Source organism: Marmota monax, unplaced genomic scaffold (genome assembly GCF_021218885.2).
Source record: "Marmota monax isolate L192 unplaced genomic scaffold, Marmota_monax_Labrador192_F-V1.1 WCK01_AAM20220418_F8-fsc00006, whole genome shotgun sequence".
NCBI lineage: Eukaryota > Metazoa > Chordata > Mammalia > Rodentia > Sciuridae > Marmota > Marmota monax.
This window is the reverse complement of record NW_026693712.1, coordinates 241,344-313,432: the sequence shown is the minus strand read 5'-3', so window position 1 is coordinate 313,432 and position 72,089 is coordinate 241,344. Positions and strand designations below refer to the sequence as shown.

At 37.8% G+C, this 72,089-nt stretch overlaps 1 protein-coding gene across 2 annotated transcripts; it reads right to left on the bottom strand.

Moving 5' to 3' along the window:
- Nucleotides 1–18,540: 18,540 nt before the first annotated feature.
- Nucleotides 18,541–71,796, bottom strand: LOC124103391 (zinc finger protein 474). Of its 2 annotated transcripts, XM_046459973.2 has the most exons (5): nt 71,661–71,796; nt 57,306–57,389; nt 48,272–49,522; nt 26,587–26,767; nt 18,541–23,847 (listed from the first exon to the last, which is right to left on the bottom strand). In XM_046459973.2, the coding sequence occupies exons 3-5, from the start codon at nt 49,304–49,306 to the stop codon at nt 23,696–23,698; spliced, it is 1,368 nt and encodes a 455-aa protein (XP_046315929.1). In that variant the 5' UTR covers nt 49,307–49,522; nt 57,306–57,389; nt 71,661–71,796; the 3' UTR covers nt 18,541–23,695. The 2 variants fall into 2 exon arrangements, with proteins under 2 accessions (XP_046315929.1, XP_046315928.1); XM_046459972.2 differs by lacking the exon at nt 57,306–57,389.
- Between the last annotated feature and the right edge of the window lie 293 nt (nt 71,797–72,089).

Below are 72,089 nucleotides of genomic sequence, written 5' to 3'. Positions count from 1 at the left end.
ATACTCACCAGCACTTGTTGTTGTTTGACTTCATAATGACTGCCAATCTTACTGGAGTGAGATGGTATCTTAGGGTGGTTTTGATTTGCATTTCTCTGACAGCTAGAGATGGTGAGCAGTTTTTCATGTACTTGTTGATTGACTGTATGTCCTCCTCTGAGAAGTGTCTGTTCAGGTCCTTGGTCCATTTGTTGATTGGGTTGTTTGTTCTCTTATTGTCTAATTTTTGGAGTTCTTTGTATACTCTGGATATTAGGGCTCTATCTGAAGTGTGAGGAGTAAAGATTTGTTCCCAGGGTGTAGGGTCCCTATTTACCTCTCTTATTGTTTCTTTTGCTGAGAAAAAACTTTTTAGTTTGAGTAAGTCCCATTTGTTGATTCTAGTTATTAACTTTTGTGCTATGGGTGTCCTATTGAGGAATTTGGAGCCCGACCCCACAGTATGTAGATCGTAGCCAACTTTTTCTTCTATCAGACGGCGTGTCTCTGATTTGATATCAAGCTCCTTGATCCATTTTGAATTCACTTTTGTGCATGGCGAGAGAAAGGGATTCAGTTTCATTTTGTTGCATATGGATTTCCAGTTTTCCCAGCACCATTTGTTGAAGATGCTATCCTTCCTCCATTGCATGCTTTTAGCCCCTTTATCAAATATAAGGTAGCTGTAGTTTTGTGGATTGGTTTCTGTGTCCTCTATTCTGTACCATTGGTCCACCCGCCTGTTTTGGTACCAGTACCATGCTGTTTTTGTTACTATTGCTCTGTAGTATAGTTTGAAGTCTGGTATCGCTATACCTCCTGATTCACACTTCCTGCTTAGCATTGTTTTTGCTATTCTGGGTCTTTTATTTTTCCATATGAATTTCATGATTGCTTTCTCTATATCTGCAAGAAATGCCGTTGGGATTTTGATTGGCATTGCATTAAACCTATAGAGAACTTTTGGTAATATCGCCATTTTGATGATGTTAGTTCTGCCTATCCATGAACAGGGTATATTTTTCCATCTTCTAAGATCTTCTTCTATTTCTCTCTTTAGGGTTCTGTAGTTTTCATTGTATAAGTCTTTCACCTCTTTTGTTAGGTTGATTCCCAAGTATTTTATTTTTTTTGAAGATATTGTGAATGGAGTGGTTGTCCTCATTTCCATTTCAGAGGATTTGTCGCTGATATACAGGAATGCCTTTGATTTATGCGTGTTGATTTTATATCCTGCCACTTTGCTGAATTCATTTATTAGCTCTAATAGTTTATTTGTAGAGCCTTTTGGGTCTGCTAGGTATAGAATCATATCATCTGCAAATAGTGATAATTTAAGTTCTTCTTTTCCTATTTTTATGCCTTTAATTTCTTTCGTCTGTCTAATTGCTCTGGCCAGTGTTTCGAGAACTATGTTGAACAGAAGTGGAGAGAGAGGGCATCCCTGTCTTGTTCCAGATTTTAGAGGGAATGCCTTCAGTTTTTCTCCATTCAGAATGATGCTAGCCTGAGGCTTAGCATAGATTGCTTTTACAATATTGAGGTATGTTCCTGTTATCCCTAGTTTTTCTAGAGTTTTGAACATAAAGGGATGCTGTACTTTGTTGAATGCTTTTTCTGCATCTATAGAGATGATCATATGGTTCTTATTTTTAAGTCTATTGATGTCGTGAATAACATTTATTGATTTCCGTATATTGAACCAGCCTTGCATCCCAGGGATGAATCCTACTTGATCATGGTGCACAATTTTTTTGATATGTTTTTGTATCCGATTCGCCAGAATTTTATTGAGGATTTTTGCATCTAGGTTCATTAGAGATATTGGTCTGTAGTTTTCTTTCTTTGAAGTGTCTTTGTCTGGTTTAGGTATCAGGGTGATGTTGGCCTCGAAGAATGAATTTGGAAGTTCTCCCTCTTTTTCTATTTCCTGAAGTAGCTTGAAAAGTATTGGTATTAGTTCCTCTTTAAAGGTTTTGTAAAACTCTGCTGTATACCCATCCGGTCCTGGGCATTTCTTAGTTGGTAGTCTTTTGATGGTTTCTTCTATTTCCTCAATTGATATTGGTCTGTTTAGGTTGTCTATATCCTCCTGACTCAATCTGGGCAGATCATATGACTTAAGAAATTTATCTATGCCTTCACTATCTTCTAATTTATTGGAGTATAAGGATTCAAAATAGTTTTTGATTATCTTCTGTATTTCTGAAGTGTCTGTTGTGATATTGCCTTTTTCATCCCGTATGCTAGTAATTTGAGTTCTCTCTCTTCTTCTCTTCGCTAGCATCGCTAAAGGTCTGTTGATTTTGTTTATTTTTTCAAAGAACCAACTTTTAGTTTTGTCAATTTTTTCAATTGTTTCTTTTGTTTCAATTTCATTAATTTCAGCTCTGATTTTAATTATTTCTTGCCTTCTACTTCTTTTGCTGTTGTTTTGCTCTTCTTTTTCTAGTATTTTGAGATGAAGTATGAGATCATTTATTTGTTGGTTTTTTCTTTTTTTAAGGAATGAACTCCAAGCAATGAATTTTCCTCTTAGAACTGCTTTCAATGTGTCCCATAGATTCCTATATGTTGTGTCTGTGTTTTCATTAATCTCTAAGAATTTTTTAATTTCCTCCTTGATGTCTTCTATAACCCATTGATCATTCAGTAACCTATTGTTCATTCTCCAAGTGATATATGCTTTTTCCTTCCTTCTTTTATCATTGATTTTCAGTTTCATTCCATTATGATCAGATAAGATGCATGGTATTATCTCTACTCCTTTATATTGTCTAAGAGTTGCCCTGTGACATAATATATGATCAATTTTTGAGAAGGATCCATGTGCTGCTGAGAAAAAATTGTAACTGCTTGATGTTGGGTGGTATATTCTATATATGTCAATTAAGTCTAGGTTATTAATTGTGTTATTGAGTTCTATAGTTTCCTTATTCAACTTTTTTTTGGAAGATCTGTCCAGTGGCGAGAGAGGTGTGTTGAAGTCTCCCATGATTATTGTATGGTGGTCTATTAGACTCTCGAACTTGAGAAGAGTTTGTTTGATGAACATAGCTGCACCATTGTTTGGGGCATAAATATTTATGATTGTTATGTCTTGTTGGTGTATGGTTCCCTTAAGCAGTATGTAGTGTCCGTCTTTATCCCTTTTGATTAACTTTGGCTTGAAATCTATTTTATTTGATATGAGTATGGACACTCCTGCTTGTTTCCGAAGTCCATATGAGTGATATGATTTTTCCCAACCTTTCACCTTCAGCCTATGTATGTCTTTTCCTATCAAATGCGTCTCCTGTAGGCAGAATATTGTTGGTTCTTGTTTTGTGATCCATTCTACTAGCCTGTGTCTCTTAATTGGTGAGTTTAAGCCACTAACATTTAGGGTTATTATTGAGATATGGGTTGTTCTTCCAGCCATATTTGTTTATTTCTGTTACTAAACATGGTTTGTTTTCCTCTTTGATTATTTTACCCCCTTTTACTGTCCTACCTCCCACTGTTGGTTTTCATTGTTATTTTCCATTTCCTCTTCCTGTAATGTTTTGGCGAGGATGTTTTGAAGAGATGGTTTTCTAGCTGCGAATTCTTTAAACTTTTGTTTATCGTGGAAGGTTTTAATTTCATCTTCCATCCTGAAGCTTAATTTCACTGGATACACAATTCTTGGTTGGAACCCATTTTCTTTCAGTGTTTGAAATATGTTATTCCAGGATCTTCTAGCTTTCAGAGTCTGTGTTGAAAGATCAGCTGTTATCCTGATTGGCTTACCCCTAAATGTAATCTGCTTCCTTTCTCTTGTAGCTTTTAAAATTCTCTCCTTATTCTGTATGTTGGGCATCTTCATTATAATGTGTCTAGGTGTGGATCTCTTATGATTTTGCACATTTGGCGTCCTGTAGGCTTCTAGGATTTGGGATTCTGTCTCATTCTTCAAGTCTGGGAAGTTTTCTCGTATTATTTCATTGAATAGACTGCTCATTCCTTTGGTTTGGAGCTCTGTACCTTCCTGTATCCCAATGACTCTTAAGTTTGGTCTCTTAATGTTATCCCATATTTCTTGGATGTTCTGCTCATGGTTTCTTAACAGTCTTGCTGAGCTGTCTATGTTCTTTTCCAGTTGAAATACTTTGTCTTCATTGTCTGATGTTCTATCTTCTAAGTGTTCTACTCTGCTGGTAGTATTCTCCATTGAGTTTTTAAGTTGGTTTATTGCTTCCTGCATTTCTAGGATTTCTGTTTGTTTGTTTTTTATAACCTCTATCTCCCTGTATAGTTGATCCTTTGCTTCCTGGATTTGTTTGCGTAATTCATTGTCGAAGTGATCTTTCATTGTCTGATTTTGCTGACTAATGGCTTCCTTGATACTCCAGATCATCTGAAGCATGTATATCCTGAATTCTTTATCTGACATTCCATCTGCTGCAGCTGTTACCTCTTCTAAAGTTGCGTTGACCTGCATTGCTTGTGGTCCTTTCTTTCCTTGTCTTTTCATACTGCTTGCGTTTCTTTCCTGCAGACGCGGGCGGCGGGTCTGCTCTCTCTCCTTATTCCAATTGGGGTGTTGTGACTACCACACCAGCAGGTCACTGGGCCTGTTCTGGGAGCTGGCGGCGGCTCTGTTCTGCCCCTACTCCAACTGGGGTGACGAGTGTACCACTCCGGCAGGCCACCGGGCCTGATCCGCCGGTCGGTTGCAGGTTTGCCTACCCTGCAGGCACGGGCGGCGGCTCTACTCTGCCCCTACTCCAAATGGGGTGACGTGTCTGTCGTACCGGCAGGCCACTGGGCCTGTCCCGCTGTCGGTCGCAGATCTTCCCACCTTTCGGGCACGGGTGGTGGCTCTGCTCTGCCCCTACTCCAATTGGGGTGTCGTGACTACCCCGCCGGCAGGTCACTGGGCCTGTTCCTGGCACGGGCGGCGACTCTGCTCTGCCCCTACTCCAATTAGGGTGATGTGTGTACCACGCCGGCAGGCTCCTGGGCCTGATCCGCCGGTCTGTTGCAGGTCTGCCTACCTTGCAGGTGCGGGCGGCGGCTCTGCCCTGCCCCTCCTACCACGCCTGCGGACCGCTGGGCCTGATCTGCAGGTTGGTCACAGGTCTGCTCACCCTGCGGGCACGGATGGCGGTTCCGCTCCGCCCCCACTCCAATTGGGGTCACGTGACCACCACACCGGCAGGGCCTGATCTGGGCGTGGGCGAAGGATCTGCTCTGCCCCTACTCCAGTTGGGGTGACGTGTGTACTACGCTGGCAGGCCGCTGGGCCTGACCCGCCAGTCTGTCACAGGTCTGCTTACCTTGCAAGCACGGGCGGCGGCTCTGCCCTGCCCCTCCTACCACGCCCGTGTACCACTAGGTCGCGGGTCTGCCCACCTTGCTGGCGTGGGTGGCGGCTCCACTCTGCCCCCTCTCCAATTGGGGTCACGCGGTCACCACGCCGGCGAGCCGCTGGGCCTGCTCTGGGCACTGGCGGCTGCCCGGCTCCTCTTCTCTGGCTCGACGACAAATCGAGAGAGACTCGGGTGTCTGTGCCTCACGCCCCCTACCACGAGACCAACTGTTTCTGTCGCCGCTGGTATTGATGAAGTTTTCTCCTCCGCCGCTTTCTGGTGACATCAGATCTCTGCCATGTTGGTATCCTATGTGAATGGCAGCATTTCGTTCCCCTTGCCGGGCAACCAAAGCAACGGGTGAGTCCTGACCGGCCCTCAGCAGGACCCGGACCGAGAAGCAGTTTCTGCGGGCTCCTAGCTCTGGGCCAGGGCAGTTCCGGGAGCCGGAACTCGGCCGCTCCGTTCTCGGTGTATGCTCTGATAAGAGCAGGCTCCAAGAAGCAGCCTCCGCAGGCTCCCCAGCCCTGGGCCAGGGCCAGCAGAAAGCATTCTGACCCTTTGTTCTAGAGTGGCACAACATCTTCTAAGGCAGGCAGTTCACTATATAAACATCCTTAAAAATATGGCCCAGAGAAAAAGGTCCATCTGTATGTCTTTTGTAAGATGTGCAGAAACATGAGGCATGAGAAGTCTTGTCCCCCAACGTCATGTCTCTGCAAAGTTGTTCTCAAGGGGCTTTGTTAAGATAATTGATGCACACAGATGTATGCAGATATACATAAAGAAATCCTCCACTTTCCACATGGCTCATACACATGCTACTGTCAGGGGATGAAATCAGGTGAGTGAAAGGGTAGAAAGCCAAGTGTCTAGCTAAGAGAGTGCAGGGTGAATGCCCCTTCCCATCACCCTGCTTTGGTGTGTCTAATGGAAGTTAGAGATCGATGCAGAAAACAGGGATGAAAAAAACTCCAAATATCCCATTCCTTTCTCCTGTCAGAATATATTGTCACTTGGGACAAGCTAAATTACTTCTCTTTATTTTCATTTATTCTTAATTAGAGCTTATAAAAGCCAAAATAACCTTTCAAAGTCTACTTAATCTCTGCTTAATATGCAGATAGTTTGTTATCCTCAAAGGCCAGAGAAAACTCAGGAGCAAGAGTTCAGATATGTCAGGGGTTGCAAGGGCAAAGGAAAAAGAAGAAAAGCCATTTGTCATCTGTCGTACAAGGACCCAGCAGTGCCGATGTGGAAGTTCCATGAATGTGACTCACTCATGTTCTTGCTAATACAATTATGCTAAAAGTGAGCAGCATTTCGAGGTTTGGGGTAGGATTGTTCTTTAAAAAATCATCACCTGCCTTTACTTAGACTGAGGATCCTACCCATACAACAGGCCCTTAGGGTACACATTTAGTAAGCTGAAAGGGTTTTTTTTTTTTCAAGGAATGATATAAAGCTCTTGAGGATTTACAAACTGTTTCATCTGTCAGAAACTATTTATGCAGACTTGGCACATAGAGTGAATTATTCTTATTAAGCAAAAATTGAGAAATTTATTTAAGTCTCTACAGAAGGTTCCTGCAGTCTATCAGATGCTAAGACACTCTGTAACTATAAACTTAAGAGAAAAGAAATTACATGCCAGTGTGGATGTCTGCAGTGAGATGGACGACTCCAGAGAAAATGTGTCCCAGCTTTGTCCCTCATGCTGTTCATGCTAGGTGACCTTTCCATTCTCATTCCCTGGGGACCTTGGTGGGGGATGGGCTCTTTTGTAAGGAGTACATCCCAAGGACATGTGCCCTTTAACTTCCCCAGTGATATTCCTCCCTATGGTATTACTACTGCCATATAGAATATGCAAATACACTCAAGGACTTCTACAAAGTGCTAGGCATATGCATAGCAGTCTCCATGAATTATTTCACTAATTTCTAGCAACAGTTCCACGAGGTACTATCATAAACCTCATTGGACAAATGTAGAAACTGAGGGGCAGAGATTGAAGAAGCTAATTAAGATGGAAGTCCCATAGTTGAAACAATAGATATGGGATGTAAACTCAGGAAGCCGAATCTGGGACAGACTCTTCTAACCACCCCATAATGTCTCACTGGGCTTCTGCTGCCAGAATGATGTGAATTATCAGCCTGATTTGGCTGATAAAACCTGAGATACACTAGGAATATTTTCCAAGCAGCATTTTTCTCAGTGGCCACTCAGTCCAGAATGTTCTAATTTGCACAATTATAAGCATTAGTCTTATTACCCCTTTGCTTGTCTACCTTTTCCTTTATCTTTCTGAATATAGAGAGACTTACCAGTTCTAATTCTTCATAAATTTGCTGAATACACCCCCTTGCGGTGCTTGACACAGAGAGAGCTCTGGGAGATGCTTGATGACTGAACTTAGAAGGCAGATAATTCACATCCTACTGGGCTTATTAGTGTCAAAAGCATTTATTGAACACATCCTGCCTTAGGATGTACTACCTTTGTTCTTTCCTTTGAATAAACAAATCCCACATTTACACAATACATCTGCTCCATTGGCCTGGGATCATGGATGTAGCATGTCAAGCTCACTTGAACTAATTGCCCCATTATAAAAACATTTTGAAAGATTCACCTTTCTCCCCCCCAAAAAAAATTTTATTTAAAATTTAAATCAATATTTCTAAAACAGTTCCAGCCAACATAATCATTTTCCAAGACCCCATTAGTAATATTTATTAGATTCGCATGTAGTTTCTGATAAACGAGCGTCATCATAATAGAAATTGACATTTAAGACATGATGTCCTGGTATGTCCAGTGTCACTAAAACCACTTTGAGTACAATATATAAGAAATCAAAAGACAGTTGAGGACAGAAATGTTTTCTTATTAGTCTAGAGAAAAGATTCTAAACGTTATGTAAGTTGTGTCTTGAAGAGTTACCACATCAAAGAATCAAAATATTCTGTGATCAATATTCTCCATAGTTGCTCATGTCTACTTAGCTACTTTTGGTTAACTACCATGGCTTCTGCTTCGCTCTCTCTTTCTTTCTCTCTTTCTCTCTTTCTCTCTCTCTCTCACTCTCTCTCTCTCTCTCTCTCTCTCTCTCTATATATATATATATATATAGATATAGATATCTATATATATATATAGAGAGAGACTATTATAGTTATATAATATTATATATATATAATATATATATATATAATACTCTTGTCAACTGGTGTTAAATTATGCACTAATACCACCATTGAATGCTAAGAACTGACCAGTAAGATTGAGACAGTCATAGCCTGCTCTTCATGCAAGGATGAGTTCTTCCTTTCAATAGCTCCTTCTTTCATGATCCTGATTTTGTATTTATTGTGAAAGGTCACAAAATGCTCAGATTTTTTTCACAAAACCTGGAGTTAACTCCATTCACTCCTCAAAATCATCAATAGTCACATGATCCTACTTGTATTAAAACCAAGGAAGGAATTCTGCTCTCTTTTGCTTATTAATTATACTTATAGCTCAGAATCCTAAATGGACTTTGAAATAAGAGACACATTTCAGGCAAACATTTGGGGGGCTAGACAGTGGAACTGCACTGAAGCACTCCATAGACATCTAGCAGAACTCCCCAAAGTGATTTCTGCCTCTGCAATTGTAGGATTTTTGCCTTTATCTACTCTTCACTCCATTACCAGAACAAATTGTTCCCCCTTTTCAGAATCATTAGTAACTCTCTTTTGTTTCCTACTCTGACAACTATAAACTCTCCCTGGTTTTTGTGATCCTACGTAGGTTTGCCTTATACTTACTCTCTGAGCAGATTTTGAGATAGAGATTTGCATGTAGTATTGAGTCTGCTTTGAAAATCCACACATGTGGGGAAGAAATAGAAGCAGGAATGGCAGAGAGATGTTAGACTTTGAGACGGTAAGGAGACCTCTGATGATGCACGAAGAACCCCTGAAGCTGGAAGGTGGGACTGACCTATAGAATCATCTCTCCATTGGGGCAAGAGAGCTCTTAGCTTTTGTACCTTAGCATAAATTAATCATTGCATATGGCAGACCACTGAGTAGCAATAAGATCTTGGCCCTTGTGGCTCTCTTTAGTTGAGGGCAATTTCTGGAGCAGTCTCAGATGAGAGACTTCAACAGTACCAACTTCAGCAGTTGGGGGATGAGTGTTTTAGACCCGAAAGAGGGTTTGGGGTGACATATGAGGGCATCCACCATCTATTTTTTTTTTTTTGGTTTTCCTCTCCAATACTTACTTCTTTAAGTTGGGTCCTGTATTATGAATGTTCATGATTTCATATTTAGAAACCTGAGTCTTTATTATAACTATTTTACTAACATCTCCATCTAACCTACTAACCTAGGTCTCTCTCTTTTTCTAATCTATTGAGATATTATCTCTTTTCAATATCTGAGTTGTTTGCAGCCCTCTCTGAGCACTCTGCTTTCTGAATGTGCCTTCAGTCTGTGGCATAATTAATATTTAAGTACAGTTTCTTTAGGAAGGAGAATAGGAGGAGGGAGGAGTGAAGGGAAAGGGCAGGGGACAGGGACTAAAATGGAACAAATCAAATTCCATGTATGCATGATTTTTTCAAAATGAATCTAACTTCTATATATAACTATAATGCTTTAATTTTAAAAATAAAAATAAATATATGTATTATCTCTTAGTTGAAGCAGTGATGTCATTGTTTTGTGTGCTTGAGCGCTAGAATAGGCAAATGAAGAAACAGGAGTGTCTGTCTTCTCATTTCGGATAGTGTACTTCTTGAGGACAAAGACCATGGTTTTGATTTATTGTGTACTCTACATATATGCAAAGTGCTATGAATATTGGAAATGCACAATACCTTCACAAAAACATATGTGTTCAAACACTTACTTTGTGCCAAGAATAATTCTACATACTGAGGTTTCAATGATAAATACAATGAAGGCTCTACTTTCAAAGGAGATTACATTGTGGTTACTAAGAACTAGAAGCTAGTTTGTTACTCACTTTAGCTCGATGTTTTATTTGTCCTTATCCAGAAATAACAATGCTTAGAAAGAATCTCAAATAGCTGGACATGTTAGTACATGCCTGTAATCCCAACTATATGGGGTACTAAGTTAGGAGAATCAAAAGTTCAAGGACAGCCCCAGCAACTTAGTGAGACCCTGTATCAAAATAAAAAATAAGGGCTAAGGATGTAGCTCAGTGGTATAGCACTCCTGGGTTCAATTCCCAGTACTACAAAAAATATAAAAAATAAAAATAAAAGGAAGAAAGAAAGAAACTCAAGTAGTTAAAAATGTTTTATCTTCCTTACATAATAAAGCTATATTGTGGTATTATGGTAATTGAGTAGCCCTGAAACCTCAGTGACTTAACAAAACAAAAATTTGCCAGACTCATTGTACCCAGACATGGGTTTGGTGCCTCTCCTCCTTCTTGAAACTAAACCCTTTGAAACGTGTGGCCTCCAAGTTCTCTTTACTAGGGAGAGAGTCAACGGCACACTGGTTCTTAACTCAGTCCTCTACTCCAGTTTATTGGCTATAAATAAACATATGGCCTTCAACTAACTGCAAGGGAACCTGGGAAATGTAAAACTAGAGGGAAGCCATGAGCACTAATTGTCTTTGCCATAATAGCCAATATCTGTTGAGTACTTCTAAGTGAAAATACCGTTTGAAGTGCATTATATTTATTATAACACAATGAGGTAAATTGTAACATTTTTATAGATAAAGAAATGGAGGAACAAAAAGAATGAGTCATTTACTCAAGATCCCCTGGGTAATAATTGGTGGAGGTACCATTTTTAATTCAAGATGTAAGCTCCAAATTCTATTCTATTTTCACCAACTATACTCATAAACAAACCAAAAACTCCCTAACAGAAATGCCTATCTCCTTCTGGGAAAGATCATTGACAAACATCCTGTAGAGCAATGTCTTCTTTTACTTTGGTATGATATAGAGACGATAATATGTCCTATTATAGAAGTTTCCTTTGAGTAACAGCCCTGCATGAAAATATTTGGGGTTTATTTTATTTTATTTTATTACTTTTCATAACAGTCATTAATAGTTGAAAGATTTCATTGAGCTCCCTTTGAATAATAAGTCATACCAAATTGTCTGCCAAGAGCCTTACCATTAAACTGAAAGCCATTGATGACTAAAATTTTATTGTCCTTTCCCAACTAAAAAAATCGTCTCAATGGTTAATATGTACAGAGGTTACTGAAACATACATGTTCCTTATGAATAGGAGTTTTCAGTGACTTGGGAAGAATAAGAACTTCTTAAGGGCTCTGATTTTGGGTGTAAGTTTTCATTCTTCCCACTCCACTCTGACTCCTCCCTATCCTAATTTCCATGAGAACAAGGGGACCATAGAAAATCAAAATTATGCTTGCCTTAATGATGGGTTAAGAAGCGGGTGTGGGCATCTTCAAAGCCTGGATGGGAGGAAGAGCAGAGACTCTATTGCCACCTGCTGGGCTACAGATTTTCACCATACTCTCTGTTCCACCCTTGCTGATTCCAGAGCTCTGTTTCTAGCTCCTTTTGCAGGCTAACTTTAGATCTATGACATTTGTCGATCTTTTGGTTTCAACTTTGATGAAAAATGCTGATGAAAAAGAAATTTAAAAGTTTAGCCGTCAGCATCAACTACTCTTTAAACTCATGCTAATTCATAAACAAGGATAATGACTAACCACTTCTGCACTGTGCTCAGTTGCTTCCAAGTGTTTTTCATTAAACGTAAGTGAAAACACTTCCCAGGATGCAATTTGAAGGGAATACTGTATTATTAATTGTATGCTGTGATTAGCCTTGGAAAGTGGAATATGTGAACCGGTTGAATAAAAATTGTTTTCTTCTTTCTGAATATCCATATTTAACAAGATTGGTACTGCTGAAAGTTTTAGTTTTCTAAAGAAAAAAATGTGATCTATATGAAGTGCTTTTCCAACTGTATAGTGATTTGCAATGATGCCTGGCATTTAATTTCATATAGCTTTGTATTTTAGCTATCTTGTTATAGAGCAGATATTGATGTGGACATTTTCAGGGTCTACGGCAAAACTTTACAAATATTTTCTATAGCCCTTAAGAAAAAAAAATAATTCAATTTAACAACATAGATTTAATGAATGAACTTAAGCTCCTGGTATTTAGAAATTTTCTGAATATGAAGTTTTAAATATCTCAAACACTCAACTCCTTGTGTTTTAACTGTCTCTATGAAAATTTTCTTGAAAAACACATGTCTGTGAAAATGGAGATGCCAATGAGACCATAAAAGGTACAAAATATACAAAAAAATTGATTTATTGGTAAAACAAAGAAATTATTGTGGATAGGTGGATAGAATTTAGGATTGCAGATTCATAATTTCTATAAAATTGTATAATTTTTATAAAAGTATAAATACACAAATTATATGCCATATTCCTGAGTGGAAGGAGTCCATATTTTAATCATGCTAATTACTCTTAAAATAACTTATCCGTTTGATTCAATGCAAATCAGTAAAATTATTTATGCTATTTGACAAACTTGATTTTAAAATTCACCTAGAAGAAGAAATGAGTAAGAAGAGTCAAGAAAACAATTCTATCGAGATACGTTCTAAAGATGTAATCGTGTAAGCAATGTGATTAAGTTGCGGACATAAATGAAAACGGATCAGTGGAACAGAATGGAACATCTAAAAATGGACCCATGTCTATATAGGATATGATACCGGAAATCTTCTTTGAAAAAAGTTAGATTCCTATTATGCATCATGAATAAAAATTTCAGATACATTAAGGGCAAAATATAAAAACTAAAAAAATTTAGAAGAACTAAAGAGACTGTGAAGTTTTAGGAGGGAGGTGGAAGAAGGGTTTTTAAGTCAGACATCATATTCAGGAAGCAGAAAGCAAAAGCCTAACATATTTTACAACATTGAAGTGTTTCATTGGCTACATGAATCAGTGATAAGACCACCTCACTTCTCTTCCACATATACCATGCCTGCAGCAGTAGTCAAGGGAGGTCCAGAAAGATCCCTTTAATCCTGCACCACTTTTTGGCCCCCAGTCTAGAAAGGAAGCCAGTGAGCACCACAAGCCTTGAACTCCAGTGGGGCTCCATATACTCCAAGTCGGGCTTCCCCACTCCTGATCCAGAGAATGAGTGCTCCCAGAACACTGCCTTTCTCCAGACCTCCCTTCTCCCAGCACCTCCTCATTGCCCTTGAGGAAGCTCTAACTAGGACTGATGAATCACTATTCCCCCAAAGACCACCAGTACTAATCTCACTGGGAATTATAACTCTGTGTTCTTTAAACACAACCAGAAATTCAGGTTTCCCAGAGCATCATGGTTACTCTTATCCACAGACAGGTTTATATTACCCAAACTTCTACACATCCCTGACCTTCAGCCATATAATTACAGAGCTTAGTGCAAAAGGCAAATGTAGAGCCCTTTGTTCAAAGCTTGAGATTTTTGTGATGGTATCAGCAAAACATTAAAACATGCATGGGACCTTTCTAAGTGACTACACAGTTATATGCTCTTGAAGACAGCTCCCCATGCCCAAACCATCTCTTTTAGTGCCTCACACTATCATCTGCAAAATCCCCTGTATTATCAATTTCATTTTAAAATTTCCAGAGAATTCACCTTAATCTAACAAAAACATAGCTGTTCCTTGAGGAATACTGTTAGAACACACCTCGCACAGTGCCTAGGGGGGGAGTAGAAGTCCTCTTTTTTCCTCCTTGCTTTCCCTTTTTAGAATGTTCTCTTCCTTTTTTCAAAAACACATTTTCAAAGAAGCAGCCCTCCATGTGTCCACACCACCCAGAATCCCACTTGGTCACAGTAATCTAAATGTCTCTCCAATGTAGCACTTAGTAGGTGCTCAAAAGTATGCATTAGAAAAGTTCATGAATGACTCATACAATTATTTTTTAAAAAACTGAGTAGAATACTAATTCTACTTGCCCAACTGCATTGCATAATTTAAGTGTTTTGCCTGAATCACTTTATACTTTCTGTTTGCATTATCTACATATTTGCATTCTATGTGCTGCATACATTTTGTTAGAAAATGGGCCAAAACTGGCTTGTTGTGATGCCAAGTTGAAATATATATCCTAAATATTTATGATTATTCTTTTACAAAGTTGGCAGGGAAGAGAAAGATGGAGTCACTTGATACAACTTCAGGAGTAGATGCCTGTCCCTTTCGTAGTTTCTAGTACAGTAAAAGGAAAGGAAAGGAAAGGAAAAATATTTTAGAAGAAAGAGAACCCAGTCTCAGCCTGGTAATGCTTGTGCCTGCTCATTGCTTCCAAATACTGCCCTCTGCTGGCTAGATGGTGCTAGAGTGCTTATTAACAGAAAGCTTGCTTATGAAAAGAAATGGCATAGATGAAGACGGAGACTATAAATAGTGAGACAATGGAAATTAGGGAAAGATAAATATGGGAACAACAATGGGAAAGAAAGTTTATACCCTTCCCAACTTTTATGCCTGGCCATGTTTTTTCCTATAGAGGTCATCTTATTTAATGTCCTCCTGAGCAGAAATAGGCAAGTCACACAACCTGTTTAACTTGCATGAGTTCTTCCTGAAAGCTGGGAACTTGGAAGGAATGAAACTAAAACTGATCTTTTCATTGTCAACACCTCCTTCTTTGCTTGCACACAAATCCTGCCCCCACCCTTCATCTTTGTCCCAGCTGTTCCTCTGATTTGCTGTCCCCTGTTGTTCTCCCAGATGTACCCCCCCACACACACACACACACAACATAGCACACCCACTCAAATAGTTCAGAGCTTTCCCTGATCACACGAACCAGGTAAGGGCTTCCTTTGCTCATTGCTGAAAGATAGACTGAATTGGTTTACAGCCTCTGACTCTGGGTTCTCTACCTCTCTGGAAAAGACCACATTGTTGACAGAAGTTGGCAATTAATAGTGTTGGGGTGGGGAAGAGGAAGAGAAACAGTAACTTGAGCCAGAACAAGTAATTAAAACATGAACTTTGATAACTGCCTTTAAGTTGACCCCACAGTCTAGAATGCTCATGGCTCTGCACTTGCCCTCATCATGTTAAATGTCACTGACCACCAAGTCGGTTGCAGAGCTTCCCACCATGTTTCCCTTTACAGCACATCTAGAAAGTGTAATATCGACCCAGCACATTGGGGTTAATCAGTAAGGCTGCTTATAGCCAGAGGTGACTGGCGCCCTAAGCCCTAGAAGACGGTATGGAGGACCAAAGGAATTAATGTGTTAGTGTGCTAATCACAGGCACATTGGTTAGGAAACTGTGGTCTAGCAAATACAACAGAGGAAGGCAAAGTAACACACCTTATCAAATTATCAGGAAATCCTGTGGACAAACCCCAGGGAGTAACAAAGAAAAACAGGCCAATTTGAGTGGAAACAAAACATACCCACTCCTCAGTCCTTGGAGTTCCACAGTCCCTATGGGTTTTTTTCCTTGGCTGTCCTCTAGTGCCCCTGCTGCCTTTACCATTTTACTCCTTCAGAGACGGCTGCAACTCCCCTCTTGTGAGTTTCCTATGACTTAGTGCTCCTGTCTGTGTTGGCTGCAAGATTTAGAACCTGTATGGCCCCAATGGGCACAGTTGCACTCGGTCTTGTGTTAACTGATGTTTTATTTGAACAGAGTGGCCTTCCAGGGTTACCTACCCCTTTGCTAGTTAAAAAAATCACAATCCTAATCCCCATTAGATGAGGTCAGGAATTCCAGTCCTCTGAAGACTCTGAAGGTCACTGAAAAGTATGTATAGGTAGTGGCTATTGTTTGCCACCTGATGCTTCTAGTGGCCACTTTGCATGTTTCAAGAAGTTTCACCTTTTTTCTTGGTCTATTTGTCTTTTTGTAGACCTTAGCTCCCCTTTTAATTTTTTTTAATTGTTCTAATTAGTTATACATGACTGTAGAATGCATTTTGACACATTGTATACAAATGGAGCACAATTTCTCATTCTTCTGGACCTACATGGTGCAGAGTCACTCCAGTAATGTAGTCATACATGCATAGGGTAATAATATCTCATTCCACTGTCTTTCCCATCCCCACATTCCTTCTATCCCCTCACACCCCTCTGCCCAATCCAAAATTCCTTCTTTCTTCCCTAGATCACCCCCCATTATGGATCAGCTTCCACTTATCAGAGAAAACAAATACCCAGAACAGATAATAGGTCAGAATGAATAATTAAACTTATTGAGGGCTTGAAGATAATATACAGAAGTAGAATTAGGATGCTGGAAAGAAACATGAATTGGTAACCGTGACCACTGCTTTTAAGACCACCAGTCTTATCCCAGAGTAAGGAATGCTTATCAGCTCTCGCCTCAAACTATCTTGCTGACATGTTTTTGTAATTTCTAGACCCCCACCTGCAGGTGAGAGCTCACCTTGACCTAGTGCTGAGTCCAAAATTACAGTCTCTTTTTCCCCCCAAGCTCTAGCCAAAGGATGAAAAGTCAAGTTTATTCTATAATAATTGCCCAGTGTCAGAGATCTTCCCCAGTAAAGGTTAGGGTTAGCCATATTCTTTGCAAAATATTCTCTCAACTTTTTGTCCCAACTACCCTTATGAGACTAAATGGAGGACTAAACTTTTCATATCAAAAATATCCTAATATTATTCAAATAAAAACTTACAAAGTCTTTCCTCTAAAAAATAATGCTTATATTATTAATCTACAAAAATAGTTGCAAGTTTTTAAAATTTCACCTTTTTTTCATCCTAATTTACCAATTTTTCCTGCCTTTATCGCAAGAACAATATCTTGTACTCCTGGATTTGTGTCCAAATACTGTTCAGTTTCTATGAGAAGGAAAGCAGTCCCCCAACAAAAGCCAGGAGTAGATTTATGTTTGATTTGCATTATTGTTCCCCAAATCTCTAGTCACTTCTTCCTGCTGCCACAATTCCCAGGTTCTCTTGCACTTGGATACATCCACCTGGCCCAGATGTTGCCAGTGAATGTAATGATGAGCATTTCTTGCAGGTCTGCAGTACAAACCAAATGAGTAACTCCTTATTCTTTCGTGCTTTGGATTGGGCTGAAAGAGGAGGATCCCCTGCCTCCCCAGGGTAACTGTTGAGATCTGCTTGTTGAATGCTAAAACTGGTAAGTGCTTCACCAACTTACGGTCATGGATAATTCCATGAGGTAAACACCTCACTAAATTGACTACTTGCCCACTGCTCTTTTTAGAACAAGAAATAAGCCTCTATTCTATGTAAGTCATAGTTCTGTTTGGGGTCTATATGTTATAGCAACTAGCTTACCTTAACACAACTATAAATGGATAGCCTGTCAATCAGAGATGCCCCTACTCAGATGTGAAGTTACCAGATGGGAAAAGGGACACTAACTGTTAAGAAGAGGCCCACTTCCCATGCTCTTTTGACTTCCATTTCAAAATTTGTCTAAATTTGTGCCACATGGATGTCATTATTCTGGACAAAGACATAATACTTCTAGGAATATTCTTTAAAATAACTATATCACCTGAAAGAATTCATTCAAGCATAATCTCCTGTGAACTGCCTAGGAAACCCAAGTGTTTCAGATTTCTTTCTAAGGAAATTACTTGTGAAAAGTTAAAGGACACAGGCAGTAAAATGTAAAGGGGCAGGTTGGGAAAGGAGGAGAAATAACTAGAGCATGGATCTCTTGAGACTTTGCTCCAACAGAAACAAGTCTGGGCAGAGGTTGGTAGGTGGTGGCAGTGGAATAGTAGGAAAAACATTAAAGGTGGGACAGAGGGCAGAAGTTTCAAAGAGAGGAGATGAAAGTACTAAAGGCAAATTTACTACTTGATAAATTATCAAGCAACAACTCAGGGGCTTTTGCCCACCCTTTTCCTATACTTCAAGCAAGTAATTTTGATGGCTCACATTATTTTTTAGATCTGCACAGAGTTTCTCAGAAAAGCTGTGGGGGAAAAAAATCACAAGAGAGCTTTGGAATGTTTAAAAACAAATATGCGCCTTTAGGTGTTTTGGCTATTTTTTAGTCAGTACCTTATTTAAAAATACAGTTACCACATAGTTATTTTCTTTCTGCCACAAATGAAAACAAATATGATTTTCAGACAAAACAGGTGGGCAAGACCTTGGGGCTATTAATGGTAAAAATCAGTTACCAAATAACTGCATTTGTCCATTTATTGTTATTTTTAGAACAAGCACATACATATGACAGAAAATATAAAAGGCAGTATTTTCCTTTAAAACATTAAAAATTGTCATCCAGAATTTACATGTATTGCAAAATGATGATATATCCAAGGGTATGAAATCCTGGATCGAGTTTTCATAGGCTATTTGCCCTAATGAGTGTTGTCTAGTTGTCCTCTCACTAAAACAATGGAGGTGGACAGTGTCCCTCCTGGATTCAAGAGCTCTACTTCTCTGATGAACAGATTTTATTGGTTCTACCATGTGTCACATATCTATATTTTGTGTTAGTTGTCAGTTGTTGCCGTTGATGATTACTACAAACTTTGTGACTCAAACAGCAGAGATTTTCTTACAGTTCTGTATGGTTAGAAGTTCAACTTTGGACTTACCTGATAAGAACATGGTGTTGGCAAGACTGAATTCATTTCTGGAGATTTGGGTGGGTGGCAGGCTCCATTTCCTTGCTCCATTTCATGTCATTTGGAGAATTTGATTCTGTGCATTTGTGGGACTGAGGCCCCGGTTTCTTTGCTGGCTATCATCTGGGGGCTGCCCTTAGTCCCTACAGTTATCTTTTGGCCCTTATATATGGTTCCCTTCATCTCAGAACCAACAATGGATCGTTAAATTCTTCTTATGCTACCATCTCTCTTACCTACCTTACTGCCTTCTTCCTCTTCTGCATTTAAGGATCCAAGTGATTAGAATGGTCCTACCAGGATAATCCAGGATTATCTTTCAATTCCAAGGTCTATAATCTTAATCACATCTGAATAGCCTCTATCATCTATCTATCTATCTATCTATCTATCTATCTATTTTGCCACTGTGACCAAAAGACCTGACAGGAATAATTTTAGAGAAGGAAAAGTCTATTTGGGTCTCATGGTTTCAGAGGTCTCAGTCCTTAGATGGCTAACTTCATTGCTCTGGGTCCAAGATGAAGCAAAACATCAAGGTAGAAGAGTTTGAAAGAGAAAAAGCAGCTCAGGACATGGCATTAAGGAATTAGAGCTCTTGCTCACCAGGGACAAAATACATATCTCAAAAACATGTCCCTAGTGACTCACCTCCTCCAGTCACACCTTACCTGCCTACAGTTACCACCTAGTTAATCCCTATTAGTGGATTAGTGCATTTATTAGGTTAAGGCTCTCATATCCCAATCATTTAATCTCTAAACTTTCTTGCATTGTCTCATACATGAGCTTTTGGGGGACACTTCATATCTAAACCATAACATTGAGCATCAGCATATTTGGGGACTACTAATTTGTCTAGCATTCTCAGCTAAGAGGCATCTGAAACAGCTTGACCTATAGGGTAATCAGTGTGAATCAATGATGGTACTTAACTCCATGATACCCAGCCGGTTCTCAATTACCCTGGCATTTAAGCTCACATTCAAGCTTATTTTTCCACTAAGTAGGACTGAAAGGCATTGTCAGAGATTTTGTGGAATTTTGGGCTTCCAGCTCCTCTCCCTGAACACCCTTCTCCTTTTAACCAAAAAGAATAATAGCTCAAATTGAAACCATTCAAATTCAACCTTAGTGGGATGTCAAAACTAAGTTTACCTGGATGTGGAGAGCATGAGACTTCATTACACTGGAATTTGAATATTTTTTTGTAATACAATTTTAAAAGAACAAGGATAAAAGTGTACCATCCTATGATAACAGTGCTTTTTTCTCATGTATATTCTCTCTTCATGACCCAATTGGCCTCTGCTGGAAACTTGACTGCTTTTCATTTGTGTTGTTTCTTCCAAGTGCAGAAAAATCTCGTTTTCTATTTCTCGCCACAGAGAGCAGGCAGGGCTAGCAGAACCAAGCTTAGTGATAAGGGAAGGTGGACCACTGCCAGAGGAGGGAAAGGACCTCTCAGGACTCGGGAAGGAAAGGGCTGAACTTCCTGCCCTGACGTGATATGGGATTCAAGCCATGTGAATTAGTTTCAGTCAGGAGTATTAAAAAAATACTGCAAATATTAGTAGAAGACAAGTACAGAAAGACCAAAGGCAGTTTTCAGGGGATAGAGGTCTTTGGATGTCTGCTTTTTATCTATTCCTTGCTCACAAATGGCTCTGATTGTCAATAGCAATTTTTATTTCAATAAAGGAACTCAGACCAGTATACCCCAAGCCAAAGCAGTTCAACAGGGAACCATCCTTAAGACCCCATTTGTAAATAATAATAATGATAAATACTATGATGGGACCTGAATAGCCTTCTGTGATGGATCTGAAGGACTTGTGCTTGCACATAGTATAAAATTTCCCATTTATATCCCCCCCACAAGGTTGTGCTTATTTAGTCCCCTTCTAATAGGACATGTCCTGAAGTTTTGATGTGAATTCAAGGTGCAAATGAGTACCATCTGACCAGGCAGGGCAACAGCTCGGGAGGCTGAGGCAGGATCGAGAGTTCAAAGCCAGACTCAGCAAAAGCCAGGCACTAAGCAATTCAGTGAGACCCTGTGTCTAAAAAAAAAAAAAAAAAAATACAAAAAAGGGCTAAGGATGTGGCTCAGTGGTTGAGTGCTCCTGAGTTCAATCCCTGGTACTCACTCCCTCTCCAAAAGAAAAAGAAAAACAAATTCTGGAATTCTTTCTGTGACCTCAGCTACAGAAGAATTCAATTAAAATTTGTCAGTGCTAGGTAACGGAGTGAGGAGGGAATTGCATCATTGTTGATGCCTGTAATAACATTAATCCCACACCAGTAGTCACCTGGGTTAGCTCAGAGTTCCAAATACCTTCATCTAATATCTGCTCTTCATCATATTGGGGAATATCTTCAGGAACTCTTTCAAGGTTAAATTCATGGCTCATGGAGGTGCTAACCATTGTTAAAGAACTATTTTTAAAATTATAAAGATCTTTGCAGATGTCAACTCATTGGGAGAGGGCAGTTGGTAGAGATCAGGTGAGCTCTTTCCTATTAATGTTAAGACTTTGATGACTTGTGTTGAAAATGGACCAGAACTCTTGAATTGAGGTCATTGTAACTATGCTTGCTCCAGATTTAATTCCATGGAACATCTGTAGCTTAGATGAGGTGGAACCATACATGAAACCCCACAGAGAGCACCTTGATGTATCTCAAGCGGGCTCAGTGTTCTCTGAGGATGAACAATTCATGGAGCCTGTTCTTTTCAGCCACTTCACAACAATACTTCATTTGTGTTGTTGACACAACACAAGACTTCATTCATATAGATAAAAACACTGTTGTTTGATTTATCATACCCATGAATATCTTTAAGGCTCTGAGTGGCCATTCAGTTCAAAGTTGTGGGCAGAACTTTTGCTTTATCTCCCCTGATATTTAATTTCTGAAATATCAGCAACACACAGAAATATCTTTTGAAACCCCTAACACAAATGCAGGTCTAACTCATTGTTACCTGTCTAAGATAAACACAGACCAGCAGCAGAACAATAAATATCCCAAGATTTCCATTTTTTTTTTTAGTTACTAGACATTGTGCAAGAATTTTTACCTTTGTCTGATCTTCTGTTATTATGGCTAATCATATTAATAATGCCACCAGGCATAAACAAAGACAGATATGATTGTAAACTCAGAAGCCGGAGAGTCCTAAATTTGTTCCCTAATCTATCCTATAACTCAAGCTCCGTGTGACCTTGAGTCAGCTGTTTAGTCTAAGCATCAGTTCCTTATCTGTAAAATAAGGATGATGATATCTACTTGTAGGGCTCAAGTAAGATGTATATAAGCTGATATACACAAAATACTTAGCCCACTGCCCAATCCATAGACCCTCAGTATATGTTAAATTCTTTCATCATTTTAGTCAAGATAAAAGAAATAGTGCCATATCTTTTACAAGATTCTCAATCCAGGGTATCTACAGAGTTTTTAAAAAGTTTGTTTCTTGCTTCCTTTGGAGCAGGCAGGAAAAACAGAACAATTAGCACAATTATCCTAACCCAACCCTGTATAATAAGTAGATGTATGACCAAAATATTAGGTTGAATGAATTTGCCTGTATAATTTGGAGCTGATTGTGCTGTGTAAAGTCATGGATGCAAGGCTTGCAAGAACCCAGTGGATCCAGAATGGCCCTGAAACTCAGCCATAAAATGAACAAAGATCTTAAGCAAGACTGCTGGGAGTCCATGCCATGCCATGCTGCCTGGGGGAGCAGCATTTCCTGGACAGAGCACCTCCCTGGCCCTGGCCTTCTCCCAGGACAGCCCTGCCTGGATGAATACACATTCAAGAGCTGTAAAATACAGAGCACTTTCACAACCCAATTACTGTGCATGGGACTTGGGTGGGGAGGCCTAAAATTTCCTGGCAGACTTTTAGACCTCAACAATGAAACACCTATAAACCCCTATGAGGGCATAAAGAGCTCTTGCTAGACTTATCTTCTATAGGAGGCAGGAGCTGGCTTCCACCCATTGTGATGAATTGTACTGCAGCATCTCCTGCCAACGAGGGTGGCACTGGCTAGGAAATCTCCAAAGCATTCCTTGCCATTATCAAGGGAATGTGAGTTAGATACGGTCCCTGTACTTTAAGTCCTCAGCGCTTTTTGAAAATGTCTGTCTTGAAGGATTTCAAGGAAAAAAGAAACTTCCCAACCAATAGCTCGATGTCAAAATGTCCCTGGATCAGAAGGCATAGGGATAGGAAGGAATCCAGTTCTTGCTGGGACTGAAGGAATTGCCTCCAGTTGCCCTCAAAACCTCTGTTGGCTTAACAATCATCCTAATTGTGAAGTTCAAAATCTTGTTCAGGAAAGTAGAATGCAGGAAAAATAGCAACGATGGGCTCAGAAATTTCCTTTAGATAAAAACTGCAGCTCTGATAAAAAACAGCTCGCTTGTAATTCTGCCTGACAAAAGTGTGAAACGGTCCCCAGTGTACGTAAGCACATGCAGCTGCTTGTTAAAGCCAAAGCACTCGCCCCATCCCATAATGGTGGTCAAACACTCTCACACCAAAGGCTGGGCCTCCCAGGCTGGGCCAGCATTTAGTCAACTCCAGTTTTCTGTGTTTCCTCTTTTCACCTCCTTTTTCTCCTTCCCACTCTAGCCCAGTTTGGTTCAAAGGGATTAATTCCTGTAACACTCCAGTGGAGAGAAAAGGGCTTTACTTGGCAGCTTTGGGTTTACAAGATCGCTGGTGAACAATCAGTCTGTCTGGCAGGAAGGTACGCCCACATATATTGCAGGGAACCAACTGGCTCTGGGCACTTGTCCAAGCAGCTTCATTTAAAGCATCGAGATCATAGAAACCTTTGGCTGGAAAGTTAAAGAAAAAGAGAAAGAAAAAAATGAAAAAAATAATAATAAAAAAAGAAAAGAGGGGGGAAACAGTAAAATGAATTAGTTTTCATTCTGGAAAACCATATTCTACTTTTTATGGAAAATATGTTCAGGAAATACCTGTTGACTGAGGTTTTTAAATAAATCATATGACTTTTGCCAAAAATAAATAAATAAATAAAAAGCGCTGCTTGCTGTTTCAAGGGTTGAGTCAAGTTAGCCATGAACCAGAGGTTTTTTACTCTTTGGACGTAAAAAGGGGAAGACAATGTTTTATGTGTTATGATATGCATTCTTCACTAATTATTAACATCTTTGCTTACATATTATTATCTTGCAAATATAACTTTTGGCTTTCTTTCAGCTGACTCTAAATATAAACTTACAGCGGTAAAAGGACATGTATTTGTATTTTCCTTCTATAATCCTTTAGTGGAATGTTTTTGGAGGCCAAAATTGGACAATTGAGAGTGAATTTAAGATGAATTATACCCTAAAAATTTATCATCTTTTCATAGCTGTGAACTTAGAGATTCTTTAAGTAATTAAGTGAAGAATGAAAATAGAATTCTTAATCTGATGAAAAGAAGTGTTCTTAAGAAAACAAAGTAGACAGTTGGAGAAATATAGAATCTTCATTGGCAGAGCATAGCGGAAAAAGGCATATGGCTTTATTTTGAGAAACAATGTGGGATTTAGCTTTAATAAGCCTTATTCAAATAGAGTGACTTTGGTATATTAAATTGACTATGTCTTAGAATCATCCAAAATAGACCCCCAAAATTTAGCCAAGCACTCAAAAATGTATTACTTAGTTTTTATCACTGGCAAGGCACATATTACTTCATTAAAGCCTACGCAATCTCATATGATTTCTATCTAGTGGTTCACACAAACATAACAAACCTTAGATTCTTAACATGCTTTCTCCTAATGTTCTTTATTTTTTTGCTCCATGGGAATTTAAACCCCCAAACAACCTAGTATTTCTCCTTTGGATAAAGAAAATATTACTTTCTATGTAGGATATAAATGTGTGTTTTGAGTGCTTTGAAAACTCTTTGAGAAAAGGACTGCACTGACTTTCTTATTACTCATATGAGTTTTAATACAGACTAAAAAATTCCAGAGTAGTCATTGATTCTAACTTGAAGGTGATTCATCACATTTCTAAATGTTTTTCATGGTGCTTTGACTCTGGATCTGGAGCAAGGGTCATTTGAACTCTACGAAAAAGTCCATGAGTGGAGAACAGTGATGTGCATTCTATTTACCTAGGGATGAAGAGCACCTTCAGAGATAATAGTAGCATAGGATCAAGAGAAAAAGTTCAGGGAAGTAAAATTATAGGATCTACTTTTTCTGTCATAAGCAACAACAAGATAGTATCCCACCAGGGCTTTTGAATCACCATTCTTCTTACTTCTTTTAGTTTTGGGATAATTATGGTCAAGCACAGAAAATGGTAAAGATCAGAAGGAAAGGAAATAGATTTTGACATTGAGAGTGAATTTAAGATGAGAATTGTTGGGAAGAGATTTTCAAGAAGGTAAACAATCTGGCTGTGGGCAAGTGTTCTACCTTCTATAGGTGGATGTTTTCATCTTGAGCTCTTTTGCCACCTGTCTGCAAGGACTGTGGATAGTTCCATTCTAGCAGCATCTAGAACTTTATTATGACAATCTAGATTTTGCTCTAGATTGTCGTTATTATGACAATCTAGATTTTGTTGTTATAAACTCTCCTTGACTCACATCTTAACAGGAATGTTGGACTAACTGACAGTAAAATGACCTCCAAGGTACCTTTTAGCACTTGCACATCTATAGATACACAGGAGAATAAATGAACTAAAAGATACTCCGCTTAAAACCAAAAATTTCCTTTGAAGAGAATGAGGAGTGTAACTGAGAAAACAACAATGGTGGAAATATGGTGAGTCTGAGCTCACATGGCAAAAATATTCTATAACTGTTATGTAACATCCTAAATGAGTAAATATGAGGTTCTGTGACAAAGTCGCATGTGACAGTTTCATTTAGTTTGCACAGTGCTTCACAAATTATTAATTGCACACATTTTAAAAATGTGGATATTTTGTATGAATGTCTACATTTCCAGTTTCTTTTGTATTACTGATAGATACGGACACATTGGGCTAAATTTCTTAATGATAGCCCCAGCTGTTCCTGGGCAGCTGCTATTTCCTTTGGAGAGAGCTGATGCTCTCCAGCTCACCACAGTCCCCACCTTTCCTTGTCTTCATTTTTTCCTTCCCCTACACACAGACCCATTAATTAATTTGTAACCTGAGGATAGCGGATCCTGTAAGCACTTAAATTTGTTATCCCTGCTCTGCAGAGACACGTTCATATGTAAAATCAGGACTCTAGATTCACCAAAGGTTTTTAAGCTTTATGTTTTTTTAAGTGTTATGTGTGATAATATATGCAACTAACTCTTGGAAAATACAGTAAATTCCAGCGGTCCCTCTCATGCAGTCTTGCCAGGACATAGTGTCTTTATGTCTCAGCATCTGAAGACAACCCTTTGCACGGGCATTCCACTACTGTTTTCCTATTTGGCTGAAGCCAAGGCAGTAAATGTTGCTGATTTTAGGTGTTTGAACAACTAAAAAAAAAAAAGAATACCTCTACTTATAAGTTTAGAGAGAGAAGCCTCCCCTCTTGTACTCAAGTCACTCTAAGGACTTACCAGTAATGGTCCTGATTTCTGGTTTCTTTGGTTCTGGTCTCCTTAGCTCTTTAGGCAACAAGTTGTTTTCATTATGCCACTTTTTCAGGCATTGTGGCTCATGGATGCTAATAGATTTGGTTCCATATTCACGACCACAAATATAACAAACAACTGTTCGTGGACACTTTATCATTGTTGGCTGCAAATAATATGAAATCTGTTAGATAAAGTTTATAGTTGAAAACTATATTTTAAAACATACTATATTTAAGGTGGCTGGGGTACGGCTCAGTGGTAAAGCCCTTACCTCCCACATGTGAGGCACTGGGTTCCATCCTCAGTACCACATAATAAATAAACAAAATAAAGACACTGCATCAATGTACAACTATATATATATATATATATATATATATATATATATATATATACACACACATATACACACACACACACACACACATATATATATATATACACACACACATACACACACACACACACATATATATATATACATATACATATATATAGTATATTCAAATTAGCTGGAAAATCAATATTACTTCTGAAAATTTCCAACCACTGTGGTGAATTTAACCTTTTTTGGTAACTAAGGAACCAAACTATGTTCTGAGTATATGTGACTTTGGAAGGAAATAAAAAAGAGGCAACCGGAATTCTCCATATTGGAATTATATAAAACGTATTTCCTCATTTAGCGAATATCAGTTGCCTTCTAACTATGACATCTGAGTCACAATGCCGGGAGAATACCAAGTCAAGCAAGAATTCTTCTTTCAGTAACATTGGTTCTCATATGTTCATATGCCTGAAAAATAAAGTACCGTTAGAGAGTTTAAAATAACAGTTAGTTCTGCCCAAATATCTCATTGCTTGTGTTTCTCTGTCCTTTTTCATCTGGAACAAACTCCCACTGGCAAGACTATTAATCAATAATAGATGAGAGTTGGTGGATAAATACCCATGTTCTTCACTAAGGTTGAGTCCAGCTTTCCAGAAGTTCCCAGTGAGATTGTACCACAGTTTATACTACAATATCTCTTTTATCTCTCTCCTCTTATTTCTTTTTCCTTTTTTTTTTTTTTTTTTGGTTGTTATTGTTGTTGCTGAGAATTGAACCTAGGGTTTTGTGCATGGAAGGCAAGCACTCTACCAACTGAGCTATATCCCCAGCCCCCTTCTCCTCTTGTTTCTTTACTGGGGTATCCTGGATCACTTTCCAAATGAACTGCTTGAACTCAAATCCCTTTCTTAGTTTTGGGGGAACCAAACTCAAGTTCCCCCAGACTTGGTTTCTGGGGGAGCCAAGTCTAAGTGAAAGTTATAAAATGCAGTAAAGAATTTCTTGCTTCTGTTTTGAATACAAAAAGGCACAATAAACAATGATCCTACCCGAAACAATGAGAACAAATCATATAGCCTACAGAATCATAAGCTTTAAGCCCACTGGAGACTCAAAGTTGTGATGTCAGGAAAAGAAATAAAACACTAAGGTAGCAGGCTTAAGTTCAAAATATTAGTAATTCAGATAAATATAAATGGCTCTAAAGAGAACAATTAAAATACACAGATTGCCAGATTGGATAAAAAAGAAAAAAAGCAAGACTCAACTCTTGTGCTGTTTACAAGAAATACATTATATGCACATAAAGATGCAAATAGCAAATAAATGAACAAATAAATAGAGAGATGCAAATAGGAGACAAACAAAAGAATAGAGAAAATAGTCCATATAGTCTATGTAAACACTAAGCGAAAGAAAATTGGTGTGACTATGTTAGTAAAATGTGGTTGGAGTTCAGAGGATAGAAAAATTTCTTTCAGTTGTGAAGATCAGGGAAAGGTTCAAAAAGGTAGCGTTTGAAAAATGCATAGACTTTAGACCAAAAAGACTGGGAAGGATGAAGAAGGCTATTAGGGACATGCAGAGCCTCAGGGACAGTAATCAGAAGGTGAGTCTAAAGAGAACAGATAATTTGCTAGCCTGATGTTCAGTGCAGCATTGGGAACTAGAAATAGGTATAGAACAGCTGTATTTTATTTTGTAAATTATAAGAAGTTATTAAGCAGGAAATAAACTATAATTGTGCCTCAAGAAAGTTAGTTTGTTGGGGTGGGGTCGTAGCTCAGTGGTAGAGCTCTTGCCTAGCATGTGTGAGGCACTGGGTTCGATTCTCAGCACCACATTTTTTTTTTTATTGTTGGTTGTTCAAAACATTACATAGTTCTTGATATATCATCTTTCACACTTTGCTTCAAGTGGGTTATGAACTCCCATTTTTCAGCACCACATTTAAATACATAAAATAATGGTCCATTGACAACTTTAAAAAATAAAAGAAGAAAGTTTGTCTGCTCAGGGCTAATAGGACAGCATATTTATGAGAGTCTGGGCATTCATGGCTCAGGAAGTAAGAAAATAATATGTCCAAGAAAATGTCAATATTTTATTTTGATGATGGGGAAGTTGGTGATGTCATTTACAGAAAAGGAGACAACAGAAAAGGCAGTTTGGTAAAAGAGAAAAACATTGATTCTGTTCTGGACCTGTGGAGTTTGATATCCTAGTAGAATTTAATGTGAATAAATTCAGCCAAAACAGGAAATGTAGGCCTTCAATTCAGGATTAATGGATTTTGGAACTATTCACACAGAAAAAGATGTTTAAAACAGGAAAATTCCAGAAAAAGATGGCATTATAGAAAGCATACAGAGAAAAATTCCTGGTAGGATAACTGTAATAAAGATATTGAGACAAAGGATGTTGCAGGTAGAAAACAGTTTCAAATTTGCAGTTAAAGAAACAGGGCATGGAGAAAAAAATATTGCTCAGAATTCTGGAAATACTTTCTGGTTTCCGGAAAGATGTTGTCATCCACTCTGTCAAATAGTACAAAAAGTAATGGGTAGCTGAGAAAAGGATATTAGATTATATGTCAGCATCCTTTGAGTTTGGATCCAATGGAGTGGTAAAGACTACATTGTGAGGAATTAAAAATTAAGTCAAGGAAAGAAGAAGCACATTATAAGAAAGGATAAAAATGTCACAATGAAATCATTATTTTGTACAATTAATATGCACTAATCATTATAATAATGATTTTTTAAAAGCTTGAAGAAAGGAAACTTGAGTAGAATTGAAGAAACATCACTTTTGTTGGTTGTAGAATAAGATGTCTTAGGCAGAGACAACAGGTCCAAGAGAAAATTGGGTAATTTATAGAGAAAGATCCCAGAGAAGGGAGAGGGGAAGATGGAATCAAGGGCATAACTGGAGGAGCTGAGAGTAACTGATGAAGATCACACAGATGAACTTGACCTTCTACAGTATGAAGCAAACTATCTTCAAAGAATGAAGAGATTCCTACTCTGGGAATAGAAGAGTGAAAAATGATGTGATTAGACATCTTGGAAATTTGATAGTGATTCAATTAGGAAAAACTACTTACCAATTAATGTAAAAGACTTGGTTAAGAGAACTGCAAGAAATTTCAGAGAAGTAAAATGACCTCTTCAGTATATTCTTTAATAGCACCAGGAGGCAAGAAAACAGAAACAAATTAAATTGATGCTATAGTCCCCTTTGGGGGAATAAAACATGGTAAAATGTGTATGTTTTAGAATCAACCTGCTCTTAACTACGACTACTGGGAATTACTTCTTTGAAATGGAGGAAGCACAGAGTAAGAGCAAGATCAAAATCAGAAGGAAACACAAGTACAGTTTTTGCCTACCAGAAATAAAAACAGATTCTGAGTAAATACATAATTAACATAGATCAAGCAAAGTGAAAATCGGAGTTACTTTCTAAATGATCCAAGTTTTTCTAAAAGCATATTATTTGAGGTAGAATATCTTTATTTTATAGTAAATTATGCCAATAAACTATCTAAACTAATCAGAATAACTAAATAGTTGTTTATCTTTTTTTGTGTTTTTGCCATATATCAGGGTCTAACTCTTGAAAAGTAACTTGAATAGCACTTGGGGAATTCAAGACCTAAGAGAATATATTAAGTGTAAGCAATAATTTTTAAGTTATTGGAACTTGCAGCTGTAGGTTCCCTACTAATTTTTAGATGTTTATTTACTTGAAAGGTTAATTAAATGCATATTTTTTTCATTGAAAAATGAAGAGTTATTCTTTCTACTTTGAGAATAGTGAATTAAAATTCTACATGGAAAATATGAGCCAAATCCAGTATTTAACCAAGCATATAAGCAAAACAAATGACATGGGTCATGAGTGAAGACATTCGTGTCAATTTGTCAGAAATTTTCCCCTGGAAGGGAAAGTTAGAAGAAAACAGGCAGAAACAAGCCAGAAGACATGCACAGAACAACTGAAGGAGATGTGAGAGAAAATTAATACCACAAGGGGCTGAGATATCCTATATTATATTTTCCAAAGCTTCCCCTACGCTCCATATTTGTGGATGAACTTCAGCTGAACCTGCCACATATGGCATGTTATTGGGTCTTGAACATCTTACTTCTAAGCTCTGTTCAGGGAAGTGCAAAAACAACACAGCTACAATTGAAAAGAAAAATGTATCCCCATGGGTCTGAACAGAGAGATAGATAACCTATTTTATTTTTCATTAGTTTTACATTGTTAGCCTGAAACTTCCAGGGAAAGCTGAGCAATCTCAGGCATATGTGGCTATTGCCACTACCCTAACTGCTCGGGTTTTACTATTTAAGGTCTTTCCTTCAGTGTTTTCAGAAAGAAGTGGATGTATGGGAGATGAGAAGGATGAACAGGAAGAAGAGACCCTGCTCTGGCAGAACAAACAGCGAGTCCTCTCTTGGCTAATGTGCACTCCAATAACTTCAGTGACATGGCTTAACAGAGCAAGACAAGGGCGGTAGAAAATCAGCGTAGAGGGTTATGTGAGGACATGAAGCCCTGTCCATATGGAGCTTGCTGGAGTCAGCCACCTTCAGGAAAGTGTAATCAAAGGAAGGTGAAGAAGAAGTCAGCAAGTCTAAAGTTTCTGCAGAGCAAAGGATTAGATTAAGTTTTCCTATCAACATTTCAAATAATATTTGTAGCATTACTTGTTAATATCAGGGTGAAAGGCTTTCTCTTTTAAAAAAGTTAATCATTAAATCTACATAGTGCTATTTCAGGTGTGAACTGTTCTCTGGGGGATGAGGAAATGTCTCTGCACACATTAAGTCTGCTAGGGTGCATCACAATTTTGCTTATGTTCTTTTAGTTTCCTGGAAAAGTTGTTTCAGGCTGGATAGAGAGAGAGGCACAAGAACACTTTGGGGGAAGCTTTCAGATGTGTGTAGTTCTTTTAACTTGAATCCACTAACTTTTCATATGTTTTCAATCATTTTTCTGGCCACTATTGGAATTATCATATTATTTTTCAAGCAGAATCTTTTTCATTTTGTTAATGTGTTTTCTCTGTTGGGAGCACCGCATGTTCAATATTTTAGGTCAAGTCTGTGTGACACAAAAGAAAGTAAGCTCTTAACAAGTTTTCTCCTAATCAGAGTAAATGACTTGTCATCCATTCATTCATTTTTAATATTTTCATAGTTGTTACCTACTATGAACACAAAAGGGAGAAAATAAGGACCACAAAAAGAGGGTGGATTGGGAGAGAACCCTAAGAGAAGTATTGATAAGAGAGAAATGGACACCATTGTTCTAGAAAATCTAGACTAGGATGATTATTTCAAATAGTTTCAAATATCTCCTGGTGACCTCTCTGATAGCTCAGCCTAAATGGGAACTATGGAAGGAATCAACCTAAAAATTTAAGAGAACATATAAAGTATGGATAACAATTGGTCAGAAGGAGAAAGCAACACTAATACTATTGCCTAACACTAATAGTATTTCATGACTCTTCATGAAATAGGTATTGAAAACTAAAATGGGAATTGTTACAGAAGATCAATTTGTTCTACAATAAACACTAGGTCAACTTAATAGCATAAAAGTATAGTTGTATGATGTTATTTACAGAACACTTAAGAGAGCCTGGTTCAAGGATGTAACTTTTTAGAGTTTTTTTTTTTATTTCCCATGAAGTGAAAATTGGTAAATAATGTTTGTGGTGTAGGAGGATCATTTGAAAGTCTGATAAATGTTATGGTAATCACCCCAGAAAAAAAATGAACATGTGTACAGAATTATGGATATGATTTCAATCAATTGGTGGACTCCCCAAAACCCATCCATCAGCCCTAGAAAGTGAGCTACTGAGCCTTTAGCTCCTTTGTTTAAGGAGACATTTAACACTATTTAAATGCCTTAAAAATACTAACTTCAAGCATTCAATAATTTAGGGAGCATACTGCCTCTGACTTTAGAGTGATTCCAGGTACTGATTTGTCTAGAATAGTTCTTATTATACTATTGTCTTGGCTAAGTCCTTCTTTGACTCTCTAAAATGTCTCTGCTTAGTCAGCAAATTACATAGTAATCCTACCTCTGGTTCCCTTTGAACAACATCAATTAACAATAGTAATCAAGGGATGAAACAATAATAAAAAATTCTCAAAAGAATAGAAGATATGACTAAAAGACTAACAATTAATCCATTTCAATGTATAAGTAAGGCAAAATAACTGCAGAAATTTAAGTTTGAGAAAGGAATATAAAATGAGTATACCTTGAAAAATAATAATTTAATTATACAAAGTGGTAAGTGAAGAAGAGCTATAAAGAAGTTAATGACACTAAATTTCTCAATCTTTCATGTCAGTCAATTAAAGCAATGTAAAATTAAACTATGGAAGTAAGTTTTTGAAGTTTTATTATAACCTTTGTCATTTTTATAAGAATAATGAAATAATAAAGAATATCAACTCTAGAGTCAAAACTTAAGCAGGGATCAAGGAAGAAAATCAGTTCAAAAGGTAAAAGCAAGTGCAGCCTCAATTGCTTCCTGAAAAGTCTTTTAAGTAACTCTGAATAGATATTAAAAGATTATGTATATAATACAGCTAAATAGAATGAATTTGTAGCTGGAATTAGAATATTAAGAATGAATACAGCTTTGCTAGAATAAGATAAAAGTATAATGCTCTGGATAAGGTTAAAAAAAATAAAATATGTATTTAGACTCTGCCCCCAGATCCTGACAAAGAGCTGCCAAAACCTTTGCAATTCCCTGAGTGAAAGAGGTAATAGGAGTTTCTTTGTTATATTTATTCTTAATCCTGGTTCCCGAAACTAGAGCTTCTAAGACCCTTAGAGTATATGAGTAGTAAAAAAAAGGTTTTTTTAATGCTAATGAGATGACTGGTAGCCCTGGGAAGTTTCAGGATGGTAGCTTGTTGCAAGAAAGACCAAGACATTTTCAGAGGGCTGAAACTTTTAACCCCACCTCCTGACCTCTAAAGGAAGAGAAACTGGGGACTGAGTTAATCACCAATGCCCAAAGACTGAATCAATCTTTCCTATTGAATGGAACTTCCATAACAATCCTAATTGAAAGGGCTCAGAGAGCCTCCAGGTTGATAAATCACTCTGAGGTACTGAGAAGTAGGTACACCCAAAATGGGCACAAAAGCTCCATGTCACCCTTCATACCTTTCCCTATGTACCTCTTCATGTGGCGGTTCTGTACCCTAACCATGCATCAATAGTGGAGTAGAGATTTAGCAGATGACTCTAGAAAAAACAAATTTTTATGCCAAGAAAACTGCACTAGGCAAGTTAAGGCATTGTGGTATTGTGAGAGGTAGAGAGAAAGCAATGAGAGAACTTAATAAAAAGTGTTCAGGGAGTGTGCGAAGTCCTGTATGCAAGGATGAGGATTTAGATACAGAATCAATCAGATTAAGAAATGAGCTAGATGGGGCAACTTACAATTTTTATCTTGGTTGTCTCATATTGGAAAATGTATATTGATTCTGTCTGCATTAGATAGCAGTCTCAAGTCACAATAAAAACACTAAAGCAAGTGTAAATACCCATTAATGAATCAATAATAAAAATATAGCACAGCCATTCATTGAATTATTACTGTTCTAAAAAAAGAACTACTGCAAATTGCACCAATATGGGTGAAACTCTGAATAATCATGCTGAAAAGACTTAGATACAAAAAAATTTAAAATTCAAGCTAATCTGTAGTGGTCAAAAGTCAAATCAAGGATTTCCTGGAAGCTGAAAGTATAAGGTGGGACAAAGGACTATAGGGAATTTGGAGTGATAATGGAAATGTGTTGTATCTTAATTAGTATATAAAACCGCCAAAACTTTTGAATCACAAGTTTAATAGGTATAGTTTATTGTTGTAAATAGTTTCTCAAGAAAACTGACTAAAAACCACCCATGCAGATAAAGTTTAGTGATTTTTGCATTGGTATGCTCATATAAGTACACATTGTTGAGTAAAATTCCAAAATGAAATAATGTGTTTTAGAGTCACTTTTGCCAGGAATTAGGAGATCTATTAAATAGTGTATATTATAAACTCTTTGTCTCCCAAGAAGTTCTCCAGTTCAACAAAATAAATACTACACATCCCCAAACACAAAACCTGAAAAAGTAAAAGACCTGGGGAAAATTAGAAAATGTTTTATTGAGTTTTTTTTTTAGTACATTATTTTTCATCCCTGACAGAGAAAGAGCACACTGGTAACAAACTCCATTCATATGAAATTTTACAAAGAAAAGTCAAATTCTATAGTGTCAGGACCTGGGCTCTTGCAGTCCAGAGATGAAAACACCAAAGTAGGACTCTCACTCTGTGGCCACATGCATGGTATTTTCTCTGTTGGAAACTAACTGACCAGTCTCTCATTTTCCAGTGTGAGGAACTTTAAGACTCGGTAGTACATAAAAGCAAGTGAGTGGTGTGTGTGTGTGTGTGCATACAAGAACACAAGAGTGATTCATTACTTTTGGTTGATTTAGGAAATACTTGAAAGGATCTTCCCTTGCCTTGAACTACTCATCCCTTTACACCTTACTTGACTTGTCTTTGTCCTCCTCTCCATCTTATCATTATTTTCTTTAGGATCAGTCAGCTCGAGATGAAAGATCAAGCTGAGAACTTTGGCTCTAGAAAGTCGCAAGAACAATTACCCAACTGCTACCAAGGAATAGAGGAAGCCATTGGCATTCACACATTGGAAGGCAGTGGTTTGCTGGATTTATTTATTGTCATTGAAGCTTTTGGCCTGTTCTTCACCATGAGACCATTTTTGTTGGGCTGTGCCAAAACAATCATATCAAAATGTAAAAGATAATTTTTGTTATCATATTATTTTAAGTATGCACATGAAATTCCTGGCTCCTTCTCCCAAGTAACATGCTTTGTATATTACTTGGGAATATATTTTATAAATGATGAAAATTTAATGATTTTTTTTCCTTTTTTTTTTTTTTTGAGTTGGCACCACAACATCCTTGCATCAAAACAGTCACATTCCCCAAGTCACTTGAGGTCATTCATTAACCTTGGAGTCAAAGAGAATTCAGGGGACCCAGAGGTGAAAGAGTATCCTAAAAAGAAAACAGCCCTTGTTAGCCTAAACCACGACTTTCAACAAATTAGAAAAAGGCATTCCTACCTTCAGACATTTTCCAACCATATGGTTTTAATCATTAATCTGTAACGATACAAGTTACAACTTGTGAAATAAAAAAAATAAAAAATAAAAGGTGACCATGGGAGAGATAGACATCACAATCCTCACCCTGTCTCACAGCTGGACCTAGAACTGTCCCTAGTTAATGTGTATTTTGTGTCTGAGATACAGCATGACTGCAGCATGGCTAGTCCGTAGTATCTGGCTTCAATCAGTTATTTTTCAGTTTCATAAATTCAATAACACAATGGATTCTAAAGAACAATAGTACAGTTCATTGTGAGAAGAAATAAACCAGAGATGTCTGCTGAAAGGGCAGCTGAGACTGATTCAGATTCGACCTGTGCAAAATGGAAATGCATCTGGAGGAAAGGGCTGCCTCCCAGTAGTTGATCCAGTTGCAGCCCAGAGTCCATTGCTCAGGAAGTATTTCTGCTTACCAGCTATGTGCCAGGCACTGTGCTAGGTACAGAAGGAGAACTGGCCCTAATGGTGGGAATGATCATACCCAACTCACTACCTTTACTGGGAAATATTTTTTAAAGGTTTATCTCTGGAGAAATAGGTCGACAGCTCTCTGTTTGGCAGGGGCAGAGCCCATTCCACATGACAGTAGTCCAAGAGTGAAGGGTGTGGGGAGGGTGAGAAGGGGAGCCGCTGAGTGGAGATAGCATTCCCCTGACTTCTCTGCTCACTGGCATGTTTGAGCTCAAACAGATTAATTTTGAGAACTATTTTTCAGATAAGGAAACTTTTAAAATCCTGAACTTTTTGTGACCCTTTTTATTCTCAGGTTTGGCTCCCAGGTGTCTGACATGCAGGAATGACTTCCTGTTCTGTAGATTTATGCAGGTGATCCATATGCTGGTTAATGGTGGGGACTGCCTGTGCTCAGACATGAGGTATGCATGCTCCTGCTTCCTACACACACTGTCACACAACTATGTGGGTCCTGTCAGCATTGTGTCATCTGTAATGCTTCACTAGCCTGCGTCGCTACCTTCCCTTGCCTTCATACTCTAGTTCTTAAGATTGTAAATTGATGTACCTACAGCCATTTCAGTGAATGGGTATGTTTCATTTGGCCAGCTCAATGTTCTTAAAAGTTTTACATGTGAATATGTTTAGGTGGGACCCATTGTTCAGGATACCATGCTGCAGGCTCCAATGCTTCCCATTGCTCTCTATGCTGTCTGCGCTCCCCTGAATGCATTTGTGCTTATGACTCTGAACAACCTATTTCCCCAATCCCTCAATCTCCCTAGTAAAAAGTCTTTGCTTGTATCTCATTTCTAAGAAATGGGATGTTGTTTTAATGTGTCAGTGGCTAAAAGAAAAAAGGGTTGTTCATGGATCTTTGCTTTTTACCTGGCATCTCCTTAAAATTAGTGCTTTGATTCATAGGACTGAATCTCTGTGAAATTTAAAAAAAGAAAAAAAACAAAAACACTTTTCAGGAAGGAGGGAAGGTATTTTACTGCAGAAATAGCTCAGTGACACAGTAGAGATCAGCACACTGAAGATTGCCTGCTTGCTTTGAATTTAAGCATAACCGCAATTACAACAGATCTTGATGGAAGGTTTGAAGCCCATTCTTAGGCACAGTAGCTCTTACATTGAAGGGTGAGGTTGATTTCTAAGACAGTGTATGCACAGTAAGAATGGGTAAACCTCAAGTCATTTACTTTCTGGAGGATTTTTGCATTCCCCACTGGATACCAGGCTATCAAAAACAGGACCTATCTTGCCACAGTCTGAGGGAATGTGTGATTATGCAGCTGTTTGAATGGGTGTCATTCCTCAACAAGTGTTTTTCTTTCTGCATGACAAAATTAAACAAAGAATTTAGATCTCAGCTGCTGTTTCAGATTTTCTACACTCCTGATCCCTTCCATTATGCCAAATAATTGAGATGTCTGTGGTAAGTGCATAAGGCGCAGAAAGTTTGCATGGGAGAAATAAGAGAGAAAGTTCTCTCCCTTGTCCTGTGATGAAAAAAAGACAAAAAACTCCTTGTATGTATTGAAATCATCTGACCAAGTAGCACAAAACTGGTTAACAATTACCCAGCATTTACTAAGAAACTGGTCCTGTGCTGTGCACTTTACATGCTTTATCTCTTTTATTTTCATAACAATCTTCTAGGCAAGGTAAGACTCAATACCCATATTTTATAAATTAGGAAACTGAGGCACAAATAATTTGTTTTGTCCCAGACTGTGGGCTTCTGACCGTGCTTTTCACCACACTACTACTATGGAGGGGGCGGGAGGGAGCTAACAAATGACGCATTATCAGGCATCATCCCAAATCCTTTGCATGCATTCTCTCATTTCAACCAGTAGCAGTATGGACATTGGGACTGGGGAAGTTCAGAAACTTGCTCAAAGGTTATGTGATTTTTGTTGTGTATCTATGGTCTAATTCCAAGTCTGTCTGATTCCAGCGCTTTGAGAAATTTGGGATTAGAGATAATACAGTCATCAGTGGTTATGAAGTATCATGCTCTGCCAATGGGTCCACTGAGTCAGCCATTGAATGGGATTTGAGAGAAACCAAAAAAGCTTCTACTCTTGTTCTCTCAACTACTTAAATGTTTATTCCTTTGGGTTAAACATTGCTCTATCCCAGATCCTCTTTCAGAATGCAAGTGGACCTATGAGAGGCATTTTCCTATGAAGATCTCTAAACCTCCTTCTAAGAATAATATCAGTGGGTGGAGGTGGCAGGGGTTGGGAAGGTACAGAAAGTACTGAAAGGAAAAGGAGATTGGAATATGATGACAGGCCACCAAAGACTCATTTCTCAAAGTCAGAATTTTTGCCTACGGTCATTTAAAACAGTTTCAACAACTTGACTGAGACTGAAAATGTACAATTAAATTTCCATTCCTTCAGGCATGTCCTGCACATGCAGACAAAATATAAATAGCATTTAAATATATAGGAGTAACTGTATAGTTCTGTCTCAAACCTCAACAATTGTAAAATTTGATTGTCTAGGAGCAACTGGTATTTCACATTTACTTCTGGTGTTTTCAAGCAATTCTACCCAAATCTCACATCTGGAAGGATCATTGTTTGAAATTAAATTGTTTTTGGAAATCACTGGATACCACATAAAGGAATTTTCCAATCCAGTCTGTCTATTATCCAACTTATAAGAGAGTCTATTACTTAAGATTTAAAGTTTATTTTTCTCCTTTTAACAATGAGGCTTGCCTTTTTATTTGGAAATACTGTAAATATTAAAGTATTTTCATATACCTAGTTTTTTTAAAAAAAGAACCATTGATATGTTGAATACGTGTTAGATATTTTAGTTATTTGTTTATCCTGAGATACAATGTTGAAAATTCAGGTCAAAGAACTAATTCCAATTTTGAGTCTATTTCATGAAAGGAATATAGTTTCTTAGCTGAAGTTCCCCCCTGCCCCCTTTTTTCACATTTGAGATAAAACATTTCCCTGCTGATACCTTAAGGGACATTGATTGAATTTTTTTGATAAATTCTTGCCAAAAAATTACTTTCCTGAAAGAAAATAGCTAGAGGATTTCACTGATATTTGGTTCCTGTGCTCACCAGTTGGGCAGTAGGTCTGACCTTCATGGTCAGTGACTTTTAGGTCACAGAGTGAAACAAAGCAATAAGGGAACCATGGGGGAAAGAGAGGAAAACCCACAAACGAAGACAGCCACTTCATCTGTCCAGTGTCCACAGTTACGATTAAAGGAAAGCATAGCCTCTATCTGACCTGAATTTATAAGTGAGGTTATTTTCAGGATCTGTTTTATTCTACAGTTTACTTGCTAGTATGCTTCCACCTCATGGGTAAAGGCCAAAGGCCAAAGGAGTTTTCTGTTAAAAGAAGGCTATCAACTTGAATAGACCAGAAAGAATTCTAACTTTAACAGATATGTGTATATTTATACATACATGTATGTATACATATACATCTATGTATCTATCTTCCCCCTATCAGAGTTGGTGCTGGTATCTCTGTATCCTTGCTCATACCCTCTGCCTCCACTTACTTCCTGAAGCTTTAAGTTGGGATCAGTGATACCTTTGGGTTTTCACCTTCTCTGATTAAAGATCATCTGGAATGTGCATGCTGCTTAGGGACATTAAAGACAGATCATGGTGTCAGAGCAGATACTGGAGGAGGAATGTTATAAATTTATTGAGTTCCTGGATTTAGTAGGCCCTTCTTCAATTTGTAAAACATTTCTTTATATATAGGACAACCTGATAGAGGTCAATGCTAGAAAAAGATAGAGGATATAAGGAGGAGAAGCATCAAGGGAAGGCAAAAAAAGAAATCCTAAGAAAAATTCTCTCTGCCTAGTCATAAGCAGAACTAGTGCCTCACATTGAGCACTGACATTTCTGCTCCCAGGACAGTCACCTCCAATTCAATAAGGATCCCTTCCAGGTTGTGTTGTACTGACTTTGTTGGTATTCTAAGAATTTGGGGAAAGATTTTAGTTGTTCCCATTATAATCTGGATTTCTAAGAACCATGTATATCCATTCAGTCATTATGTAAAGCTCTATTAAGCATCAATTACTAAGGAATTATGGATGTGTGTTGGGGCTGAAATCAGGGAGAGGGGGTTGACAGGAAGAACCAGGCTTATGAAGACATATGAAATCATTCAAGTTAGATTAGATTCTCATATTCTTTGAGAATATGACTGTGTTGAAATTTTTGTCAACTTTTGGTCTGATGTAATATTTGGTTTATAAAATGTGATACTGTCCTCTCACAGAAGTTATAATTTGTACTTTTTTTTCCTTTCCAGAGAAGCAGAAAGCCATATAAAACCCTATTTTTGCCTTGAGCTCTGGGTTCTGAGAGAGGCAGCATTATCTATCATAGTCTCTGTACCCACTAATACTTGATATATACTTATAAATTGAGACTACATATAAAAATGATAGTTCGTTTGTAATTTGTGTAGGTATTATTCTTCAAATTTTTAAATGAGACAACTATACACCAATTTCACTTTTGTTGTTGCTGCTTTAAAAGTTATAACACTCCCTCACCCTCTGCAACACACACATACACCATACATACAGATCCCCCTGGGTTGACTTTCAGAACTAACCATGTAAAAGGGTCTTTTACCTTAATGATGCACCTTTTACACCTGAGAGCCACGGGATCCTAGAAGGCTGCCCTGATATGCGGTCATGGTTGACCCCAAGGAAAGATGAAGATATGGCACATGGAGTTGGACATTAATAGTCCAGCTGCCAGCATCATCAAGGGGCAGTTTGTGAGGTCAAGGCTGGTTTCCATGACATCAGCCCAGCTGAGCAGGTGAACCAGGACCATTGATGGTTAAAAGGGCAAGCACCCCAATTGGGATCCCATTGATCTACCACTTTTATCTACCACTTCCAAAGAGTTCCAAGCATTCTTGGGATGATCGATCATAGAGGCAAATAGTTTTGGTTGTCATATTCTTGATTTCAGAAACTCAGTTTAACAGCAGGCACACGGAGACAAAGAACCAAGAAGGCTCTTAAAATTAGCCCTTTTCTCTTCCCCTTATACCTCTTTTCCATGAGGTAGGCTTGATAAGCTTGCTTGATATTCCATCAAGAAAATATAGGCTATAAACTAACACAATGAAGCTCCTCCATGACTCACTGCCATCTGACACACTTGCCTTCATCTGATTCAACACACTCCTGAAATAATGAAGCACCTTCCTCTCACATGTCTGGCACACACTGGTGATTCTTTTCCTGGAGTCTGCTTCCCCTCTAAGGTTTTCATTTTCTCTGATTTCCTCTCCTACTTATTCAATGTCCTTTCCATTGGATTTATATCCTAATCATTCAAATATATCCTGAAGACTCAGGATATCCGTAGTTTGAAGAAACCTTTCTAAACACAACATTTCCATTTCTAACCTATCACTAGTTCTCCTAGTCTTTAGAGCCAAACTTTTCAAAATGGGTCCTGTCTTTATTCTACATGCAATCTGCAGAGCCCACAACTACACTGAACATATCCTTTTCAAGGTCAGCAAATGAATCCACTCTGCCAAATCAAATCAATATTTTTTAACCACATTCTACACAACCTCTCGTCATTCACACTATTTTTCATACCCTTATTCCTGATTTTTACTCTGACCTCAGCTCCCATAGCAGCATACTCTCTAGGCATTTGTCCTGTGTCTCCAGTTACTTATTCTCCAGCTGTCTCAGGGTTCATCCTGGGTCTGGTTTCTAGCCCAGTTCTCATTCTGATTTCTTTAGATGTGTGTTAATAATTCACAAGTGCATGTCCCAGCCCAGCCCTCTCCTCTGAGTTCCAGACACATATATCCCTTCTAACTTACTTAAATATCTCATAATCATTTTTAATTTGATATATCCAGAATTAAACTATTGACTCTAATCCCCTACACCTGCTCTTTTTCAAGTCTTCCCCATCTTAGAAAATGACACAACTAGTGCAGCTGATTGAGTTCAAAATCTGGGAGTAAGCCTTGGCTTCTTTTCTTATCCCTGCACATCCCAGCTATCGCCAGGATCTGCCCATTATGCCTCTGCATGGCTCTCCTACCAAAAACTCAGGTCACGCCATCATCCACTCTTACCTGGGCTCCTGGAATAGACAAATGACTGGTATCCTGCTCTGTGGAGAGTGGCTGGAAGGAACAATGCTGCCCTATAGCCTTATTTTGTGCACATGTCCCTTCTCTTATTAGATGCGAGCCACATGTGGACTTTTTACTTCTATGATCTTGCTCAACTCAGGACCTTCACACATGCTAACCTTATCCTGAATGTCTCCCCTTATAGCCATTCCATTACCTCATATCTGCTCTTGGCTAGTGCTTTCCCATCTTCTCAACTGAAGTATTCCCTCTTTGAGGCTTTCTCTAGCACTGTCATCTTGCAATTTGTTTGTATGTATTTTCATATTATTTTTGTAGGAGTATAAACCATGAAGTAAAGACCTGTGTCTACATTTTCATGACTATATATTTAGTACTTAGGTCAATGCCTAATGATAAATACTAGTGAATGGACAGGCTTCTTCCTTCTTTGTCCTATCTAACATTCAAGCTTGGCAAAGTAGCTATGATTTTTCTCTATATTATTCCTCCAACTCTTTCATAGTGACATGAAAAGATGTGTTACTTTAGAATTAGACAGACCTGGCTCTGACACCCATATGTGAACCCATTGTGTAACTTGGGGAAGTTGCTTAACCTCAGTCTTCCCACCTGGGAACTAGAAAATACAATATCTATTTTACAACAATATTGTAAAGATTAAAATTAGATTATGCACATAAAGAGCTGATCATAAAGCTTAATGATGGTGTCCCCAACCAAATCCATGCTGAAACCAAGTCCCCAATGCAGCAGTAATAAGAAGTGTAGTATTTGGAAGGTAAGTCACAAGGGCTCCAGCCTCCTGAATGCTATTAGCACCATATGGTAAGGTTCAAAGTTGAAGGGAGCCCTTTCCTACCCTTCCATCCCTTCTGTCATGTGAGGACTCAGTGTTTTTCCCTACTCCAGAGGATAGAGCAACAAAGCTCCATCTTAGAAACAAAGAACAGCCCTCCCCAGAAACCAGTCCTGCTGGTAACTTGAATTTGGACTTTCCAGCCTCAAGAACTGTTAGGAATAAATTTCTGACCAGGCATGGTGGTGCATGCCTGTAATCCTAGCCACTCGGGAAACTGAAGCAAGAGGATCACAAGTTCAAAACAAGCCTCAACAATTGAGCGAGCCTCTCAAAATAAAAAAATAGAAAGGGCTGGGGATATGGCTCAGTGGTTAAGCACCCCTGGGTTTAATCCCTGGTACCAGTGAAGCGGGGGCAGGGAGGAAGAAAGGAAGAAAGGAGTTGGGGGGGAGATGGGGGGGGAGAGAGAGAGAGAGGGAGAGAGAAAGGAAGAAGTTTCTGTTGTGTAGAAATAACTCCATCTCCAGTATTTTTTTAATCAAGGTACTCATTAATAACTAGTTCCCTTTCATTCATTCTTCTCCTAAACTCCAAATTTGTCTTATCTAGCAGATACCCATGCACACATTCAAAATGTATAGATGCAAGAAAATCCATGCCACCCTTCTCAGTCTTTCTGATTTTGACCTTCCCACTAAGAGTTTCCCACATTAAAGAAAGAGATACTTCACCAGGAAACAGTATTTATACCTTTAAATCACATATGTTAACTGGCATTTGTGTTACAAGGGTACCTTCTCAAATACATCTGGAGAGGAAAACAAGGAGAAGAAAGGCAGTAAGATATTTGGTAATGTAGAAGACATCACTTTAAAACACCAGATGGCAGCACCAGATGCTAGAGATGTGTCTGAGGAGCTTTTAGTTCAAACCTGGTCATAGAGGATGCCAAGAGGAGCTTAAAACTACATTCAGAGAGACAATTGTTTGTAGAAAAGTTAGTGTTCCTTTGAAAAACATGCCTATTTAGCAATAAAGGGCAGGATTTGTTTTAAGGACAATGTTTCATGTGTTACCAGCAAATCCCAAGAAAATTACCCCTAGCATTACCTAACTAATACATAGTTAACTAGGAAAAGGCCATTGTTTATTTTACTCTGTCAATTTGTGTTCTCATTATTCTGAAAGGTTCTAAAGCTAAAGAATAGATTACCAACAGCTTCTGACATTCCATTTCATGGAACTTATGAACAAGGACTAACCAGTTTCTAAAGCAATAAAACAAAAAAGAAAGAAAATTGGATTTAAAATAAAGGGTCCATTTATTCATTCATCATAAAATAAGAAGTAATAATGACTTCTATTATTATATTCCTCAGTATAGCTTAGGAAATCATTTACTAAATAAACATCAAATCTCATTAAATAGATAAAACATTAAAATTTAAAATAATAATTTATGATTTTCTATATTATATGTCAAAATTTCATTTGACATTAATATCACATTTTAAATCTTGCTAAACTGGATACTGTTCATCCAGAGTTTTCCTCTTTCAGAGGAAAGAAAAGTAGCTCAATGCTTTACCAAACAGTGGGGAGAGCAACAGTCCCAGAACAGCCACACCCTTTAAATACAAATTCACACCAGGTTCTATTCCTCTTAAATGCTGTTAGTTTCCTTCACAACCTTGCTGTGAGATTAGAAGAGTAAACTTGGCCTATATTTCAGATGATAAGCAGTGGGACAAATTCAAACTAATATGTGGTTTTAGGGCAAAGAAAATGCCTTCTGAGATCTTGGAGGTGAGCTTGTTTTATCAGCATTTATTTGTGTTCAGATTTGACCAAAGGATAATGGGAGCATCTGTGTCAAAGGGAATGGAGCTAAACTGTGTTGCAGGAATATTCTACACAAAGGGCAATGCACTGTGCCAGCAAAACAGTCATTGTCACCCAACTGAAGTGAATTGTTTCCAAGTAGTAAAATCATAATTCAGAAAAAAAAAAGCCATTTCCCTCACCTGAGTTCAATTCAGGTTGAGGGAACCTTGAGAATATTAGGTAAGACAGGTGATTCTAATCTGAAGTCTGATCAAGGGTTCTAGAGGACAATTGCTCCAATTGACAAGAGAAGAAATGAAGTAAACATTGAATTGTACAAAGGAATGCCTGAGCATTCAGCCAAAAGTTATCTGTCATGGGGAGATGCGATTTTGAAATCTAATAATGTTATAGGGTAATGCTTTTTATGGAAAACAAGAGATTCACAGCACTATGTAGATTTTTGAATGGTACAAAGAAAGAAAAACTTCCACCGGGTTAAATTGCAACGGAAAAAGAATACTACACTATGAAGGAAAGGTTTTGTGCTGAAAGCACTGTGGAATGACAAGCATCTTCTCCAGGGAGCTCAATGCTTAAACCATCTATGCTTTTCTGAAGCCTAGGAATATCTTCCTTTTTTTATTATTTGAAATGGAACTCAGGGGTGCTCAACATTGAGCTACAACTCCACCCCTTTTTTTTTTTTTTTTGAGATAAGATCTTGCTAAACTGCCCAGGCTGGCCTCGTACTCGCTTCAGCTTTCCAAGTTGTTGGGGTTACTATTATGTACCTGGCTAAATTTCTTCCATTTTAATTAACCCAAGCTTGTTTCAATTCTGGCAACTAAGGGGACCCTAAGTTGAATGAAATTTCTATGCCCTCCACCGATGCCTGTATGAATCCCTAACAGGCCAGCACACATTTGACAGTGGTGGGTGCTAGTTTCCCAATGATACATGGGTTTCAGCCTGAGAGCAGGGTTGGGTACATGTTGATATGGCAATGTCCTCTATATGGCCTTACTCAACTTACCGAAATGTACAAGTCACCAAAGGGCTATCACTGTCCTCTTTCTGACATTCTCCCCTCCAGACGACTGGGTGAGTCAGGAAGGTGTGTTTTTGTGACACTGTGGGCCCAGCCAGCCTCTTTTAGGAGTGTGACTGAGAGAGTACATGTTGTGCTCAGCCTGTTGGCTCCGGTCTTAGAGCATAAAGTATGTGTTACAACAACAAGCACAAGAGTCCTAACCACACTCCTCCCTATCTCTAGATCTGTAATGAGAACATTTGAGGTAAATGCATACAATCAAGAAACAGAGCTGCAAGTTAGAATGCTAAGGGAGTTTCTGATTTGCAGCCATGAGATGCAGATTCTTTTTCTCTGATTCCAGACCCCACACATTTTGAAAGAAAAGCAACAGCCAGAAGATGGGGAAAACAGATCATGTTTATGAGACCAACTTGAAATCCATACCACATTTAAAAAGCTTGGGGTTTCATTATACAAAGAAGCTAGACAGTACCAGCCCCTACCCCAATGTTCATTGGAAAACTTAACCCAGCTCATTAGTCTGATTCCACCTTTAGAATCATTATCTTGGAATCTCCTAAACCAGTAATTCCATAATCATTTCATTTTAAACATGGAATTTAAGAACAAGGACTAGAAAGTCCCCAAAGTAATAATTTAAAGAAAGTTGGATTTAAAATAAAGGGTCATCTTCATTTGTTTGGCTTAATCTTTTACAACAGCTTGAGTAATTTGTGTTGCCCCAAAGGTCAATTTATAGACTTATTTGCTGCCTGAAGACTGTAGGAACTGCTGTTGCAGAGGCTGTGGTTTGGAGAATTTCAGAATACTGGGCATTCAAGAAACAAGCCACGGAAAAAATCCTTGCCATCTCGTATTATAATTTGATATTGTGTAAGGTGTGACACAGACAGTGCATCCATTCCCTGGTTTAATGACAGGACAAACAGCATGGACCTTATCCTATCTTATAGTAGCCACTTTGATTGACATCCCTACCCAATCCTGGTTGATGGTGAGACCCCAGGTAAAAGTCCAAGAATTCTTCACCATACAAGTTGGGGACACCTGGAGGTACATATTTAGTGACTAAAGTCCGGGGTCAGGACCCTGTGATCAGTCCACACACAGAATATAGAGCAACAGTGGGATTAAGCACCTCCTAGAACCATAAACATATATCTAGTTGCTTCAATGTCTATGCTGGGGTTAAACCCCCATTTATTATAGTTGTGTAAGTGTTATAAGAATGTTGTATTTGCAGGGCATGTGTATTTCTGCAAGTGCTTCAGTGTTTAATTATTGCTAAAGTCATTTGAGGTTTTTGACATAGATTCTATTTTAGTAAGATAAACTCAGCATAACCCAACATTGCCAAAAATGAATTCCTAAGGTAGATGACTAAAATAAACCAGCAATAAATATTGGCTGTTGGAATGGGAATTATATCTCTGTAATGTAGACACAGCATTAATGACTCATTTTCAAATAACACTCTCTCCCAGGGATAATTGGTATGAGGGATCAGGGAAGAAAGAAGTCCATCTCTTTTAGGCAGCAGAATTGAAGAGGAATATGAACCCACCAGGCAAGGGTGTTCTTAGGTCTACTTTGTCAAGAGAGATATTGCCCCCAGAGTCCACAGGGGATCAACTTGGACAGGCTGCATTGAGGCAGAAATAAGACATTGAAATAAACCATCCTAGGGGCTGAGATGACTGACTTAGGGAACAGTTTTTTCTTATTCCCTTAGAAGCTGAATGTATCCCCAGATACACCTAATGCATCTTACATGGCATGAATTACCTTATCAGTCACACTGGGTGCTGCCATGTTCTTTTGATGCTTGGAATTAGTGGATGCATTTAGGCCATCTTTACTTCCTAAGGTCAAATTCTGAACTTGTGATCCATTGGATTGAGCTTTGCAACTCTTCTGGTGCACCAGAAGGCGATCTGGGGCAAAAGTCCGTTTACAGTTTGGGCAGGGCACAAGTTGAGCTTGACTTGACTCCTCTTGGCTGGGCCATCCAGTTGGAAGGGGCTGAGGCTTCTGTGGGAGTGGCAGGCGGAGCTCCTTAGGAAGCCTGTCGTTTTCTGCTTTCCACTTTTCCAGGCATTTGGGCTCATGAATAGGAAGAGAGAGTGTGCCAAATTCCCTACCACAAATGTAGCAGATGAGAGTCCTTGGTCGGGCTGGGATACCACTAGAAGTTTTCTTGGGGCTGGGAAGATCATCAGAATTGTTGGGGTTTGGTACTCTGGGACCTTCACCCTTTGGCTTGCAGCTTCTCTGGTGAACAAGGAGACGATCTGGCAGGAAGGTGCGGCCACAAAACTCACAGGGCAGCAACTGAGCCTGGGCACTCTGAAATGCTGCCTCATTTTCTGCTGTAAGACTGTAGGACCCACTGCCACCGAGAGGCTGAGGTTTGGAGGGTTCTGGCCTCCTCAGGTGCTTGGGCAACTTGCTGTTTTCAATACGCCACTTCTCCAAGCACTGGGGTTCATGAATGGCTAGTGATTGGGACCCAAATTCTCGGCCACAAATGTAGCAGACCCGGAATCCAGGCCTGCGGGATGGGATCACAGGGAGGCTCAGCTGGTTTTCCGACATTGTGCTCCTAATTGGCCGTTTTGATAGTATCACTGTTCCAGGTCTACTCTTCTGAGCATTTGTCTTTATTTTTTCCCTAGGATTGACACACTCTGCTTCTGGCAAAAGGCTAAAATGGGTGTCACTCAATAGGATGCCTTGGTTGATGAGGAAGGTAGGTTCCTTTGAGTGGTGGAAAGTTTGTTGCAATTCGTTGGAAATCCTTTCCTTCTTTTCTCTTTCCATTAACAAAGAAGGTTTTCTCTAGAGCTTGCTCTGATTTGAGGCCAGATTCACTCTGGGCTTTTGCTTAGAGTGAAGACTTAGAATGAGGTTGGCTGTCCTGGGTTTCCATATTGTTGACAGTACCTTAGGCCCAAAGACCATGACTCAGAGCTTCATTGCAGGGCCGCTGTCTGGAATGTTGGAAAGTCCCCATGAAACCTCAGATGTCTCCAAGATCTGTGGAGGTAGGGTGAGAACATAAATAAAGAAGTTATTACACACACACATACACACCCCTGAGATCATAAGTGATAAAGGGCAGTACTGTTTTTAATTGGACTTGTATCCTCTTTGGCTAGCACAGTAATCAGCACACATGATTTATTCAATAAACATTAAAATAAATATGAAAAAAATTTCTATTTATGAATTGCACTGTTACTATGTTGAAAGAAATGTTCTGCCCAAAGAAAGATTGACAAATGCTGTATACTGCAGATACAGATGGCACTAACTAAGAGGCCGAGTTCAGGGTGAGAAGACCACAGAAGAGAAAATTAAGAACTGTGAAAATTAGATTAATGAAATCAGCAGATCATGCAAAGTAACATACAAACTTCCTACCTCAGGAATTCTTAACTTTTTAGTGCTATGGATCCTTTGACATTTCTATGAAACCTATGGACTTCTTGTAAAAGCAAAAGAAAAAGAATTTTCATTATTGTAGATGAAACCAATGTTGTTGAAATTTGTCCAATATTTTTAGTTGTGATGTGCATTTTAATTGAGATACAATAGTATTGCAGACTTCTTGAATATCCGTGGACCTGCAGTGAGGAATCCTGGGGGTATATCTGCTCATCTTCTATGCCCAGATGTTGTTTGGTGCTCTATCTTTATGCATCATTCTTTATTTTCTTGTTTTGTATATGTATGTCTTCCAAATGTTTTTTTTTTTTTTTTTTTTTTTGGTACCAGGATTGAACCCAGGGGTTTAACCTCTGAGCCATATCTCCAGCTCTTTTTATATTTTATTATAGATAGGATCTCGCTGAGTTGCTGAGGGCCTCACTAAAATGCTGAGTCTGGCTTTGAACTCACAATCCACCTGCCTCAGCCTCCTGAGCTACTGGAATTATAGGCATGTGCCACCATATCAGGTCCAAATACTTTTTATAAAAAACATAGCCATTGTATTTTCCCTAATGAACCAGAAGAAAGAACCAATAAGATGAAGATAAGATCTCATTATGGGCAAAAGCCTAAATAGTTTTTTATCTTGGGGAAGTCATAAGTAAATTTTACCATGAGTTGTCAATCTAGCCCAAAAAAGAAAATTTTCAGAAGTCTTAAAACTTGTTCATTTTCTGTGTGACCCAGATCAGGGTTAGAGACTCAAAAGCATGCATTCGGATCTTGGTGAGAGAAGCACCTGATCTGAGGCTAGACCCCATGTACCACAGCAAACACAAAAGTTCAGGCAGAGCAAGTACCCAGCAATAGTAATATGGAAACACAGGGTATCAGGTTTAAAAGGAACAAAATAGAGCTGTGAGATCTGAGCCCAGCTCCTATATTTTGATGCCAAGAAAAGTCTGAATCTTTGCAGTTCAGAGTATCAAATCAGGTCTGGCACAGAGAAGGAAGTTGTTCTTCATTTTGACAGATCCTAAGACAGTGATATTAACACATGTGGCAAAAGAATGTGTTGGCCCCAAACACAGTGGCCAGCATAGAAAATGAAACTCAGAGAGAACTACCACTTGATCAGTACCATCCAGAAGAGAAAGTAAGCCCAAAGAACATAAGGAATAGGGTAAAAAGATTTCACTGGGATTTTATCAGCATATTCATAAAGTAACCCCAAAACTACTTTTTTTCATTTGCTCTGATTTTTTGTTCACCAAGGACTTCATGATTTAGTTTCCCATTTTCTCTGATACCAGGAAGCAACAACGCCAAAAGTTCACAAAAAGACAGATTAAAAAATCAGTGCAATCAAATTACCTCCTTTCTTCTAAACTATTTTCCCCTCCCTCCTTTCTCCCCCACCCCTCTCTCTCACACACACACACAGCTGTCAATTCTGTTCCCAGAAGATTAGAATACTGAGAAAACCCCATAACTCACCCCAACACTCCTACATTTCTTTTCTGATGAGGTAAGAGAGTAATATTTACGTGCCAGATGCCGCACTAATTTTTTTTACATATACATAATTTCCGTTAATTCTCAAATCATGATGAGGCAGGTATTATTATTTCAACTTTTTTTTATAAACAAACTGTGACTCAGAAAAGACAAGTAACTCACCCAAGACAGTTTCTAAATGACAGAACTGGGAATCAATTCCAGTTCTCTTTGGCTCCAATATGTGGCTCTTTCCATTATTCATTCTGCCTAAATTCCACCAACAGAGCTTCTTCTCTTTAGTTTTGATCACTTTTTAAATGCACTATTCATATGCCTCAAAGGAGGGTGTAACTAAGCTCTTACTAGTCTTTATGTTCCCCTTTAGGAGAAGAAAGAGTCAAAAAGGAGGAGCAGGGAGAGGGCACAGATGGGAAAAGCAGAAGAGAGAGATTGGGGTTCTAGAAGACAGGATATTTCCTCAAGTAGAAGAGATCATTTTATTTTGCTATATGTGTGGTTTTTTAGATGATTTTTTTCTTACGTGAAGTGCAATACAGATGCTTTTCTTGATTTCACAAGCATCTGAAGAAAAAATGTACATAACCAGCCAGGGGTGGAGTTGGTAGGCGGGGGGTGGGGAGTGCAGTAGATCAGTGATGACTGTTCACTCTGTTTTGACAATGGACTCAGAGCCCAGCTTGCCCAAGGAGGCCGCGTGCTGTTCAGCTTGCAGCCACATCACCATTTGGATAAGAGATGGAGCTTTATGGTCCACAAGCATTTGTGCACACAAACAAGTTCTCTACCACAAACATGATGACACATCTTAAAATCCCATTTGAATCTTTATCTCATCTTTTCCTATCATTTCTCTCTTATCATGATTTTATAATGGTGTCAAAGTATAAAAGATGAGGTTGCTGGAAATGAGTAAATTTGGGGGACCTGAGGTATCTAATTCTGTCAGTGATTCTGCTAAGGCAGTATGCCACGGCACAGCATGGTCAGCTGCTCTACCCTATAAGTTAGTTCTAAAAGCAAAAGTTCTGGAAAATACTAAATACATATACTTAAATCACTTAAGAAATTGGCCTGTCACCCAGACACATCATAAAGCAATGTTGCTAGTTTATAAAGAGAACCACTTTGCAAAGCCAGCCAGCTTCACCCCAAGCATCTGTGGAGAAATGTTCACTCAGTTGGCCTGGATTCTTCATTTTGACCATATTTGCACATTGGCCATCTAAAGAATGTCTTGGAAGGCTCACGTTTTATCAATATGATGCCATTTTTCCATTCCCTTTGGGGTTTATGGGAGGGGGGAGAGACAAATTCACAAAGTTAAGTGTAATAACCATGGAAATCCAAGATCTATCTTGGCATTAGAGGCATTTCTCTAAAAGAGGGGAAAGAATACAACCAAAAGTGATTAAGTCTTTTAAAAAATAATTTAGTCCTTTAAAATAAAACAAATATAATTGGTATATAACATGACTCCTCTTGGTTATTATTGAATATTAATACTTTAAATGGTTGCACATATAAATAAGAAAGAGTTGAGGCTGAAGCTGACGCTGAATGAAATTCTAAAGTAAAGGGGTTTTGTTTTTAATACCTTTCATCCACCCCACTCATCAGCTGCCACTTTTCCCAGCCTACTATCCTCATATTTCTCTCCAGTCTTTCTTACCTATGGGTCTTGCTTTCAAAAAGGAGCTGATAGACCCATTTATGACTGATGAGGCAATAGCCCTCCTAGAGTCTGGCAGAAATAGCTAGTTTCTTACCAGCAGCTATTTTTCCCAGGTCTCTTAAATTAACACAGCTCTTTTAGCTGGGACATGTTACCGAGCTAAAAATCTGAGTTTCTTTGCAGCTAGTAGAAGTATTGGTGGGACTTGTAAGAGTGGAGGCACAACCTAATCCTCTTCCTTCCCTTTACACTGATGCTTAGAACATAGATGTGATGACTGGACCTCTTAACAGACATCTTGGACCAGACTACCTCTACAGAACTGCTGACAGGACACAGCACAGACCTGAGCAAACTTAGGTCAGATTGTCACAGGGGTGGGAGTGGGGGTTAGAAGGGGAGTCCTAGAAGTCCCCTCTAAAGAGGAAAAGGGGACCTCAACTCAGCCCAGGCAGGTTTCTTTACTTTCTTTTACCGCAGTAAACAATTCCAGGGCACATCAGATAGTAAAGCAACAGGGAAAAGAACACAGCAGGACAGGCTGGAACTCAAAGGAAGATGGCGCCCAGGTGCTCCAGGCGTGCACTTTGGGGATATCCAGTCTTCCTTTAAAGGCAACTGTGAGGGTGGGAATGGGAAAGCATGTGGCAACAATATTACCTTGGTAATGGTGGTTTCCTCTTCCTTCAGGAACCTCAGGTTGACATTCTCTCCCCATCTATAAGATGTTTGAAATGTGCCTAGACTATCAGTTCCTCTCTCTTTCTCAGATACTGAGAATTGAACCCAGGGATGCTTAACCACTAAGCCACATCCCCAGCCCTTTTTATATTTTATTTAAAGACAGGGTCTTGCTGAGTTGCTTAGGGCCTTGCTAAATTTCTGAGGCTGGCTTTGAACTCAGGATCCTCCTGCATCAGCCTCTGGAGCCACTGGGATTACAGGTGTACACCACCGTACCTGGATACCAGTTTCTTAAAATGCATTTCCCTTTGCTTTATCTAACCCGAAAATACATTGTGTTTGCTAACACCATATTTAAGCTTTAATCAAAGTGAAGCAGTTTTTATGAATGAGTGAATTTATAGTAACTATAAGATTTGTAGATTTCTCAGAAATTTGAGAGTGACAGACCTGGAGCAAAAAACAGACCCAGGGAGTAAATCCAATTGTGGGGATTCTAGATTTACAGCTATCGTCTCTTTATCCTTCCATTTTTTCTCCTTCCAGCCAGTCTTTATTTCCTCTATCTTACCTTGGTATGAGTTGCAGCATACCTTTCTTGGACTTTACTCACATAAGAGAAATGTTTATTTCCACTTTTTAGGGGTTTCTGATTCACATGAAATTTATTAGAGATTGAAATTAATATTTATTTCAACAGTAGTTTTTGACTTTGCACAAAATGAGTTATAACAGTGATGTTTCAAATTTTAAGGTTTTCCTTTTTCATATTGTGGTACTAGGTATTATACCTAGAGGTGTTCTACAACTGAACTACCTCTCCAGCTCTTTCTCACTTTCTATGTTTTATTTTGAGGCAGGGTCTCACTAACTTGTGATTCTCCTCCATCAGCCTTGGGATTACAGGTGTGCACCACCACACCCAGCCAAAATCTTCCCTTTTTAATATAATTATTTTTTAAGGGTGTAATGTTTGGGGGCAAAACTGACTTATTAAAACATACATAATTTCTTTAAAATCAGAACCAAAAGACTCAAAACTATTAATATTGTGCCAATGGAGCTTAACAAATTGATTTACAACATCTCCCTTCCTAGAGATGTTTTTTCTCTTTCTTTCTTTCTTTCTGGGGGCAGGGGGAGAAAATTTTATTTTCATTTTTATGAAAATAAAAACTGTTTTTTTCTATGAGCTTTTTAGAGAATCAGGAAGAACTATTGTGTCAGTTATTAACCTCCTGTGCTGATACTCCCAGCCCTCTCTCCTACCTTCAGCTGGCACTGAAATTCTGTACAGCTCACTTCTGCTTTGCCAGCTGGCTCCAGGGTATGCTCTGCCAATAGCATTACAAAGAAGAATGCAATGCTGTAGGAGGAAAAGGGGACTGACTCTCCTTTGAAGACTTCCTGGCTGCTTGTGGCTGCTGTGCGCATCACCCCAGCTGCACGTCTTAAACCCGCAGCAGCAGTTCTTTCCTGTAGTAACAGCTGAATCCAGTTTGCAGTTTTTTTCAACTCTTGTAAAACTGACTCACTGACCTTCCCCCACCAGTTGCCATCACCAGCCCGTCTGTGATTCACCTTGAAGAAATGATTTTCAGTCCATTGGGCACCTTTTCTGAGTTTTAATAATCTAAGCCTCTTTCCTTGTATCCTTCAGCCTTAGGAATGGCAACTATCACCTCCCTTGCAGTTATTTATTTTTTGCTACTTAGGTTACAACCTCATTCCTAGTTAACAGCACTTTATATTAAATTCTGCTTAAATAACAGGTATCGTTTCTGTCTCCTGACTGACATAACCACACTCAGAATATAAGTGATAAAAATTTGTGCTACTCAAGCTGCACGTTGCTTTGGTATTGCAATAACGTGCACACACACACACACAACAATTCTTTCACAACATTGGAGTTAGTTGGCTTTTTGTCACTGTGACCAAAATACCTGACAAGAACAACTTAGAGGAGGAAAATTTTATTTTGGCTCACAGTTTCAGAGGTTCAGTTCATGGCTGGCCAGTTCCATCACTCTGGGCCTGAGGTGAAGCAGAACATTATGGCTAAAGATTGTGGCCTGCTCTGCTCCACCCTGCCCAAAGCATCTGGGGAGCAGAGAGAGAGAAAGGGGCTGCTGGAAGATGAACCCTCTGGGACAGGTTTCCCAGTGACCCACCTCCTCTAGCCATACCCCATCTGATTCTAGTTGCCACCCAGTTAGTCCATTCAAACTAAGATGGACAGATTAGATCATGGCTCTCATAAACTAATTATTTTACCTCCTTTGTTAACACAGGAGCTTTTGGGGGATACCACATATCTAAACCATGTCAGCATTTTAGAAAATAAGATGCTTGCTTTAATGTTTGAAACTCATTTCAGTTCACAGAAATATATCTTTGTAATTTTTATACCATCACCATGGTTTAAGAGCCAGAAAATGATGCTCTTCCACTTGCCAGTAACTGACCTAAATTATAAGGGGAAATTTTGCCATTTAAGTAGAGTTATATTTTCCTCAATTTTAAATGACATTCTGCTGATTACCCAACCACAGGCCATTGCTGCCACAGGGGGAGTCAAAGTAAAGTGATCCTACTCAGACCAAAGATAACCAGAGGTGAAGGGAACTGGCCCAGTTTTCTGGCTGGTTCTCCACACTTCTTTCTGGGCAGTACCAGGGGCCACTGGCCCCTGAAGTCCTCAGTAAATATGATATATGAGTAGATCAAAGGCCGTATGGGAACAAGGAACAACAAGGAACAATATGTTTAAGGCTAAAAACTAGAAAAACTTTCAAAAAAGTCATTTAGCCTAAGTCATGGCATAAAGGAATATTGGCATTTCCGGATTGATTTTGAATAGCTAGTAAAATTTTCTTTCTCTTGGTCTCCCCTTCACTGTTAAACCAAGAAAAGTTCTTTCACTTTCATTCAACCTAATTGTTAGGTATGGACATAATAGTCTATGGTGTTATAAAATCTATACAAGTAAAAATGTGGGAGACAGGCCCTCTTTATACTTCTAACTAGAGCCTTCTGCAAGGTCATCTTATGTTGTTAAGGCTCATAATATCACCCTATGAAAGGTATTGTTAGATCAAGTCTATACTTTTCACTCTATATTGAGTATCCAAATCACAGATTACCCAAAACTCACAAATGCCACACAGGTATGACCTTGTAATTGCAATACTGACATCTGGAGTGGTGGAGAATTGGTTATGGAAACCAACAGTATAATCACATTAGAGGCCTATAATGCATTCAAAAGGCAGCCAGGGCTGCGGCTATGGCTCAGTGGTCAAGTGCCTGCCTAGCACGTGTGGGGCACTGGGTTCTATCCTCAGCATCCCATAAAAAAAAAAAATAAATAAAATAAAGGAATTGTGTCCATACACAACCAATACATATGTATATTTAAAAAGGTAGGAAAATAGAAAAAGGTGGGGTGAAGGAAATCAGATTATTGACTAACAATGAGTAAAGTAACAAATGAGTAATTTCACATACCATAATTTTCTCACATTTAGGGTAATTCTATCCCAGGTGTTGGATCATAGGCCAAATATGGCCTATAAATATATTCTTTTTAGTCTGGAAAGAGTTAAAAATGTTTGAATTAGTTGCTATTATTTTAAAATTGAGAGATGTTCACATAAAATACAGATTTTTGTTTGTTTCTCTTGAAAAAGCAGAAGATCTAGCTATACAGAAACTACATCCCATGTGATCACATCCAACTTAAGCCAAAGCTGAGTAAAAGTTGTGCCTATAATTCATCCAGCCAGTCTTCACTTTTCCAAAGTTTCTCACCAGCCAGCTGAGTTAGTTTATATTTTATGTCCAATATTTCCCACTAGCCTGATTCTTTAATTTATAGTCCATGCTTCATTCTCTGAGGCATTTGAGATTTTGACCCTTGCTTGAAACTGCCTCTTTCCCACATTTTTCTTCTTAATTAAATATTTGAGAATCACTTCAAGGAACTGAAAATCTGAGCCCTTCAGAAATTGGGAATCCACTTGAAGATATCCTATCTTTTCTGGAAGATGTTATTACTAAAGCCACAATATATTTATTAGTAAAAATTTAGAAGGGAATCTTCCCAATGAAAGTAGGTTAAGGCTGAAATGCATGGTTCAAAAAGGGAGAAAAAAGTCCAAAAGAAAATAAAGCATCAGTGCCCTAAAGAAGGACTGTTCCTAAGTTATGGGGAGTTATGAGACAACACACATTTATATATCAAAGAGCCAGCGTTTGGAACATCCATAAGCAAGACAATAGGGAAATAAAGACAAAAGTAAAACAATAGCAGACAAAAAATGTATTTCATGGATCATCTGCATGTTCTGAAGGCACTCCTGTAATTATTCAATTCTCATATGATATAATAAGAGCTACTCTTCTATTTAAGCCAATAGGCCTTGAGTTACCATTCAATGATGCTCCAGATGAGAAATGTTAGATGTTTTCTCTTATTGGCTTAAAGAAAGAACCAGTCAATTAAAATAATCATAAACAAGCTATTAATATAAAGTATAGTTGGATTTTCAAAATTTGGTCTGGAATTATGCTTCCTTGTGGGGATTACAAAATTGGGTGCACTTTTCTTTCTGCCAAGTTAGCATTCAAGAAATACTTAAAAATTAGTTTGAACCAAATATGTGTAAGAACAGCACAGCGATTTCTTCTCAACATAGAATGAGATCTCCTAAATCTATCCAGAGTGTAAGATAATGTATTTTGATTTTTTAAAAAAAAATTGAAAATTAGGTACTCATGTTTTAGAATTCAAAATAAAAAAGAATTTAAAATAGATGGATGTGTTTACTAGCCCCATTATGTGATATGCGTGCACAGTGTTTCTACTCTCTTGATTTACTGTCATTCAGAGCAACACTTTTGGCACTGACTTCCAAGCCACAGGGAACTAGCATCTGAAGTGCAGTCACTGGACTAGTGTACCCAGGTGGAAACAAACACAATGAAGAATAGAGCAGCCCTTGGAGGCTGCTTGGCCAGGATAGATTGACATGGGAGAGATGGACCTGACTGTATCCTGAAGAAACCTTTTTAACTACATCCCCACTTTACCCTGCAACAGTCTCAAGGTTGTACCTTAGCTCCATCCACCTCTAGGAGGTCAGTACCTCCTGGAGCCTGGCTGAGTCTTAAATCGATCATTATTATCATTAATTATAGACATCAACACTCTCTGTTAATAATGATCTCTTCACCCAAAGCTAATCTGAGGAAAGCCTGGACAGGAAGTCACAGAGCAGGGCCCAGAAGGCAGGCTGGACTTCTGCTGTGTGTGTGAGTGAAAGCACCTCTGTGTTCATATGCTCATCGTGATTCCCCTGATGGTGACTCCTGGGACCTGGTAGTTGGGTCCACTTTGTGACTCATGTTTCTTCTGCTGTTGATATACGCCCACAAACTGAATGCTGTCTCTCAACATGGGCCTTTTGTGGCTATTCTCCCGACATCTCCTATCTTCCTGTGTAAATAAGTCATCAAAAAAACTATTGTCATTCCATTTGACATCACTGAATCTTGTAAACAAGGCACTCCTTCACAGGCCATATGGTTAGAGCTCATTGCTGACTCAGAATCCACTACATCTTTCCTGTCTCAGGAAGGCTTACACAAGATATCCCCTGATGAAGAAAACCACTAGAATGAATCTTCTAGTATCTATGGGGAAGTTGTTCATTCTCAGTATCCTAGGAGCCCAGGCAAAATATGAAATGTGGTGACAACTCTTTATTTGAAAACTTCCATAGTTTATGGCTTCAATATTATGTGGTTTAAATTTTACTGAAAGCCTCCCTTCACTGCATGTCCAATTACTATCAAATAACAAGGAAGTCAGTGAGAGTATCAATTGACTTGTTCTGTTTTTCTATAGTTAAAACAAAAAGATCTGCATGCATAGTTTAAGTCATACATAAAATTAGAAAGATTAGCATATTCAATTGGTCAAAGTCAATTACAGATCAACTTTGGATGCTGATGTCTCCCATCTTTCTTGTGTTTTCAACAGGACCTTTTTCTACCTTCTGTGTTCTATGTCACATTTTTAATGTTTCCACTTGTCTATTTGTATGACTAGAACAACCCAACATAATAAGAACCGATGCCATCAAGAAAAGAATAAAGATTAATGCCTCCCATGGTTGACCCTACTGCTGATTTGCTCTGGATTTTCCATTTGGCTGGAGGGATAAAGGCAAGGCTAACCAATTTACTGTTTTAAGTATGTGGTTTGTATATTCACTCTGCTATATGCTGGAGAAAGCAGAATATTATATATTTGAGGCAATTAGCCTACTCTGATCACAAGAGACCTCAAATGTGAAGAGCCTTTCCCCAAGTTCCTGAAAAAAAGAAGCAACAGCAGAAGAAATATGAAGCATGAAGAGGACCCAACTAGCTGGTGCTGACTTTAAAGATATAGGAAGGGGGCTACCATCCAAGTAATGTGGTTTTCTCTAGAATCTAACAAAGCCAGAAAATAGATTCTCCCTGAGGGCTTTTGAAAGGAGCTCCGCCTTGCTGACGCCTCAATTCTTGCCCAGTGACAGCCATGTTGATTCATGGAATTGTTAGATAATGAATTTACGCTGTTTCAAGCCAATAATTTTATAGTGACTTGCTAAACTAGTAATAGAAAACTGAATTATCTCAAGAGAAAAAAAATCAGTTGTGTGAATGCAGCCTTCTGCAAAAAGGTTGTTCAGCCAAGTTTATCTATACTGTGCCCAGAATAATAGCCAGGAGACAATAACCCCAGCCCAAATGCCAATAGAAAACATCACCATGGGGGTCTCCGTCTCTTGGCCCTTGCTGAGATGTACTAGTTGGTCCTCTTGAATAAATTACAACACAATTCACTTATTGTAACAAAAGCACAAGTACACAGCATTATACAGTAGGTTCCCATGTCACTCTCTAGTTATTGCAGAACCCTCTACCAGTGTGGCTGAGAAAATAATCCTTTCAGATTGTGCATTCTCTGCAGTGTGGCCAGTATGTCCTTCCTGGATGACATTTGAAGCCTGTTCTTCTCTTTCCTCTTTGACTGTTTGTTTTGTATCTGCATATATATGTCAAAGAGAATCTTGACAGTTTTCTTCTGAAATTTGACTGACTTAACCCTTGTCTCTGACCAACTGACTGCATATATTTTTCAACTGTGTTCTCAGGATAACAACCAGCCTTCTCCAACAATTGGAGGTGGATGCTTAAACCTTTTAAGTGGAAAGAGTCACTCACTTTTGGTTTTGATCTAAGCTGAAAACACATGTCCACTTTGTAGAGTCATTTAACTATAAGGAATTTTGACATAAGACTATCTTCCAACTTGCTGTGCCATTTATAATCCCATTAAGTATTGTCCCAAAAATTCACAGGCATTTACATATCCAGTATATATATCCAAATATGAACATGTCAAAGATGAAATATGGAATATATTGTACAAAGAAGATAAGAACATTGAGGTGTTGCCTGTGATGCTCATAAAGAAGTACATTTTATTTTAACACAAGGAAGAGATTATTTTGTTTATCAATGAATCTGATTTAGAATTTCTCCACAAGTGAAATGGAGTCTTTTGAGGGTAAATCATCGTCATTAACATGATGTAGCTGCCCTAAATGTGTTTTCCTATGTGTGTGCTTCTGCATGAAGAGAGACATAAAGTAATTCAGCCTCAGAGTTTGTTGCTTAAATCTTTGGTGGATGCCTGGTCTGTGTTTGTCATCATGTCCCCAGATCTCAGTTGTGCTGCTGTGGTTTGATGCTGAGCCAAGTCTCTCTCTCTCTATGCACTGATGGAATTGACTAGATCTATTTGCAGAAGTTTACACTTTCCTAGGGGCACTTTATCATGATTCATTCTATTACAACTTTAAAATGTATCTTGCACCCAGAGATGATTATTGTTAATTTTTAAAGTCTGTTTGTGACATAAATGCATTTCATTGCAATTTTTGAGATAACTGTAGATTCAAACAAAGTTGAAATAAATGATATAAAGATATTTTGTAAACTTGCCTAGTTCCCCCCAGTGGTAACATTCTGCAAAACTCTAGTGTAATATCTCAACCAGGATATTGACATTTGTATAATCCACAGATCGAAGTCAGAATACCAAGTTTTACGTGTGTGTGTGTGTGTGTGTGTATTATGGTCTATCGAATTTTACTATTTGCATATTAACCACCACCTTAGTCAAAGTACTGAACAGTTCCAACACCATAAGGATCCCTTATGTTACCTTTTTATAACCATACCTATCTTCCTTCCTCTACCTCTCTTGAGTCACTTTCTCTCACTCCTGAACTCCACTAATCTGTTGTCCATTTCTAAAATTTCATCATTTCAAAATGTTGCATAAAGGGAAATTATATAGTACATATTTGGATTAGTTTTTTTTTCTTAGCATAATTCTCTGGAGATTCATCCAAATGAGAAGATGGGGATGGGTGTATGTGAAGATGAGTGTGTAGACAGATATAAATTAATGAGTGTGACTAGTTGGATTGTATCTATGTGTGTGTGTACAGAAAGACATAAATGTGTGGAGGGATATGTGGATGGGTGTGTATATTAATAGGCATGAGGGAATGGGAGTGGTGGTGTAGAGGTATAGAGGGATGGGTGTGAATTGTGGGTATGATATGTATTTGGCTGTTAGTGGATATGTATGTTGGTAGATGAGTGTGAATGTGCTGGTAGTGTTGGTTGTGTGGGTCAGTGGGTGTAGGTAAACTCCAGTGGACAGGTATGTTTGTAAATGGATATAAATGAGTGTGTGTGTGATGAGTTGTGAAATGTGGGTGAATTGAGAGAGGAAAAAAATGGTGAATAATTTATTTAAGTAACCAGGAGGGCATATTGGAAATAAATAACAGAAAGTCATATAGCTGGTCTTGAGAATTTTGATTTTCCTCTGGGAAATGGGGAAACTATAGATTTTTCTTAAACCACATAGGATTGAAAAAAAAATAATCATGGATTGTGAAATCTGGAGAATTTTAACGTTTATCATATAAGGACCAGGCAAACTAAGTACTCCATTTTCCTTAAATGGTTTAGTGCAGAGTTTCCTTTAAATGCAAACTTTTATTAGGAAATAGATTGCTCTGATTTATAATAATACAACTGTACCTTACCTCTTAAAACTAATCATACTACACAAATCCAGACTTATTGGTTCCCTCTAATACTTGAGATCTGTTTAATATAGGTTCAAACAGTTAACTCCATGTTACATCTTATGTTACTAGTACCTGACATATGTCTAAGTATTTTTGTTAAAAATCTTGATCAAAGATTTTGAGTATAGCTCAGTGTAGAGTGATTGCCTAGCATGCTCAAGGTCCTGCTTTCAACCCCCAGTACTACAATAAAAAATAAATTCAAAAATCTTGACAAATATCTCTGGAATGTTCTGCTATAATTTTGCTGCATTTGCACAGAGCTTAAATAAAAATGAAATGATTTCTTTTCAGCAGCATCTTCCATTTGAGTGCCAAAATAAATTTCTATTATTTTTATTCCTCTTTCTATGCAGATTTTAATTTTGACTAAGCTATCATATTTATGCAAAAAAATTGTCTAAATCAAGCAAATTGTGAAATGCACAGATCTAATTTGCTAACTAAAAGCTGAAAAAGTAGTTTACAACAAAGAATCAAGTAAGAACTTTGTTAGTCTCCACTATGAAGATCTTCTTGTTGTGGTTGCTATTCATTTGTTTATTTTGTTTTTTGGTTTACCCCTCATATAAACTCAGACCTAGGTTCAAACCTTAACTCCAAAATACCTATCAGATGTGGGATCTTGAATGAGATATTTAAACTCTCTGGGCCTAGTGTCTTAATATGTCTAGTGGAATTTAACACTCACCTTAGGTCATTATTATGAAGATTAAAAGTAAGATAAAATACTCAGCAAATCAGTAGGTGTTAAGTCTGATATGATAATTATTATTATATGGCTTTTAAAACCTTTCTTCGTCCATGTATTTTCATTAAAAATGCAATAGGTCAAAAAATATAATTAGTAATTTATGATAGCTTTTCAAAATTATTCTCCCTTTTCTTAAAATGTTCTGAGGAATTCCATAGTTTTCAATCTCTAGATAACTCAACCATATTTTATTTAGGTTTAACTAAAGGATATTTCAAGAGTAGCCCTGAAAGATGTACTAGATAGTTATGAAAAATATAATCATACTTTTAGACAGATCAAATCAATATGAAATAATTTAATCACTCTGCTTGCCATTCTCATTGTCCCTGCTAAGGACACTTGTACCACCTCTGGTGAGGTGACCCTAGGTGACCATGTTCCATAGCATGTTAATCAACTCCCCATCCCCAGTGGGAAATGATTGGAAAAGAGCTGGGTGCTGGACAAAAGGCCGGCTCACAGAGCAAGACCATGAACAGCCCTCTTTCTAAACCCCACCTAAAATGGGGAGCAGGGTGGGTCTCTAGTTCTGCTCATATTTCTGAAGTAATTCAAGCAAGAGACTTTACTGAAGACAGGGCTGAAAACCCAAAGAGGGAAATTCCTGATCATTAACATTCTGCTCACTAGAAATAAAAACAACCTGGCTTGAGAGCATCTTTGACTTACTCCCCTAGCATTGTGAAACTTTAATGAGAAATGACTTTTTAGTTATTTTGGTGTCTGGACCAGAGAACAGAGTCTACTCAACTGTTTGGCTAGTGATTTCCCTAGAACAGGTAGTCCCTGTGCTTCCCCGGGGCCAGGTTGTTAGTTTCCCCTGTATTTCTTTGAACATGTATCCTTATAATAAATGCCCCTCTATCTGAGGACACTTGAGTGAGGTGAGTGAGGTGAGAAAGGCTTGCCTGGAACAGGATTTATGGAATAATTCATTTTATCCCGAATGCTGCCTTTGGTAATGATACGCAGAACCAATATTTGGGGATATAACTTTTGAGTTCCCACTATTATCATTGCTTTATTCATTAGAGATGTTTGCCAAAATCCCAACCCTTCCACTCTTGAGTTAACAATCTATTTATTATAGTGTGTTAATTTGGTTCTATATCTGTGACAATTGCATGCCACTACAAGTAAAGAAAATCATAGTCCAGTTGCTTAGAGAAATAGAGGCCTGTCCTCTTCATCAGTGAGAAGTCTGGAGGCAGCCAGAAGCTCCACAGTGCCCAGGCTACAGTGATGGTCTGGGCCTTTCTCTCAGGCTGCACATACTTCATTATGAAATTATTTAAATGATATCATTCTACTCTCTTCATAGAAAGCAGATGGACCAATCTTAGGATCTTTAATCCTGGGGGGTCTAGTATAATGGTGCGCCTACAAGTTTTCTGAGGTTAACCCAGCTCTAAATTGAACTTTTTGGAGATTTCCATCAGCTGGGGTTCTAAGGAACATCAATGCAAGGCATCCTGAACATCCTCTTTCATCTCTTGTACCTTTCCTGACCTCTCATGCCCGGAAGTCACATCTGCAGGGGTACCCCCACATTAAATGACAAATGCTGCAGATAGACCCTGAACTACCTAAAAAGGGTTTTCCTTCTTTATCTTGAGAAACAACTCCATGATTTTCCATCCCAAAGTGCAGATGAAATACACTTAATCAAGTCCTCATTTACTTTCAGTGGACTTTCACATTTCTCAATATTTTTCTTTTGCTCACTGTACTTTCCTCCAGTTGCCTAGTTTAGCTTTCTTTTAAACATAGTAAGCTGGTTTTAATTTACTTGTTTACATCATCATGTTCCCAGTTTTCTAACTTTTCAAATATCAGGAGTTTATTTATTTATTTATTTATTTAGGAGTTTATAATCCCATGATTATATGGGTGAACTATCTCAAGACATTATGGAATCAATATTTGAAAACTCAAGTGAAAGATCTTTCCTGTAAATATCATGTGGAAGAATGACGTGACTTTAGGCTCCACATCTTGATCTTTTAAAATTAATTATAAAATTCCAGTTATAAAAATGATAAAACAAATCCAGTTAGTAAAGATTATTAAGTTGTAAGTGAGCCACAATAAAACCTATTTTATTTAGGCAGCATCCATTTAAGTAATTTTAGTGCAAACAGCATTTTTTTGCTTCTTATCATCATGCTTTTCTGGGAGTCTTTGCTGAAAACTTTGTTTGGGAACTGCTTATCACCCCAAAATACCCCAAGAGTTAAGATAATTTAATTCCACTTGATAGGGTGTTTTAAATAGGAAATAGCTTGACTGAAGAGAACAACATGGCTTTCATTTCTGCTTATTGAATGTTATTTGTTTCAAATATAAGATGGTTCACTTGGAAATAAACAGGGAAGGAATCTAAGATTTATCTTGTTTTAATATTGCATAATCCTTCAATATTTTTGAGGGAAAATGCCATGAACTGATGCAAGTCATTTAAATATTAACTTTGTATTAAATATTTATTATTTTAAAGTGAATTTGCATATAGTCTTTACAAAACATGTTTCCATTCTTTAATGAATACTTACTTAAAGACTGTCAATAAACTGGAATTTTATTAGTTATACTTATTATAGTTAGAGTTAGTGATATAGCTATATTTAATATAGTTAAATAGTGTATATGGTTAATAGAGTTTAATATAATAGTTAACATAGTTTAATATACTTATATTATTAATAGTTTATTACTATAAATATAACATAAATTTGTTATTATACTTATTATTATCTCATTGAGTGCTCTTTTAATTTCTTAGACACACGAATACACTCACACATATACTCATCTGTACCTTCCTTTCATATTTCTTCTAGGGGAAGGGAATGTATTGATGATCAGTATGATCTTCATTTAGCAATAAATGCTTACCAGGATGCTTATCTATCTAACTTAATTTGTCATGATATGCTTCATTATAACTAGGTCAGATGGTACTAAACCAACCTTTTGACCATATCTTTTACCTTGGAAGAAGTCACACTGGTGATGGGGTCACTCTGAGACAGCAAGAAAGATACTTTCTGTTGATCTAACTCTCCAACTAGATCCTCAGCCTATAGTGGGCTTGCATATAAAATGCAGGGTCAGGAAAAAGAAAGAAGGAAAGACAAAAGGTGCTACTACACTCGAAAACAAGTTATCATGCTTTTACTCCCTGTGATTGCCTGTTAATAATTTGACAGAAAAAAGAACACCTTACCCTACTCTACTTGTCTTATTTTACTTTCCTTCTGTTTTCGTTCTCATCTCTTGATTTTCTTGGCTTTTTGAATCTTAATGCATCTCCTTTCCCACAGTCTTTCACTCCTGTCTCCACTCGGCCCATTTGACATTGGATAACCTTTTATGATATTGCATGAACTCATACAGAAACATTTCCACATTCAGCACTGCAGAGACTGCTTGTTCTTTGGGGATGTTTGCCTGCACTCATACATCTACTGCCAGACAGGTGTGCCTTACAGCACGTGCTATGCCAGCCATGATAGGTAAGTAATCACTCTGCCTTTGACTCCTGTAATCCATCTTTTTCAGAGCAATCTCATTTAACTCTGTAAATTGAAATTAGAACCCAAACCTCCTCTGACTAAATGCTTTATGGTTGTCCAACTATTGTCCAAATAATATCAAAACTCTTGACCATGAGGGTCCTCTGTAATCTGATACCCACCCACCCCCAATCTCTGCTTTGGTCTCCTTTCACTTACCTTTTTCTGTACTGTGCTTCATCCATTTCACCACTCATTTCCTTAAACAAGCTAAACTCTTTCTCCCTTTGGGGTAGGCTGTAGGAGGGACTGGAAAGTGGCTTTGCATATGATCTTCATTCATTAACCACCTACATTTTTGTTTTGTTTATTTGTCTGCATGTGTGGTTATTTTTCTTCTTTACTTAGATATAAACTCTACAACAGGGATTTGCTTGCTCTCTGCATATTTTATCCTCAGCACCTAACCAGTGGTGCTTTGTAGGTGCTACCAAAACACATTTGAATATTGAATGAGATTAACTTGATCTTATATTAAAATGTTCAACAAAAATCAAGTTCATTATTTAAATAAAGGAATAAAAAATAAAACAACTTTTGAAAAGTTAAGCTTCATGGTATTTTCTCAAGTCTTAGGAATACTTGAACATTTAACTCTTGTTCATTTCTCTTCATAATACGAACTAAAAGAATTGGTAATATAATTACAGTATAGCTTTCGATGCATAATTCAAGATAAGTGAGAACACAGCCAAGGACTATGCACTGGATGTTTGCTTGCAGAGATTTTGATCCAAAAATATTCTGCTCCTCTTTTTCCCTGTCTAGAGCAATGTCTGGAATCCCGTAGCTACTCAATGAATTATTGAATAAATGAAAATTAAGTTCAAGACATTCTGCCTAAATGGACTTGAAAAATACATATTTTTACTGGGATTATGATTCTTGAATAAATTTATAAGCATATTTTTGGCTTTTACTTAATATAGAATCACTTAAAATCAGGTTACTACCTAGGGAAATATTTGGGCAACATGCAAGGAAGAATGCTCAACCTGATTCAAATTTTTGTGTATAGTTCACTGGCAAGTAGTCATGGAAGGAGTCAACATCTTCATTTGTTTTGAATACTTGCTTCACTACCTACAAGCCAAGATATGTTAGCTTATTAAAATTAAATGATGCCAAAAAGGATAGACAAAGAGACCCATGGAACCGAATAGAGTCTGGAAATATATTGTCAATTCACATATTAGTCAATTCATTTTTTGACAAAGTTGCAAAGACAGCTCAATGAAGAAAATGAAATCTTTAAAACAAATGACAGTGAAATAATTGGATACATGTGAGGGGAAAATTAATGTCAACTCCCTACTTTCACTACACAAAAATTAACTCAAAATAGATCATGCAGCTAAACCTAAAAAGTGTCTAGAAGAAAACATAAAAGAATATCCTTATAATCTTAATGTTTGCAAATATTTCTTAGACAAAACACAAAAACCACTAAATATAAAAGAAAAAATGTAAGAAATTATACTTTCTTTATATTAGAAAATTCTGCTCTTTAAAAATCACCATTAAGAAAATTGCAGTACAAGCCTCAGATTAAAAGATTTTAAGATATATATCTAAAAATGTATATATATATATATATATATATATATATATATATATATATATATATACAACAAAACAATCCAAATTTTAAATATAAGCAAAAACTCTGAGTAGATTTTTGTTAATAAAAAAAATGGATTGTTAAGAGCCTGGGTATGTATCTCTGATAGAGTGCTTGCCTAACATAAACGAGGTCCTAGGTTCAGTCCCCAGTATCTCAAAAAAGAAAAAAAAAAACATATATAAGCTTATAAAATAATACTCAACCTTACTTTTAAATGTAAACAAAACTACAGAGATATTTCTAGATACACACATTAGAATGACTAAAGTTAAAAAGATTGTCAGTGTAAATGTTAATAACAGCATGGAAAAATTAAAACTCACACATTCCTGGGAATGTGAAATGTTATAGCTACTTTGCAAACAAATGTTTATGCCAATTTTACTCATAATAATAAAAAGTTAGAAACAACATAAATATACATCAACATCAACAGGTGCACAGATGTTAAAAATGTGGCATATTCATACATAAAGTGTTGCTCCACACTAAAAATAAACCAAGTACTAATACACACAGCAACATGGGTCCTCCTCCCAGGAATGTGATGCTGGTAATGTCAGACACAAAAGTGTATATACTGAACAAGGGGCCCTTTATATTAAACTGTAGAATAGGCAAAGAGAATCTGTAGTATTCGAAGTAGGTCAGTGATTGCCTGGTAGTTAGGTGTGAAGGTGGAGAACTGAATATCAGTTAATGTACATGCTCTTGACATCTTTGTTAACTAAATAAAGCTATTCGTTTGTTAAAATCATCAAATTTTATACTTAACATGGATGCATCTTGTAGGTTAATTAAAAATCAATAGAGATGACATGCAGATAAGAAAAGACATTTAAAATGACAAAAGCTATGATTTTATATATATATATATATATATATATATATATATATACATATATAACAGAATATTATACTATATGTGTATGTGTGCTTTACAATTTTTTATCCAGTTATCTATTGATGGACACTTAGTTTGGTTTCTTATCTTGGTTATTGAATAATGCTTGAACATGATCATGCAGCTATCTCTGCAACATACTGATTCCACTGCCTTTGGATATATACCAGAAGAGTGATTGACGAATCACATGGTAGTTTTAATTTCCTGAAGAAACTCTATATTGTTTCCATAATATATGTTCTAATTTATTTTTTCACCAATTGGTGTGCAGGGATTCCCTTTCCTCATTCTTGCTGATGCTTGTTTTTATTTTTTTATTTTTTGATCATTTGATAATTGCCATTTTAACAGATGTAAACTGATATCTCATTGTGGTTCTGATTTGCACTTCTTGATGATTGCTAGTGCTGAACATGTTTTGTATACCTGTTGGTCATTTGAGTAAAATGGTGGTAACTAGGGTCTAAGGGTAAAGGTAAAACATTCGTCAAAGAGTACATACTTTCAGCTATAAGGTAAACAATTACTGGAGATCTAATGTGGAACATAGTGGTGACCTAATGTAGAAGGAACATAGAGACTATAATAATAATGTGTTATATTTTTTAAATTTGCTAAGATAGTGGATCACAAGTGTTCTCATCACTCACATCCCCAAAAACAAGGAAAAAAAGAGGAAAAGAAAAAAGTTAACTATATGAGGAGATGGATACTTTAATCAACTTAGTTGTGGTGATAAATTCACAATGCATAAATAAAACATTTCACCGTATTTTCCAAATATATGCATTTTTGACAATAAAAGTAAGATAAAGCTGGAAATTTTTAAACTTAAATTGGTGGTTAAGAAAAAAGACTAGTGCAAGAATGTTAATAGCAGTTATTATAAGAAGGTCAAACTGAAAACAAACCAAATACAAATCAACAGAATAGATAAACAAATGTGAAATGATCATATAATACAATTATACTCACCTGTAAAAAGAACCAAGCCATGGAACAACCTTAAAAACTTTCTTTTTAGTCAAAGATGTCAGATACAAGAATATAGATTGTATGATTCTATTCACATAAAGTTCATAAATGTCCAAATTGTTTTTTTGATGACAGGAACCAGAACATTAAAGGGAAGATTGACCAGAAAGAATATGAGGAAAATTTATGGAGTGACAAAAGTATCCTATTCCTTTATTGAGATGATGGTTACATGGTTGTATATATGTGTTAAAGTCATTGATTTTCAGGAACTTCAATTTAAAGAATTCAAGTTTCAAGGACTAGGAATTAAACTAGGGACTCTGCGTCTAATAGAAGATTCATTATATTTTACTTCATATAGATCTCATCTCAATTAATTAAAAAAATCAGCCATCTCAATTGAGTAACTATAGTCTTTATCACCCCTTTCTTTTCATGGATAATCTGACTAATAAACATATGCTACTGAACGAATATTTAAAGCATATTTACTTTTCCTTAAAATTAAATTGTTTAAAATATTATCCCTTAAAAATGGAATTTGATTATCTTTTAACTGTTAGAATATTTAACTCATCATTGCCGGTATTATCTAAAGAAGTAAAATGATATTGTTTTGTTTATGAGTATTTAAGGACAAATTATTTCTCTTTGGTTTCCTTTCCTATAGTTAGGGAACATTTATTGTATATTGATGGAAAGGAAGGGGAAGAGACCAAGAATGTCTAAAATAAGCAGTTATTAAGTGAGAGGAAAACTCTGAGACAAGAGTAAAACACACCTTTTGATAGGCTTACCTTGTAATATTTGTTCTTTATCTGTCTTTTTTTGACTTTTCTAATAGCATGCCAAGCCCCTCTGAGGACTTGGGGAGAGGGCTGGTAGAAACAGAAGCAGAAAAGCTGGGAGCTCCAAAGTTCACATCCCCTCTTGTGGGACTTCGCATTAGTATGTGAAGCTGTTGGGTAATAGGAACCCCAGCCTTTGTCGCCTGGATGTATCCTGGCAACCTGTCAACAAAAGGGACAAGGCTAAGTTTTCTAGCAACCAATCGGGAAAATCAAAACAGGGGGCAAAGGAATCAGAAACAGACAGGGAAATAGGTATGGACCTCAGTTTTCCTGGAAGTTGACTCCAGGAACTTTAGCAATGGACTGAGCATCCAGAGGCAGAAGAATTTAAGTCACAAGGTTCTTCCTGGTGTAGAAATGGGACAGAAATACAAC

Coding starts and splice junctions, on each gene's coding strand:
- LOC124103391 (XM_046459973.2), bottom strand. CDS start 49,306: ATGGAAAGAGAAAAGAAGGAAAGGATTTCCAACGAATTGCAACAAACT. Junction 26,768..48,271: donor CACCCAGTGTGACTGATAAG/GTAATTCATGCC, acceptor TATTATTTGCAG/CCAACAATGATAAAGTGTCC. Junction 23,848..26,586: donor AGAAATCAGGACCATTACTG/GTAAGTCCTTAG, acceptor TTAACTTTCCAG/CCAAAGGTTTCTATGATCTC.